This window comes from Uloborus diversus, chromosome 6, assembly GCF_026930045.1.
Source record: "Uloborus diversus isolate 005 chromosome 6, Udiv.v.3.1, whole genome shotgun sequence".
NCBI lineage: Eukaryota > Metazoa > Arthropoda > Arachnida > Araneae > Uloboridae > Uloborus > Uloborus diversus.
The window spans coordinates 22,463,566-22,535,654 of record NC_072736.1 but is presented as its reverse complement, the minus strand read 5'-3'; the positions used below and the strand labels follow the sequence as shown (position 1 = coordinate 22,535,654).

Genomic DNA, 72,089 nt, shown 5'->3' with positions numbered 1-72,089 from the left:
GGTCCTCTTTGGTCCCCTTTTTGATTCAAAGTAGTCCTCTTTTACCCTTTTCTATGGCTAAAATGTGTTGGGAGCCCTGCATAGGGCTTGAGGGGGCCCGAACCCCCTCAATAGTTTATTTTGGGGGGCAGAGCCCCCTCAATAATTTAAGAACATTATTTGTCATATTATTCTTTCTAAAATCACAAAATTATGTTGGTACTTTATACTTTCCTTGTTTGAAGATAGTGACATTGTAAAATACATTCAGTAATGAATTAAAACAAATACTATTGCGGTAGTAAGCAGGTTTATTGAAAATGAGTGGTGTGAATAATGATAGTGTTACGGTGCTGAGAGCACTCATAGAATTTGTTCAAGTGCGTGAACCTTCGGATGAAGTCTGTCCCCGGCGGCGCTCTCATCTAAGTGTTGCTGATCTGGAAAAAATATATCAGGGTTTGATTTGTACATCAAATGGAAGGCGTGATAGTTTTCTTCAATTATTAGAGTTAATAAAGTAATTTGTATTAACTTTTTAAACTCTATTAAAGCATTAATTTTGAGACATTATTTTTATTTAATGAACTCTGAGCCTTATTCAAAGCAAGCTTAAATTAGTTATTTCACTTATAGTAATCAAAGTGCGACAGATCTTTTATGTTTTATTCTTTTAATGATAGTTTAGATTTATTTAAATATCATTTCTATCTTTTCAGAGCTACATATTCACTGCTCTGTAATCGACTAAAAGCATAATTATTACTGTGAATTAAATTAGCTTTTTACAAAAATACCATGCTTTTTTTTTTTTTTTTTTTTTCAAAGCCAAAAAATGTGTCGGCTTGTCGAGTTTTTCAGAGTGTCGATTTACCGAGAGTCGAGATTTTGGGGTTCTAATGTTAATCACATGACTCTAAAATTCTTAAAAAACTTTAAAACTCACTATTTTTTATCTCAAATTTAGAAAATTTCCCCTGGCAAGGCCCCTGTTATGGCACCCTCCCCCCAATAGTTGTTATAAATCGGTGCCACTGGGAGTGCCTTTCCAGGCAAGTCGAGTGCACTACCTTGTATAGTGCCGTAGATTAGCTATGGCACTGCATGGCTCCCCACAAAATGGAACTGTAAAATTGTCCCTCACTTGAGGCAAGTGACATGATCTAATTGAAGCAGAAAATTTGTGTACCAATTTTTAGATTATTTTACTTTGAAAATGCCTTGTCACATAATGTTTGTATAAATTATACACACCAGAAAATATGTAAGTTGGCATTTTCAAGGCACAAAAATCTGAATTTTTTTCGGGTGGAGGGGGTGGGGGTCCGTGCTTTAACATACTCCCTAGACCCCAGTGACATCCGGCACCCCCAATAATTTTTCCAAGTCGGCGCCCCTGTATTTGTATTAGCTATTTTGTTAGATGATACAAATGGACACCTGACCTTTGCCATATTTAAAATATGTATATGCTTCAAGTTAAAACATGGAATATTTTCATGTCTTTATTGGATCATGATCATTTCCAAGTTTTAGTGAAATCTAAAGGAGTAAATGTTATTAGTTATGTTAAGGGATCAATGTTTATCGTGTTATACACCTGGAAAGGAGTAGGCCCCAAATTCTACCTGCAATGATCAGCTTTATTATAGCTTTTAATGTGACTGCAATAAAGCTTTTCGGTCATTGTGAACAGACTTTATGAGTGTAAAGCCAAAGTTATTATTATTATTTTAATATAATGAATTCAGAAAAAAAATCATGTTAGTTTATTTGTTTCAGCTTTGAAATTTTGATTTTTTGCAGCTGATAAACATATTTTTTTTAGCTTAGCAAAATTCTTGTTCATATAAAAGTGATTTATGTGAATGGTATGAATTAAAAATTACTTTGGAGTCATTGAAATGTGTTATTTGCCAAATAAGTACTAGTGTGAGCTGTGAGACCATACTTTAATAAATGTTTGCTTATGATTCCTCTGCTTATGTGAATGTCTTCTTATGATTTCTTGAAACTGGATTATTCATTGAATTGCTGAAAGAAAATTTTTATGTTGTTAAAAAACTGAAAACCTTTCCATATTGTCCTTTGATAAAAGCTGCTTTTCTTACTAAAAACATCTTTAAATTTTATTGACTTTTAATATGGTATTTTTTCCCCAGTGATAGGCACTGAATTGGGAGAAATAAAAGAGAGGACACCTCAAATAACTGATCCTAGAGAGACAAGGGCAAAATTAGCGGGCCTTAAACCCAAAACAAAGTATCGTATTGACATATATCCTACCACAAGCAAAGGTGAAGGAGAAAAAATGTACATAGAAGTGCAGACAAATGACCAAGCAGAACAACGTAAGTATTTTTAAAACAGAAATACTTAATAACTGTAGTAGGATATATACATAACCGTATTGGACTTCTTATATTTTTATACTTTTCCCCCTATAGAAAATTGAAACCTCTTGCATGTTGTAAAAACTCTTATAATAGAAGTTGAGTAATTTTTAGTTTGTAACTATTGCAGAAATGAACACTTAAAACAGGAAAAAATGATGTAGCATTGCATTTTTTGATGCACAAATCAGCTTGTGTACATTTAGTACTGTTGCTAAACAAGAGCAAACTTCTTAGCAGTATATCATGCAATTTTTAACTGTGCCTTTTCGCTAGTTCACAAATCATTTATAAGCAAAAATACCCTTTCTGCTTTTGTGTTAAGGCTAAGAGAACATAATATATGTTCAATAATTAAGTGAAAGCTTGCATGATTCAAATTATTGGTTAAAATGCTTAAATAATTCCACCCAATTACTTTTGATTCAAACATCCCCCACGTTCCACTTCAGAAAACAAAATAGTTCAGTAGCCCTAAACTATGTCTGGGGATAACACGAACAGTCCCATTCAACACTGGATAGGGCTGAACTCGTAATTGGCATTCAAAATCCTCAGTGGTCTAAAAAACCCTTAGTAGAGGTGGTGGTGAATTTTCAAAAATCTTGACACTACACAAAACTATGCATGTTCTTTTGAAATGTTGATGTCTGCCAAATAATTAAACCAGTTTACAAAAACTATTAAATGTTCCACTAAGATTTTAAATAATCAGCGAAATTTATTTTAAAAAAGGTCTTAAAAAACTTTAAAGAGTTTCATAAAACTGTTAAATTGTCCTCCAACATCATTGTTTACCTCCAACCTTGGCAAGCCAACCTCATTATAGTGACCTTTCCGGGAACTCGTCAAGTTTCTGACAGTGAGCAAAATATTTGTCATTTCAGCCTTAAATATCTGCAACAAGAAATAGGTCAATATATTTTTTTGCTTCTGATATGTACAAATTTCTTCTTCTTAGATTAGGCGTCAAATATTAAATGGACATATTTTTGAAGAAATAATTCACCTGCTTGCTGTAACATTTTAGTTTTAATACAAAATTAATATATTTACAGCACCAGATGAGCCTTACTTTGTTTGGTCACACTTGCCCGATGTTGACGGAAAAGCTGGTGTGCGTGTAACGTGGGTTCCTGCCGTAGAAGGTCATCCGGGAAGCCACTTTTTTGTGCAATACAAGAAAAAAGGTACAATTTACAATTTTGAATATTTGAAAATCAAGTGTGAACTTTGAAACAACAACAAAAAAAAAAAAAGATGTGTGAACTTTTATTTATCAGAATGCAATTGTGGTTAAAACTCTAATAATTCCTATATTTTAATATTTTGTGAATCTCTTTCTTTAAAACTGCAGTTTTTGATCTGTTAAATGAATAAAGGTTTTTTAAGTTTTATTCTCTTTTATTAAAATTGCAAAATGGTCAATTCAACAATAAATAATGAATTTTATGTACCCGTTTTTTTTTTTTTTTTTTTTTTTGCTGTTGAAAGGCATTTAGAATTGAAATATAAACTTATAAAATTCTACTCAAGCATATCACTTTGTTACATAATTTGGAAAAAGAAAATCAAACTATTAAAGTTACATAAATCATAAGGAATTTTAAATTTGTTAGCTTATCGTGTAATTTTGAAAACAATTTTATATCCTATAGTAAGAATAATGATGTTTTAAAAACTTTGTTTCATTTTTTATGTTTTTGTGGTAAAGTAATGCATATTTTCCTCCTTCAGGTGAAAGTCTGTGGGAAAGCACGCCACCAGAAGAAAATCAAGACTCTATTCGAGTCACTGGCTTAGAGTTAGGTTCTTTGTATGAAATGAAAGTGGTCGCTGTTGATGGCCGATACCAAACATCCAGTAAAGTAGAAGAATTTGAAACGGGTGGAATGGGTAAGTTTTATTAACCTCTACGGTGGTCAGAATTCAGTTTTACTCACTTGAATAAAAAACTTTGTTCATAAATATTGCTTGAACCATCTGCAGCAGTGATTCTTCTCTGGAGAAAATCCAGTCATTGGATTTTTTTATGATTTGCAATCCAAGAGTTTCAAGATGGCTACAGTTTTTCAAGCCTGGCCTCGCCATTCATATTTTTCATTTATATTCACTCATAGAAGAAATTGCAGTAGAGAAATACTGAAACTTGACTTATTTTTTATGGATGGTTTTCTGAAGTAACTTCGTATTTGTTGCTGTGATTTTACTGTAAATAAAGTCATGTTCAAAATTGGGTGAAAACTTTTAAAATTAGTATTTAAATACAAGGTCCAGCTATTGATTTCCAGGACTGACGTAACTGTAGGAGAACGAAAAGCCGAAAGATGGCGCTAATAATTACACATTGAAGAGCATTTACTTGTGCATGTGCAGTGCAATCGGCGTCATTCTGAAGTAAGCGGATCTCGTGGAAAGGTGCATAAAACATTGCTCTCAAATTCCTGTTGTCAGTGAAAATAGAGCAAGGAATGAACATTAAATTTTGTTTCAAACTGGGCAAGACAGCTGCAGAAACACACGAAATGTTCAAACAAGTTCCCTTGAACTTTTGAATGGTTTAAACACTTTCTCGACGGTCACAAAAGCGTCGATGATGATCCACCTACAGATCAACCTCAATCTGTGCACACGCTGGAAACGATTGAAAAAGTTTGTGCAAGAATTGAAGAGCTACGTTTTAATGGGTCTTTCCAAGAAAACCACTTACTTCAGAATGGCGCCGATTGCACTGCACATGCGCAAGGAAGCACTCTTCAATATGCAATTATTAGCGTCATCTTCCGGCTTTTCATTCTCTTACAGTTACGTCAGTCCTGGAACTTAATAGCCGGACCTCAGGGGCGTAGCTAAGGGGGGGGGGGTTTGGGGACAAAACCCCCCCGAAAAGTTAGTCTCAAAAAAAAAAGAGAAAAAGAAGAGAGAAGAGAAAGGAAAAAAAAGAAGAAAAGGAAAAAAAATCCAAGCGATTACACACACACACACACACACACACATATATATATATATATATATATATATATATATATATATATATATATATATATAAGAAGTAACCCCCCCAGAAAGTCGGGTCTAGCTACGCCACTGCCGGACCTTGTATATAAAGGAGCTTGTTTGTTTGTATCAATCTAAGCCAGACTGCTTGACGAATTTGAAGTAAATTTGGAACAAAAATCAAACATTTCCAACAAAAAGTTAGCACATGCAGTGCTGCTTAAAACTTTCATTTTTTTAAAAGTTTTAATTTCAATTTTGAAGAAAATCATTTTGGGAACATTGCATTGAATGATTTATTATATCTCTTAAACTTTTGCTGCATATAAAAGCCCTTAAAAAACTGCACAAAATAAACATTACCCAAAGTTTATGGGGCAATTAGAATGCCTCAAATGCTTCACTTAAAGTCTTTTTTTTTAACTTACAAAAAATTCAACAATTTAGAGGACCCTATCAAACGATAGATGATTTGATGTTGTACTCTAAACAATACGAATTCAGCCACCATTCCGGTTTCAGTGCTCACAAAACTAGATTTTTGCTTGCAAATAAATCAATCTGAAGTTTCTTCAAAAGACACTGTTGCAATTACTGCTGTCAGATTGTAACGGTCTGACACTGTCCAGAGTGGGTGACCAAATTTATAAGCTTCACAATATAGTCTTTTTTTTTTGAGAATAATTAACATTAATTCCATTAATTAGATTTATCGACCTGAATTTGAACTGAAAGTTTTTATAATTCTGTATCAGTTTAAACTCTTTAATTTGTTTTTTAATTACTTCTTTTCGTTTACAAAAATAAGTTGTGTCCTGGAAAGAAGCAATGGGCGACTAATAAATTTGCTTCTGCTTACCACTGGTGACCAAGAAAATTTACCAATTGTGCACTTGACTCTTGATTACTTCACAGCATAAAAGTCTCGTTCATTTCATTTTTCAAAAATTTGTTATACACTTACTGCTTTTACTCCTGTTTCTAGTTAATGCTGGATATTTTTTTCTTTCTATACTCACAATAAGTCTCCCTGACCGGCTCAAAATTTTATTGGTGTTTTAACCAGGGTGTTTGACCATTGGTGTTTTAACCCATTGGTGTTTTGTTAGGGCTTAGATTTTCAACCAAGATTTTGGGTTCTTGTTTAATTATTCATTAAAAAGATGAATTTGTTATATATGTTTCCGAAAAAACATATTTTCCCTGAAATCTAGTTTCTTGGCTAAGGAATACGCCAATCGCTCCAAGAAGTGTTGATTTTTTTTTTTTTTTTTTTTTTTTTGTGAATAAAAATAGCTTTATTAATGCAACAATAAGAAAGATAAATCGTAATAGATTGTCGTCTGCGTATTTCTCGTGATTTTAATTGTATGGAAATGATCGGAAATATTATCTCAATGATTCAAATTTTTAACTGTTGCCATCTTATGTTTGTTAACAAATAAAATATTTGTAATTAATTCAAGTAAGGCTTTTAAAATAACTTTCAATTTTCGCTCTTTGCTTTGCTTTTGCAATAATTCAGACATTGGGATGGTCGTCAAATTTTTGCATGTGTAATTTTGTTTTTGTTGGGAATATTGCTTCCTCATCAAGCATGGGGAGGGATCAGAAAAAAAAAATATATATATATATATATATATATATATATATATATATAGAAGAAAGTTTTGTGATGGCCACAACATACTAGTTATAATTGTATTGAGTCAAGACATTAATAAAGCGTTTTTTTCCCCCTGTGGTCGATGATTTTTTTTTCTCCCTTCTTGAAGAAATTTATCTGAAGAAATAACTACAAAGAGTTCTCAATTTTAGTATTCATCATCACAATTTTTCGCTTTTTCAATTTTACAATTACTAATTGACCATCTGCAATAATTGCAATAGCCATAAAATGAATAATTACTCTTCTTGTTGAAAAGGTTTTCTCACTTGATTTTGGGAAATTTATGAGCTCAATCTTGGGTTTTACAAAAAATTCCAAATGGCTGCCCTTATTTTGAACCTTTCCATATAATAAGCTTTTGCTTAATTTTTCAGCCGCTGTTCAAGCCCCCGAAAGTGGAGATAACTTTGCAACTGCTGCGTGGTTCATAGGAATGATGTGTGCTATTGCTTTGCTGTTGCTGTTACTGATCATCATCTGCCTCATCAAGAGGAATCGGGGAGGCAAATACTCGGTTCATGAAAAAGAAGCTGCTCAAGGAAGGGATATTGAGTATCCAGACGATGGGGGATTCAATGAGTATACAAAACCGTGAGTAGCCATACTGCTTATTTCGTTTGAAAAAAGTAACATTGTTTATTGGTGATAGTACTATCTTGAAAAATTTTTCAACATTTCATGAAATGTAATATATGCTTGTTCAAAAGATAATTTTAACTTCCTTTTAACAATTTTTTAAAAAACCCAACAAGAATTTCTTCATTGGATTATGAATTTCATTTGAAAAAATAGTTCGTTTTAATTCTTTTATCCTGTATAAGTTAAGACCATTTTATTCATTTTTTAGCTTGATCAAAAAATGTATCTGAAAATGACATACAGGCTATATGTATTGAAAAATTTATTGATCACAATCAATTACAATGTACAATTTTTGATCATGCTTAAATTGGGGGGTTAAGGGCCGAAATGTGACAAGCCACAAAGAGTGACTTTTCTATCACAATTTTTGTTTCTCATAACTAAAATTGAAATAAACATGACAATATATTATGCCACTTGGAGAAAAAACATACCTGGTTTTAGTATTGCAGAATATAGAATGTGTAATACCTTTGAAAAATGCTACAAATATTTTTTTTTATAAGCTGGAAATTGGCCTACTGAGAAATTCACATCACGTGGCATATCACATTCTTGCCCTGAGCCCTTCAATTACTTAAAATGCATACTCACCCAAAATGGTCAAAAGTTTCACCCTGTATTCTATTTAGAAAGTTATGTTGTTAATTTAACTGGCAATTGTCTTGTCGGTAGTAACTCCCCATTAAACTATTTTGACCATGTTTAAATGCATGTAAAGAACTTTGAATTATTAATTTGTGGTTAAGAAATAAGTTGTTTTTTTTTTTTTTTTTTTTTTTTTGCACTAATAACTTCAGTATCACTGGAAAGATTTTGCTATTTTCCATAATTCTACTGTTGAGATTCAATGTTCCTCAAAATCACTATTGCTGTTATGCTGACAACATTCAATTTATTTTTTACTATGTCGATTAAGGGTTAAAGCAGCATTTCTCAACCTTTTTTAACCCGTGAATCAGTAAAAAATACCCGAAAATTTTTTGCAGAGTGTTTTTATAAATTTTTTTGTTTTATTTATTAGAGAACAGTAACATAAGTTGCTTGTAATATTGTGATTGTTTTACTAACACAAATATTTATGTGTGAATGTAAGTTATTGTAACCAGGATAAATCAGTCTTTGAGAAAAATCAGAGAAAATTACAAAAGGTGTTCACAAAATTAGCATAGAAGTACTGTGCAAATATCATCACTATAAATTTTTGAAGAAGGAAATTTTTTTAACAAGTATTGGCAAAAATCTCTGAGCTCCAGTTATAAAGGGCGAGTCAAAATGAATATAGCGATTACAAATGGCTATACTATTTAATGAAAAAAATATGTCGATAAGATTTACTCTGAATGTATATGGAGCTTCAAAAATGTTTTACGTAAAGCACAGGTGCGGCAAAGTGGAAGTCTGCACATGTGCAAATTCAAACTTCGCAACGACAAAAAACGTGTGCAGTGTGGCGTCTCATTCGTGGAAGTGGCTAGTTCCGTGCAGAAAGCATTCTGCTTTCGCATTTGGGGGTTCTTGATTGTACCGATGACGAAATTTTCTCTGTACTGTGATAACAGAATGACAACTGTTAAATTCCAACATGCAGAATGCTTGGAATGGACTAGCCATTTCCATTCGTGGAAATGGACTAGCCATTTCCATGAATGAGATGCCGCACTGAACAGGTTTCTTGTCGTTGCGAAGTTTGAATTTGCGCATGTGTAGACTTCCGCTTCGCTGCACCTGCGCTTTACGTAAAATTTTTTTGAAATTCTGTCTACATTCTGTGTAAATTTTATCGATATATATTTTTTATTAAATAGTTATAGCTGTTTGTAATCGCTATATTCATTTTGACTCACCCTGTATTTCCCTCAGACCAGCTTCTGAGAATCACTAGGTTCGATGACATCGCAATATGCTCACTTAAAAGTATTTTATTTTGTATTTATTTACATTATTGTTTATTTCAAAATAAGTAATTTTGTTTCGTATTTTTGTTTGAAGAATGGATCCTCAACAGCCAAGTCGGGGCAGCCGTACTTCCTTAAATAGCAGTGTGAAAGGTCCTGAGAGCGAGACGGATAGTATGGTAGAATATGGTGAAGGGGAAGCGAGCAAATTCACTGAAGACGGATCTTTCATCGGCCAATACGGGGCCAAAAAGAAGAAAGAGGATTCCACATCCCCTTCAGCACTTGCCACTTTTGTCTAATGTGCCCAGTTTTTTTCATGTCGCGAAGCTTTCCACAATGTTTGGTATAAAAACAAATGACGCAAAATGTGACTGGAACGAAGTTGTTCCGAGATATCTTGCAGGCAAGAAACGTTATGTTTGGTTCATATTCTTCATTTCATTTTCAGCGTGTGCATTCATTTCATTCATTAATTTTCATTTTTTTAGAAGTAGACCCTGCTGTCTAAAATACATTTCATTTTTTTAAGTTGTGTATATGCAAAGCAAAATTGTTCGCAGAAATCGCTACGGAACCGTCTGGACACTTTTTGATACCAACCATTGTTTTACTGCGATGCAGAATGCGAGATGTAAAGTGTTTGAAATTGATGGAAAGAAGGAAAATAGATGATAGGAAGATACTATATTTAGAGTATTTTTAATTACAGCACTTGGTTCTGATTGTTCTTCCACTTAATGTGAGTTTTTCTGTGAAAAAGAAAGAAAAATGCTGAGATTTTTTTCCTTCTACTGTTTATATGTTATCATTTCCAATAAGAAAAAAAAAAGTGTCTTATTCCACTTTTTGAAATTATTGTCCAAATAGTATGTCGTAAACTATCTGAAAAAATGAGATAGTTGACATTCAATCATATTTATTTCTTACTCATAATTTAATGTTCTTAGTGAGACTTCATTAAAAACCAAAATTTTTACTTTTAGGCAAAAATTTCAGTTTTAAATATTCTTTTGGGGGAAAAAAACTATATTATGTTGTTCTTCTTCAAGCTCATTCATTGTTGTAAATATTTCTTGAAAATTCAAAAGCGGTTTTGTAAAATTGTGTTACCTTCATTAAATTGTTTTTAATCAGCTGTCATTAAGTGGTGCTTCTGCATAAATCTTAGAAAAATATTCACAATAATTTTCTGATAATTTTATGTGATATTTGAAATTAGTATAATTGACCTTGTATATGAAAAATATATTTAAAAACATTTTGTTTCTGAAGAATCTTTTTGTAAATACTTTATCAGAATTTCAAATCGAATTAAGAAGAGAAAATATTTTTATCAGTTTGACAAAAAGCACTTTGGAACTATTAATGATTGTTTAAAAAATTGAATATTCCAACTTGTTTAGTATATATTGGCAACTATTGAAAGTTCCTAAAGTGTAAGTGATCTACGCCTACATGTTTGTATTTGTGTTAGATATAAATTTGGAAGAATAATTATTCAATTTTCATCGTGTCTTGATACCATGCTATTAATTTGGTATATCACCTGCTGTATGGTACTCTAGTTTGCTCTATATTTTTAAATGACTGATTAAGGACTATAACATGCCTTTTCCTTAAACGAACGAAATTATTTATGCTGTGCCTAATATATAAAACTTATTACTATGTTGTTGTAAAGTAACATACAGTATACGAGATCAAAATGCAAAATGTGGTTTATATTTCAATTTTAAGGTCTATTTTTGCAGTTTTGTTAAATGGTAGTCTCAGGTTCTAGCTGGCAGAAAGCAGTTTTTGAAAAGTTTCATTAAATTTATTTTTTTTTTCTCATTTTAATTTTTTGTTATGGTGTAAAATATTTTTTGAACTAAAAACACCTGAAATGCCATAGTTATGTGCTGGATCCATGTCTCATTTCGCTGGTTCCCATTGTAGTTGTTGATTCACTCAACAAGCGACTGTGTTAAAAAGAGTGTATTCTGTGTATTTAATAACATGTTGTTATTATTATGTGAAGCTATAAAATGTCCAGTCTTGTCTAATGCAAACATTCTTGCTGTACTTAAAAATGCTTGCAAGTAGTATGTAGAGCTTTTGAGATTTTTCTGAGGGTACTTTTAAGCTTTATATTCTAAATATAAAAATATATATAAATTGTATTTAACTTTCTATTTACCCATTCTACATCTGTGTGAGCAGGTATTCAAGCCTTCTTTTGACAAGGTGTAAAAGCCTTTAATGTGATCATATAGATTGTAGGAAAAAATAATCACAGTTTGTTGGTCTCGAAGCCTTATGTACCAAACTAGTTGCTGTGAATGTTAACTGAAAGATACATGTATAATTCTATGTGTATATGAAAATTCTTATTCATATTATTCAGTGCTATATTTTCTTTTAAGGGAAAAATTATTTGGTGCTGGTTTGTCATGTTGACTTTTAATTGGGATACTCAAGGTACAAAATCGAACAACATGTATTTTCAAAATTAAGTGGGTTTGAAGTTCATGTTTTAATCAAAGTCATTAAAAAAATATAAAAAACTTTTAATAAATGAAATAAACAACTGTTGCGTTTTCTTACATTCCACAAAAAATCATTTTGATTGCTAAACATATTTGAAAAGGTGGACCAATATTTATTTAAATATGGCATAAAGGTATCATTTTTCTCAATTAGTGGATTTAAAAAAAACTGACTATATATATTGAGTTATACATATTGGACAAAAAAGTTTTATTTATCACAAATCATTTTTCTTAAAAATCTATTAGTTTATTCATTTGTATATAGTTTGCATTTTAATGTCTAGAATTTTACACTTTTGAATTGTATAAGTTATTTTCGTAGGATAAGTTTAAGCATTTTAGATTATTTAAAATTATTTTAAAAATCATGCTTGTTCTTCGTACATTATTTTTTATTAGTAATGTACGTTTTGTAAATACTATGCACAGTTATTTAGATTTTTGTTTACAATACTTTTCCATAAATGGAGATTGTCTTATTCCTCTATTTGGAGTCTATTCATAATATATTGCAAAGTTTTAAAAATTTATCTTTATTTTTATTTTTGACCTTCTTTGCGCTGGGCTCCTACATGGAGGCCCATTGTTTTCACTTTGCTAAAAAATAAATTGCAGGTGAATTACAGGCAAAATTCAAATGACTTTAGTATTTATTTTATGTTTAACAGTTTTTGTTTTTGCCAAAAAAATGTATTTTAACAAAAATGTGCTATATTACTGACAGCTCTTTTTTTCCTCCTTATTATTATTATTATTATTTTTGTTGAAAATTTTCTGATTTTTTGTTGAACACAAATTTACTATTCATCAAAATGTATGTGGTTGTGTACTGTTTAGAAAAAAAAAAAAAACTTTCATTTAATAACTTTGACATATTTTAATGCAGTTCTGTAAATTGAAACATTTTTTGCACATTTCTATAAGAATGTTAGTAATTTATTTAAGGTACTAGGGAGAAGATGCTGTATATTGAAAATCATTTTCCATTTACGTGGACTATGCCTATTTCATTATCACACACTTCCTTTGTTAATATTTCACCTAGATCTGAAAAAGGGCAGGGTGCTTCTTGATTAAAAAAAAAAAAAACTTCTTAAATCAAAAGGGGCATTTTCTCAAAGTAATTTTGCTGTAAAAAAATTACAAAGTTTTGTAGTATAATCTTCCCACACCCATTCTAATGGACAAGGGGAAGAACAGAGTTACATTGCAAAGTAATGCTAGAGGAATTTTTTTCCTTTCGAGCAAGGAAATTGGCTTTTGTGATCAACTATTGATAAATTTTAAAGGGACGTATGGGTAAGTACAAAAAGGGGGGGGGGGAGCAGGATGCAGAACCTACGTAAAAATGTATTGAGGAAACACGACACACTTCCTTTGTTTTTAAAAGTTTTCAGAAAATGATTAGCATTGCAGAACTCTTATTCCAAATTTTAAAAAAATAAGAACAAAATAAAAAAGTAAAAGAAAAACTTTTTTGCATTTAACCTAAATAATTCAAAGCTAAGCTGTAGCAATTATTTGATTTGTTGACTTTCATTAATTATAGCTTTGTTATTGTCAGTCAATACCAAGTTCCTAAATTGTGATTCTTTGGTTCTTCAGTCTTTCAGGACATTTTTAACTAGAGTTTTACACAAATACTTAATGTTCATCTTTTTCAAAAAAAAAAAAACACTTTTTGGCATTTTCCCCGCAATTCTCTTACCGATAATTCTCTGTAACGTTGAAGAAAAACAAAGTTAAATTAGGAATGAAATGTGATGTTTCTCATGTTTGAAATTATTGTAAATATTTAATATTATAAATTCAATGTAAAATACAAAGTAATTCAATTTTTTTTTTAGGATTCTGCTGCATTTCTTAATTATTTTTATAGCAATTTAATGTGTCTCATAACTGTTAGAGTTTAAAGCAAAACAGAGGGAGAACAACAATTTTTAAAAAGATGTTCATGTTGTTGGCACCTCTTGTACCTGTGTAAAGGTTAATTGGTTCTTATGTGCAACTTCTTGCATTAGTAAATTTCAATGTCGTATTTTAGTAGCTCCATCTAGGAGTGACATGACTAACTGCATAGGTTCATCACCCTCCACATTAGGTCAGGAGGGGGGGAGAGCATCAGGTTGTTTTTTCTTTTTCTCTCTTTCAATTATTTATCAAATAGGTTTACAAAAGAAGTGTCTGATAATGAAATGTACTTTACTTGAAGTAAAGAAAACTCAATTTGATTGCAATGGATATGTTATTGGCCGATCCCACTGTATAGTATATAATTGGCAGACATCAAGTCCAGACTATATCCTATGTCATCTGCCTATTTTATTGTGGAATATTTTTTATTGCATAATAAATTAGACTTTACTGATATTTCTCAACAAGCAGTATTTTCTGCAATTAGGTAATATTTATTTATCAATGATTGAGGCTTATTTTAAAAGTTTGATATTTGCTGGAAAACAGTAAAAGCAACAATGTAGAGCTAAAAAATATTGCAGTAAAAAAAATAATAAACTCCAAATTTTTTGAAATGTCACCAGTGTGAAAATGATTCGCAATGCTATGGAATAATTTGAATTTTGAATTGTTGAGTTACGAAAGAGATTATTAATACTTTTTTACTAAATACTAACCAGCTATTTAATTTTACTTAATGTTATTCTTGCTTATTTGTCCCCATTTGTTTGTACTGACAATATTGTTTTTATTTTATGCTAATTTTTATGAAAAAGATGTGAAATAATGTGTGTAATTGTAAACTTAGGACCTGTTTCTGTCTTAACTGAGATTGTTGATGGGCGTTACTATTTATACTGACTTCATTGGTTGTTATTTAGGCAGCTGTTGCTCTAAATATGAAGAGATGACATTAGATGAAAAATTATTCCTCTTACTTCTGGTAAAAGCCTTTTGTTTTTAATGTGCTCCTATATTAAATTTGTCATTGTTATTTTCTTTTTTGAAATCAAATTATATTGTTTCATTCTTTTATTTTCTTTATGTACCTTCTGTTTCTTAAAGGAAGAAAGTAAACAAAAATGGTTTAGCTCAAAATGCTTTGAATTTCAAGTCTGTGTTGAATTTCAAATTTTTTGAACTAAATATCAGAACAGGGGAACAACTTATCCGAGTATAAACTACAAAATTAATTATTTCATGTACATGTTGCTTACAAAATTGTAAACAAGCAACAATACTTAACGAAGAAAATTAGTTTCTTCAATGCTTGATTTTAGCAACTCTGGCCTTTCTTTATTTCAATCAGTTTTGAAGCAGATTTGTTCGTAAACAAAGTCTAACAATTGGGACGTAGACTGTTCTACTATTCTACACTCTTGCCCAAATATTTGTACTTTATTTGATGTCTGAATTAAGCCGTAACCATTCTTATCAAGTTGGTTATTGTGACTGTTGGTTAGCAGTGTTACTGAGTGATTTTATAACTTTTCCAGTACGATCAAATTGAATCTCCCAATTACCATTCATGTCCATGTAGAAGCAAGATGAGATTTCCCATCACTACAAACTGTGCAAACATTGTACATAGTTTCCGTTTCATGTTTGAAACCTCTCATATATATGTGAGTGCTGTTCTGTGTGGTATATCTGTTCCAGAATTCATGCGTTTCATTTCATTGTTCAACAGTCTGAAAACGTCCAGTGATTTTTCATCAGTTCTTTTTGACCAAGATTTAGTCATTAGCACCATGTGTGTCCATCACAGAGAAATAGAAGTTGTTAGCATTTTTTGGTTAAAAATAATGCAGCTTTGATTTGTCGTATCATCTGCCTTTTGTGGTGTATGCGTTTTTGTTTTCAGCTCAAGTTTTTTGGCATTTATTTTGTTGTTTTACTTATGTTCAGCACATGATCAATGTAATGTTTTTGTTTGAACTAATTTGGAAGTAAAGAAAAATGACCCTTTAATGTGTGTGATTTCATTATTAAGAAAAAAATTACTTTAAGGTAGTCATTAGAAAGAATCCTTAGAATTTGAAGCAAAAGTGAAGTTTAGAAAAGGAGAAAATGATTATATTTCTGCTGAACATGTGGAAAGAAATATTGGCAATACAGTGCGGCGCAAAAGTTTAAGCACAACCGAAATATTTTGATAAAAAGAAAAGTACACACCAAATAGCTTTGAAATTTTTACTGTATTTAAACAATCAGCTTAAAAATTCATGTTTCAAATTTGGAAACAATTAAGAGAAATTAAAATAAGATTTCATTTTAAAAAAATCAAAATTTTGCTGTTGCAAAAGTTAAGGCACAAAAACAAAATACTTACATTTAAGAAAGCATAAAAGTCCTTTTATAGTCTATGGTGTTACCATTGCATCTGATGAGCTCAAATATGCAGTTTTCCATTGATAGCACTAGATAATGGAAGGTTTCGGGAGTGAACCTGTACCAAGCTTCCTCGATTGCTGATTTCTGTTCTTGCACAGAGCAAAATTGCTTCCAATTCTGGTAAACTTCACGTGAGAAAATCCATCAGATCTTTTCTTTTGGCTTGAGATTTGTGCTGAGTGCTGACCTGTTCATTACACTGATATTTTGAGACACAAGCCACTCTTTTGTGGTACGGGAAATGTGTACCAGAGCATTGTCTTGCTGGAAAGTCCAATTAGGACTACGGAGGACTTCCCCAAATGGCGACAAATGCTCGCTTAGGATATTTTGACACACTTCTGAATTTAGTCTGCCCTTCATAAAGCTAAGAGAAGTTTTCTTTGAAGCAAAAAGTGCCCCATACCATGAGCAAGCCACCACCTTGTTGCCTACTGAATATGCACTTCGGATCTTTCCTCAAGTCACGCCAATAGTATGAAAACACATTTAGACCGCCTAAATTCTATTTTTTTCCATCTGAAAATACGACACTAATCCATTTGTCAGTATAATGCATGTGGTGTTTTGCCCACTGCTGTCTTGCTTGTTTGTGACACTTTTCCCAGAGTTCGTACACTCCTTCAAAACTCCTCCAATACTCCTTCATTCAGGAAATTTTTTGGAAGGGCTCTTCAAACTCCTTCATTTTAGTTCTAACTCCTTCAAAACTCCTTTTTTAGTTCTAGGCTACATAATTTTCCTCTATGACAGTAACATAAAAAACTTCAATCGACAACTTAACATCGTCACAAGGGAAAAGGTATAAGGATGATTTTGGTGTAGTAATTTTGTATATTTATATTTTTCATAAAGATGTGATTTACAAATTGAGCATAGAAGTCGTAAAAGTTGAAGGTGAAAATATTATTAGAAGACTAAGACATTTCATAAGTGAAGTAAAACATGCTTAAATGGTGCTTGGGTATTTTTTCAAGTTGTATGATTATTGCTTTTCCCTCCACCAAACTCTCAGCAGCAAAAGTTTAATTTTTTTTTAAATATTTAAAGATACATAAGAAGAAGTACTACATTAAGTGATTGCGTTAAAAAAAAAAAAGTAAATCGTAGTTATGTACGATAGTGTAAAAAGGGTCATCCACATCCACAAGTGATGTTAAGCCTTGAGGTGGAGACTGATTCAAGAAATTGTGACAAGGGGAAGGGAGAGGGTGACAAAAAGTGACTTCACTGAGTTATTATAATAATGTGACATGTGACAAGAGGAGTAGTAAGGTGAAGTGTGACACTTTGTGACAAAGGGGAAGGGAGTCAAATATATTGAAAACAAGTAACATCACTTAAGGTTAGCCCATTAGTACTCCTTCAAAATCTCATTTTACTCCTTCAAAACTCCTCCAAAACTCCTTCATTTTATTTCTGAAATTGAGTACGAACCCTGTTTTCCAGAAAAGGTTTACAAGCTAACTTTTGTTTTTTGATAAATTTTGATTTGGTTATTCATCTGCATATGGTGTCAAGTGATATTTTTGGTCCAAGTGGAGTTTTTATCCAAATAGGAGACAAATTTCCAGTTAGTGCCCCACTTTTAATTCTTCTATCCTCATGAAATTAGTTTTTTTCAGCCTTCCTGAGTGATACAAGGGTTTGAATTGTTTTCCACGTTTCAGAACATTATAAATATCACGTTTTGGCCGATTTAAACTCGATGAAATTCCCATAACGGATTTACCTTCCCATAACGGATACTACAGCTTTCAGCTTCCAGAGTTTCGCAAATTCTTCAGGCAAGAATTGCAGTGACTTGGGAATCTTCGTAACACGTTAAGAAATTGCTACACTTTAAAATTCGTTGAAACTAACTGCACTGATCCTTCACGCATCACATTTCAAGAGATATTTGCATAAAATCTGATTTGTGCATAAACTTTTGCGACAGTCAAAAAATAGTCGATTGCACTTTCTTATTTTCGTTACGGTTATATTTTTCAAAATTTCAGACATATTTAGGATCATACTAGCCATCTACAGTAGGAATTTGAGAGAATTTCGTTGAATAGTTTTCTTTTTATTTAAAAATTTGCATTGTGCTTAAACTTTTGCGCCGCACAGTACTAATAAGCGCAGAATAAAAATTAAAAAGAGCGTGCACGATAAACTGACATAAGTATTGGCTTGGAGAGAAAGTTCTGTGGTAATTTTTTTAAAGAAAATATTTGAATTCAGCAGCAGTTCCAAAACCAAGTATCCATCAATGAAAAGTACTACTTTGTGGTGGGACAGGAAAGGTCCAGTGTACTATGAGTTGCTGAAACGGGGAAAAACCATCAACGTGGATCTGTACTGCAATCCGTTGGATAAATTGAATGCAGCTATCAAAGAAAAAAGGCCAGCATTAGCATCCAGAAAAGGAGTAGTGTTCCACCACGATAATGCTCGACTGCATACTGCAATGGTGACACAACAAAAACTGAATTCGTTAGGATGGGAAGTCCTTAGTCATTCACTTGTCACTGTCTGTTTACCTGTTCAGATCTCTGTAAAATTATCTAACAGGGAAAAAATAAGAGGCTTTTGAAAGTGTTTCTAAAGCAGTTGCTGACTATTTAAATTCCAAGGACGAGAACTTCTACAAAACAGAAATTCACAGGTTACCTGAAAGATGGCAACAAGTTGTAACAAATAACGAAGCATATACAATTGATTAATATTTAACACATATTTTTATAAATGAATTAAATATTTTCTTTAAAATATGACAGAACTTTTCCTCCAACCCAATAATAAGTCTTCGTAAAATCTAAATTGCCACCGAAAAATTGGAATTTTTGATCCAAAAAAATTAATTAAAATTTGAAACATAATAGTTTTAAAGGCCACTAAAAGTCTGGGAATTTTTTTTTTCACTTGAGATATTTATTTTATTATCATTCAACCAAACAAGTTTTTCAGTAATGTTTCAGTAAATTCAATTCTTTCTTCACCAATTTTCCATCCATCATATGTATATTTGTAAGTAAAAGAAGCAAAGTGGAGAAAGATATTTAATTTATTGGTTCAAAATTTTTAAGACATACATTATGTACAACCATATATAGTAGTTTCTCTGTTGGTTATGTAAATGTGTGAAATGCAGTGCAAGTAAAAATACACGTGATCTTATTTATCAGTGAATGAATACATTAATAAGTACAAATATGCAAAAATTTCTTGAAATTCAATTTTTAAACGTGATCACAGTAAAGGTATACAAAATAATAAAATATATACAAAAATAATATATACATAGAGAAACTACTATTACACAGTCTTGTATTTAGCTATATACAACAAACATGATTGTTTGAATGATTCGTTTGGATGTCAGAATAATGAAAATGTTTTAAATTTAGTATGTGCATTAAATCACTAAGTTAACCGCGTACTATTATATGTACATAAATATGAATCATAGGACTTACATGATTGAATTAGAATTGTCTAAGATTTTTTTTACCGAGCATTCAAAAAAATTAAATGTATTTGAAGTCTTCATATCGTGAATCAAATAAACTTTAAAGTATCGTACTATACTTTACCGTATAATAAACACATTATACTTTAAAATGTTCACAATATTTTTTTTGGCTTTATTTTTAAATGATTCTTCACACCCGTAAATTTTCACTTATTTGTTTTTTCCCGGTTTCTGCTATCTAGTTTTGATGTCCGAAAAAAAGTCCTTACAAAATATAATTGTAGTAATTTTGGATGAAAACGTTTCGAAGCAGTAGTACTAACCAATCATACAACGCAACATTATCCAACTTAATTGAAACTTTAACTGACTTAGAACGTTAAAAAATTTAATTGAACCACTTTTTTCTTTCAAGACTTCTTTGACTTTGTCAAAATAAATTTATGTTTTAAGAGATTTTTCGAAATTTTTTTTTTTTTTTTTTGAAAATTGAAAAAACTTGATTGTAAAACAAAAAATCGAGAGGCGTTTATCACAACTTCTTTGGACTGAAAGAAATATCATTTAACGAAGCTCGGTTTATCGAGATATTTATTATGGTGAAGCAATGAATATGTGTGACGGATTTTATGGTTTCTTTGAAACGACTTGTATATCTCGTGGTTATGTACGCATTTTATTTGGTCGATGCTGTGAGGAGTTATTGTAAGGTCTTAATCGATGAGCGATGGTGATGTATGACTTAGAACTGAGGACACTGGTTAGGGTCATTAAAGTAGCAGATGACTTGGTTGATGGGGTTAAAGGCTTTGTTCATCATTTCGTTGACGAGTTTGGCTGCACCCCTGCCGCAATCTTTGTGAACCCTTTCGACAATGCATTCTTCGGTTCTGTCGATGGAGCTGATTGGAGAGAAAAAAATCAAATTTTATCTCTAAAGCATTCATTAGTTCTATATTAATATTTAAGGCATTTTTTTAATGATCTAAAAAAGAAAGAGAGAGTCGAACGTGTGTTTAAAATTTCAAAAGTCGGAGTCGAAGGCTCTAGAATTCCTGGAGTCTCGTTTTTCCTCCGACTCCGTAGCCCTGCTTTTTATGCCTTGGTTGACTTTTATCTGCTCAAAATTTTGAAATTGTAGATTACGCATTTATAATGAACAAATAGGATAACAGCACCAGCAACAGACATTCTGTAAGACATCGCTCTCAGATTAACTCCATTTTCTGGGCCTTTTAATGAATTTAGAATTTGAAAACTACTATTTTTCTCTCATGCAACTACATCTCATCTAACGTTTGGCTGCTTTTGGATCGTCTGAATTAATTAATTCTATTTTCATTTGCTCAATTTCGAGAAAAGGTCCAACCCCCCAGTAACAGACACCGAAAAATCTGACGATACCCTGTAACAGATAGGATGAGTAATGCATAAGAATCCCTTTTTCTCTTCGAAATGTGCAAAAGTTCTTTATTTTTAGACCTAAAGCCTTATTTAATTCAAATGAACATGAAACACCAGCTGACCTCGTGGTATCTGTTCATAACCTTCCACCACTGCCTTGTAAATACCAACTAGCTGTTAAAATTCACCCTGATAACACTAGATGGTTGCACCGTATTCATGGGCAACAGCAACATCAGTTTTACACGGCTAAAATTATTGTTATTTAAAACCAAACTTACGACTGTCTGTTACTGGAGCCTATGTATAATATTCTAAATCAGTGGAACTTACTTTCTTAATTTCTGGTTAATCTTTCTTTCTTCATTTAAGGTTTCGTTTTCTTTTGTTAAATTAAACAGTGAAGTGAAAAGTTCATACTTTTTTGTTCGAAATAGCTCATCGTAGGCAAGATTATTTAAAGGTTCAAATTACTAGTTTCTATGTAGTGATAGGAAGGTGATGGGGAAAAAAATAATAACGAACTGTTCAACTACACTGCAAATTATAGTGGTAGATTTACAGCTTTTAAAAGCCCGTTATCTACTTACTACAGTTGGCTCTCTGTTTAACGACTTTCTGTACTTAACAACGGCTTTTCACGGTCCCAGATGGTCCACTACAGTGTTAAAAGCATTCTATTTAAACACGCTTTCTACTGAAGGACGATTTTTTGTGAACCCTTGAAAGTTGTTAAACAGAGAGCATACTATTTCTCAATTCGACTGCTCACAATGAATGAAGATGCAGCTTCAAGGGCGTCCATATAGGGGGGGGGGGGGCTCGGCAAAAATATAAAAAAAATTTCTTCTCAGCCATTAATGAATAAATAATTAAAAATGTCAAATTTTAATGATTCTAATCTGTCTTGAAGTTTGCCTCAATGGGGAAAATATCCCGCTAAATCATGGTTAAAATTTCTGAGCCCCCTCCCCTTTACAATTGTGCAGCTTAAGCTGCTTTTTAACTTTTAGCAAAGCATTTTTTGATCGTACAGAAAAGATAATTGCCAACATTTTTCCTTCACCTCTAAATCAAAAAAAAAAAAAAAAAACTTATATGATTCATTAACTAATGATTTGCACGCTGGAAAAATTGTGAAAGCTTTACAGCTGAGTAGTATGTAGAGTAAATTCAAACTGTCACTTTCTAATGAAGACAAATCTTTTATGAGCAAAATTAGTTATTGTTTCGTTCCCTGAGGGAAAATGGCAATGATATCGAGAATAATATTTTGAAAATTAATTTATACTTTCACTTTCAATTTAGGACAATTCTTTTATGCGCACGCTTTTATATTCATACTTTTATGTACATCTTCAACTATTGTTTCATACACTGGAAAAGAATGCAAATGTTTCAAGGTTTAGCCCTTTGAAGTTAGGACAAATCCTAAAATGAAACTGCTTTCATTTTAATTGACCATTGGTTGAAATTTGTATTTGAAATTGTATTGTCTTAAAAAAAGAAGAGATAAATTAAAAATGAAAAAGATGTAGTTTAGTTTCGGAAAGTATTAATGCGAAATTTATTCGAAATTGGAGGCATGTAGGTTAGGATTAGACTTACCAGCAGAAAACTCGGATGATAGATTCAGGATCAGGACGCTGGATAAGGGAGGGATATTTTTCAATCATGGAAGTGGCGCAATCCATGACGGTAGTGTTCTGGTGGTTCAAGCACTTGGATTCTTGCATGTAACCTACAAAAAAGACAATAAACCATTGACTTCATTTTAATGGAAAGACATATGATTTATGTACCCCATTGTCAGGTACCATTTTTGGTGTTTTAGCAACTTTTTTTGATTACCGTATTACACCGCATTAGCCGGCACGCCACTAAATTTGGGGGTCACCAGATTTTCAATTAACACTTGCCTGGTCCTTCCCGGCATGCCGGAAAAATCGAGGATAGGAAAGAAAAAAAAAATACTTTAAAAATAAAGGATGTTTTTTTTTAGAGGGGGTATAGAACTTTAACTTGGCAACACTGATATGCGAGCCATTTTGATATCTGTCACTTGTTTTGTGTTTAGTTTGATTTGCCATTTCATCATGAATAGACAACAAGGCGATGTAACCTGCCACACAGCACGCGTCACAATTGATTTATTGTAAGAAACGTTCGGTGAACGAATAATTTCGCGTAATGGACCCGTGAACTGTCGTGTAAGATCATGCGATTTAACACCGCTGGACTATTTTTGTGGGGCTATGTAAAATCTACACCGATAAGCCACAGACGTATGAAGTCTTGGAAGACAACATTCACTACGTTATCACTGACATACGGCCTCCAATTGCTGAAAAAAGTGAGAAAATTGGACTTCACTTTCTTTGAGCCGGACGAAGTGGCCATATGCCGAATATCATATTTTTTTAAAAATGGCAAAGAATCATCTTCCGAATGAAACCAAATTCATGGTAATTAATACCAGTTAACTGTGTTTTATTTGAACCTGATGTTCTATGCTTCTAAAAAAAGAACACCCTTTATATGTTCTGCTTAAAAAATAATATAAGTTTTGTACATATCTTATTAGTATTTAATAAACAGTTTAATTTTGTAAAAATATTAACTAACTAATCAAGAAAAATATTATTTACTAACGAATAATTTTATAAAAATTAAATTGAAATTAAGCAAACATTTAAGCAGTAAGTTCCCGCCCCTAAACCAGTGCTGAAGAATTTACCATAACTATTCAATAAATATTAATAATGAACCTTACCTCTCTAAAAAGAACCAAAAATATTTTATTTTTAAAAATATGAACGAGTCGCAGCAACAATAACAAATCGCAGCAAGCAGTTCAGTTTGCTTTCTGATTGAAACTGAATGGGGAAATTTACTTTTAATTGTTGCAAAATAAACCTCGAATTATTCGGCATGCCGGAGAATTCGAATGTCCCGGCAATTCTGGTCAACTTCGCTTTTTTCCGGCATTTTCCGTATTACACCGCATTAGCCATTAGCACCGCAGGCTAATGCGGTGTAATACGGTATCATTTACTGTATTTTTCTTCAGAATTGGTAGAGGTTCTGATTATTTTTATTGGTAGATACAGCTCGATAAATATGGAAGTATATTCTTGAAATTAATAAATAGATACAGATTTTAAAAAGAAGAGAGATAAATAAACATTGAGATACAAGTAAATACGTGCGTACATAGAGATAGATCAGTTTTATATGAATAAAGATATGTGCAGAGATATCGATTTAAAGGTTTGTTGTCTTGTGCTTCCAACCGTACCGTGATTTGGTGTGAAGTCCGACTTCCACAGTACACACATGCCATAAGGACCCGTTCATCGGGCAGGCGGCCATTTACACAAAGGAAGGACAAAGACAGAAGGTACATCTATGCCCGATCAGGGATTCGAACCCGGGACCTCTCTATCACAGTCAGGCGCTTCTGACAACTAGACAGAGCGGGCGGCATTGAAAGGTTTAAATAATAGATATACACGGATTTAGAGTTAGTTATAGAGATGGTTATAAAAAATTGTTTTCTTGAAATTAATATTGAAATAATGGATAGACACAGATTAATACATTAATAAGACAGGGGCGTGCACGGAAATGTTGGGGCCCGTCACTAATGACTTTTCCGGACCCCCCTCCATAGTGTTTACTCCTATATTTCACCCGAAATTTTAAAAATATCGGGACCCCTTCAGGCTCGGGCCCGGGCCAACAGGTGTCCCCCCCGTGCATGCCCCTGAGTATTGATAGAGAGAGATAGGTGTACAGTGTACAGTGATATAGATATTGACTGAAATAATTTTATACCATGCTAAATTTAGTTAATCAGCCGCAGGCAACGATCTGGACGTAAAAATGTGAATGGTATGGGAAAAAAATAATGGAGGCAAGGCACATAGTATGCAGATCCCTCGACATAATACAGTTGTAGTCAGTTGTGACTCTTGAATAGAATAGAATAGAAATAGAATAGTATGGGAAGAGGCGAAAATCTAGACGCCGAAGGCGGATAGTTGGAACATAAAACTAAGAGCTCTTTGATAAATGTTGTACAGGAACCTTTGGTTCCCTAGCATTCCACTTGAAATTTTTTCTCGCCCTCGTTCTCAAATTTGGTCCAGATTTTCGTACAGGAGACACTTTAGAATTGAATCATCACAGAGCATAGACACAGAGCATAGATGAATAGATGCACAACTCCGTAGCTACAGTCACTGACCACCGTTAGAAGAGCAGAACATTAATGGTAAACGGGCAAAAGCGTGGCCTACGAGAATGCAACGCTGTTTGCGGCCTATCGGGCAACGGCAAAAAGTTATTTACGCGCATGCGCTTTTTGGACACTTGTCCGTTTACTAGTAGGTCTCGGTTGTCCATGGAACCAGTTTCTTGTGGTGTATCTAGTTAATACTACAACAATGGATCCGAGGTCAGATTACCGTGAATATGGTCAGTTGAATAAGCTTAATAAACGAATTCTCTTTTTTGTCGAACGTAATTTTTATGGTGTTCTCATGTTCTTTGAATTGAACGAGCACTAACGGGGTAAGTGGTTGGATAAGTGATAATCGATTGTGTTCCAGATTACAATGGATTACAACTTATCCAGAAAAATACATAGCAGGTAGTATCAAATTTTATGCCTTCAAGAATGGTTCATAACAGTTTTAAGTATCAAAATAATGGTCAATTGCTGTGCTTCGAGCTGCTTTGAATAGAAGCTTCATATACAAGAGATAGAATTGAAACTTTATATACAAGTAACAAGAGGATTGTATGGCGTTAAAAAAGAAGTAAAAGAAGGCATTGATTACAGTGATGCACTATTTCTGTATAAACTACAATATTTCGTACAGGCCCAGATCTACGTACCCGCAGTGCGGGGGAGCCCACTGTATTAAAGGGACCCGTGACTCTCAAGCGTAGAAATACAGTAGGCAGTTAGGGGCCCTGTTGATTTTTTTGTAGGGGGGGGCCAAAATTTATAGATCCGGGCCTGCCACAAATAATTTTATTTTAAGCATTAACTAAGAGGAGTCTGACTTACGTTTTCCGAGGCTGGATCCAGGAACACAAATTTCTGACAGCAACTGCTTGACTCCTCCCATGACGATGGGGCTGGTAGCTTGATAAAGAGGGGAGTCCAGACACCTGTCGAGGCAAGCCAGACCTTCGGCGGTACGACTAGAACGACAAGGTAGCTCTCATCATGAGTGGGAGTGGGTGGCAGAATGTGTTGAGCGCATGAGAATGAAACAGACAAATTAACACGAAATAAAAAGAAAAAGAAAAAACTGAAGTAAAGTTTTTTACAATCTGAAGAAAAAGAGTTGTTTCTTGCCCCTATCCCCCCGTAAAGTAAATTGTCTATTGTGCCAGTGTAGCAGACGATCTACCACTCCAATTAGTGCAAGCACACACCGACAGCCCGCGTACGAGATCCAAAGAATGCATTTCCGCCCAGGGCCCGATTTCGATATCGAGGGGCCCTTGGCCAAATACTTTTTTGGGGCTCCCGGCATTCAAACTTTATAACTTTTAATCATTGGCGAAAGCAATTTAACTCATAGAATAAAGTAGTTTCAGCCGTTTGGGGGCACCTAAATATTGGACGCCCTAGGCCACGGCCTAGTTGACTTATTTAGTAATCAGGCGCTGGTTCCGCCCTTGTTTTAGGCTCATCAGTCTGGAATAGCCGAAGCAGAACTGAAGGAAGATGTCCTAAAATTGAAGCTGAGATTACCTTCATGTTGGTAGCTAAAATTAATTTTAACTGAAGTTTGAAATTAATTTGTTTTAGCTACCATTGTGAAGGTAATCTCAGCTTCAATGAGAGGACATCTTCATTCAGCTCTGTTATAGGTATTCCGAATTGATGATTCGAAAACAATAGCGAAACTGCAGCCTCTGAATGCGTAACCAGGCTGTAGGTGTTTGCCCTTTCCCGAGGGACTCCCGTAAGGTAGGTAACAAAGTGATAGAAACAAGGGGCCCTCGGGGGTGATGTAGGTGTTTGCTTGTAATTCTGCCTTAGCCATAGCTGAGGCACAGACTTGCAAGTTTCAGTTTGTCGGTAGATCATACCGACCTTGGAAATAGTTTTTTTTTTTCCGCTTCTGTGGCACCTTCTATCAGCTAACTAATTGGGGTGGAAGCTCGGTTGCTACACATCATTTTTGTAAAATGCATGAAAAAATCATTTTAATAAAGCTTTCAATTTCTAAGAAAGTTCAAAATTTCTACTCACGCGCAGAAGATTTTGATGTCTCCCTCTTTGACGGGATCAGGATCACGGAGCTTCAAAAGGCATTCCTCGACATTGCACTGCTGCTGTTGCTGTTGCCCCAAAACGGCGACAAGGCCTGAACAAAAGGAAAAGTTAAGCATTAGAAAAAGAATAGCAAACCTGAAATTCAATACTTCTAATATTAACGCTATTTTTAGTTGAAGTGCAAATTGCATCTGAAATATATTTAGTGTTATTTTCCAAAATGGAGGTAATTTCAATTTTTGGTGTTCGCTTTTTCAAAAGTCATGAAGGTGATGACCATTTGTAGAAAGGGTGCCTGGGAGGCGACCATCATTACTCTTAACACATAACGACAATAACTGTCTTAATAATCGAGTGATCAATCGCGGATACAAGGGGAGGGTCATGGGGGTCATGACTCCCCCCCCCCTCCTTCCGCTCTAAACCTTCGACAAAAGTATCTGTCCACATTGTGTTCAAACACTGCATGAATAAAATGTAAATGATTTCAGTAGTTTCTTTTCATTCATTATAATCATTTTTGAAAGTGAATATTTGAAATACTATTTTCACTGCTTGTGAAATTAATTTGTAACGTTTATGCCCTATCAGGTGCCTTATTCCTAGCCGATTTGGTACTTTTTATGGACACACAAGCAGTTTCAGAAATTTTTCTTACTGAAAACTGTGGGTTTGTTCATGGAGAGAGAGTGTCATTTTTTTAGCATGACTCCACCTAAAATGGTAGTTTTTATCAGTGCCTGCGAGTGATGGCACCATCACTCCTCACCACCTCCACAAATTATACTCGAGACTGAAGAGGATGTTAATTTTCTTCAAAAGTCATGAAAATGATGAACATTTGTAAAACGGCACCAAGGAGGCAATCATCATAAATCAGAACACGTAACAGCAGCAACTGTTTTAATAAAAGAGTGATAGCGCCACCAGTCCTCAACACCTCCACAATTTAGATTCGAGACTGAAAAGGAGGTTAGTTTTCTGTATTCTTCTGTACCTGTGGTAAACTGCCTAGCGTTCGACCACATAACTAATGAGCCCGCAGATTAAAAAACACGTCACTCGCAAGTACTCAGTGAATCTTTCCGGCATCGGGGCTGATTTGATTTATGATAACACACATTGGGGTATATAGCTATTCTCAGCGGAGAATATTTTACCTCTAATAATCCACAACGTTTGCGTATTTTATTTTCAGGACAATACACATGAAAGATGTACATTAAATAGGAATGAAAGAACACCCAGGGCTACCGGCGAGAATCGAACCCGTGCCTCTCTGCTTAGAAAGCAGTTGTCGAAACCACACTGCCACCAAGGCCCATCGGGGCTGAAACCGTATAAAACTGAACACACAAAACTAGCAAAAGGTTCCCCTTCTTTTTTGCTGTGAATTCTTTCATGCTGTTGTTAATTCGTAGCCCTCATGAGAAACCTTAGCGACTGCTCCGAATACAAATAATGTATTTATTTCGTATCTTATGGTGAGCAAGGTTCACATATTAAGGGGTAAATTCCCAGCTGGGCTAACGCCCAGCACGGGGACCTTCCCCGGCGCAATAAGCACCAAGACCGTCCGTAGCCACCAGACGACTATCGACCGTCGCACCAAGCCGTGCAGGGGCCGCGCTATACGGACCCCCCAGACGATGGAACCTAAGGCTTACAGCTGAGTGGTGGGTGTGTACGGAAAAAAGTACAAATGTACTATACCAGAAATTTTCATTTCGATTCTTAATTTCAAATGCCATTTAATTCATTTAAATTGACCGGTATTGTCAAAAACTCCAGCAGGAACTGAATTGAACTGATTGTAAAATCTTTAGAAAACAGCAAATTTTTTTCGCCTTGTGATCAAAAGTTGAAACTAATTCCTTTGACAGTAACAATGATTAAGCGCCTATTTGTATTGCATTTTATTCATGTTCTTGCAGTTATTTCAATTCTTTTCTAACATATAGTCGTCTTAATTATTATATTAAGCCGTTTTATCAGAAAATGGAGGTTTTTTGTGCTTTTCGTCAACGGTGTCTAGCATAGATAGGTACTTGATGGTTTTTTAGCAAGAAAGAAGCAGGATTCGCATTCACTGGTACATATGGATGAGTCAAGGATTTGATGTCAAGGTAAGCGAATTTTCACTTTATGATTGAAGCTTTCAGAAATATATGTTGGTTTTTCAATGCAGCAGGTATTTTGTGAAATCACTAGGATTTATTAGATTTTAAATTTAGAATCGGAGTTGAAATTTTGACTATTTTCCCATAAAGATGTGTATAGTGAGTTCTTTTTCTTCCTCTAGCTCCCAAGAAACATAAAAAGCTTTTGCTTGCGTTCCAGAACAAGTAAACTTAATCTTTATTACGTTCATTACATATTTTTGGATTTGAGTTAATGGATGAACGATGGGTGAAATAATTAAAATGTCAATACAAGACGTTCTTGGAAGCTCGTGCTCTCAGTTCTGTTCATTAAGGTTCTTTGGTTTGAGATAACGGAAAGCGAGGGATCTAAAATCTAAAATGTTCTGTAAAGACGTTATAAAATGGTCTGCTTAATTATGTTCATTTGGCGTATTTGATTTAAGATAATCATCGGTGAGGGACAGATCAAATAATTAGAATTTCAATAAAATTCGTTTTTGGAAACTAGTGCTCTTTATTGTGTTATTTCAACGTGTTTGATTTGAGATAACGGGTTAGCGAGAGATCACAAAGAATTTAAATTCCATTATAAGACGTTTGGGAAATGATGGAATTAGTAAACTGGAAATTTTGTATTTAGATGAAATTTTGCTGTTTAACTTCATTTATGTGTAGATGTTTTTTCCCCGAAAAAATTTTTTTTATACAAAAAACCCCCTCTTTTTTAATGTAAAGTCTGCTTGATTTAAGCCCTGAAGAAAATATGAATCAAGTTTAACCCAGACGATTTGTAACTTTTGGCAACAAAAATTTCGCTCTTTAAATAAATATTAAAAACAACCGTATAGTCATGGTAATCTTATCTGAAAAATAAAAACAACATCAACTTTGGTCAAGTGAGGATTATAAGCAATTCGTGATTGCTCAAAAAAAGACTTAAAGTTTCCTTACAAAAAAAAATTCTGGGTGGCATCAGTATTAGTCAAGAATTTTCTAAACATTCATTGCACCACGATCACACACTAAAAGCAACAATAAAAAGTACTCCAATTAGAGCATATCGCAAAGTCCAAATGGCGCCGGCTATGTGGTATTCAAGTTTGAAACATTCTAATGCTCATCAATTACTCAAATCAACTTGTGCTCATTTTTGAACATGAAATAATTTTAAAATTGAGTATTAACCGATTTATGTACTCATTTTTGAGTATGAAATAATTCAGCACACTATATAAAAGCACGGGCACTCATACTTGAAACAAAAGGTTTCATGAAAATTTGAAAGCATGAATGTACTCATTTTTGAAAACTTCATTCTCCTCAGCGTAACTTTGAGTAAAAAGCTGCGGATTGTTGAAAAATTTAACGTTTCTACCAATGACACTAGCGTCGACTCCATGGGGCTTGAGGGGGTTCGGGCCCCCTATTAATTTGTGTGTGGGTATGTCCTTTTTTTAGAGGAAATGGCCAGTGCTTTGCTTGAAGAAGAGTTTCTTTTTGCTTGAGTGTCAATGAGAATTGTTAAGTTTTTTAACAATTTGTAGGCATCTATGAAATTCTATATATCAAGGCAAAGACCCTATTTAATTTACTAAAATATATTCTTGTACGCCTAGACTTGCCTTTTCGGGATCTATAAAAGGACTGCTTTGAGTATGCTGCGTCAAATATGAGGGGGGAGTTTGCTGGACTTAATTTGGTTTTAGACTAATAGCCACAAGCAATATATATTCACTGCACGGCTCTCCCCAAAATAGAACTGTAAAAATGTCTCTTAAGACAAGGGACATGGTCTAGTTGATCCAGAAAAAACTGCATACCAATTTTTAGATTCCTGTATCGTGAAGACGCGCCGTTCACATAATGCTGGTTCATGCAAATTACACTCATCAGAAAATTTGTAAAATGGCATTTTCAAGTTGCAAAAATAGGAACACTTTCCGGCGCCCCCTAGACCCCCCCCCTCAAGGTGAAGTCTGGCCCCCTCAATAATTTTTGCAAGTCGGCAACCCTGACCAATGATAAATCATGTGTATGACTTCATATGCTCTCAATGGGGTCAAGAGTTAATTGAGTAGACGAGACTTTATTTGATGTCAGGTAAAATTACTCCATAACAAAGGCTAATTTCCTGCAAATCACCGAACACATAATTGGCCTTTGACAGCGGCTATTTGTAGACAAAACTACATTCGGGTAAAATTGGAACACCATCCTGTGCTTATCGATAAGTGAGAGAAGTTCTTGCATGCTTTTTTTTTAATTACCACCTGTGTTGCTAACGCAAGCGTGAATGAGAGTGTTGGTTAGTCAAGCGTATGGTTTCACTCTAGCGAATAGGCACTAATGATCACATCAGTGAAGCAAGAATCAAGATGAAAAAGGAGACCTATTAACACTCTAATTTAGCTCTTCTACAGAGAGTTTTTCTTCACCAAGTCGGAAATGAGGAGGTGTTTTTCCTGTTTAGTTATCATGGCGGTTTATTTTGAGAATGAGCTGAATATCAGAGCGGTTAGTAGGAAAGTGGTGGTCTTGTGTGAGTTATGGATGGTCGAACGAAGTGGTCTAATTCGCGACTTTCTTTTCGACTTTCATCTGAGTAAACTAATTATTTTTTTAAAAGTTACCAAAACAGAAAAAGACGTTTGTTACATCATGGTTTCCTATAGATTAAAATCATTCATGTTAAAAGAGAAGAAACGGTTGAAAGAAGCAGGGCCGCTGAGAGCGAAAGTGGGGATCTTGTCAGCTTGGTCGCTGGACCCGGAACCGGAGTGGTATAAATTTGACAAGTTTTATTGGGGGAGGGGGATCCTCCAATAAAACTTGTCAATTTTATACTACTCTGTTTCTGGGTCGCACCCCTAGTTCCCGACCAGGACGACGTGACCCCTATAAGGAGTCACATATAGGCACGATTGAAATATGCAAGACAAGCATTATTTTTTTTAGAAAAACTCTTTAGTATGAAACATATACGTATATACCCTTAAACTGAAGGGTTTCTGTAATATAATGTGTCAGTTTCAATTGTACAGTAATTGTGTCATTAAGAAAATATATAACTGCTCACATTCAAATTTTAATGTCTCGTAGAGTGTTTTGGGCACTGGATAAGCGCGGAAAAAATACTTATAACACTACATAGTACAAAGAATTTTCTATTATGTAAAGATTCTTCTATTAATAATATTGGTTTTAAGCTTCATACAGAGCACGATAATGTATTTTAAAATTATTTTAGACTTCAGATTTAACTAAATGAAACTATTTTGTGTCTTTTTATTTCCTGTAAATATTGTATAACACTAAATTGTACACCAATTATTTAGTAATAAATGAATTAAATAAATAAATACAAATACAACAAATACAAATGTGACGACCAGCAACAGGCTCTGGGCCCAGCTAGGCTGGTCTTAGTCAATTAATTAGTCCCCAATGAAGATAAATGGCCCTCTTAAAGCTATCCACCCCCTTGCTCATTACCGCCTTTTCCGATAAACTGTTTCAAGTGCCCACGACCCTAATAAAGTAATAGTTTTTCCTGATTTCCAAGTTAGCCAGACATTTAAATAGCTTAAAACAATGACCCCTCGTCCCGCCCTCCGTGCAAAAATTCAATACATTAACATCTTTCATCTTGATAAATCCAAACAACTGAATCATGTCCCCTCCGACTCTCCCCCACTCCAGGCCATACACATTAAGCCTATTAAGTCTGGTATCATAATCTAAATCTAAAAGTCCCCCAACTAGTCCAGTTACCCTTCCCTGAACTCTTTCCTATACAGAAATATCTTTCTTCAGATAAGGCGACCAAAACTGAACAGCATACTCCAAATGAGGTCTTACTAAACCCCTATATAAAGGCAGAAGAACCTTCTTAGATTTGTTTGAAATAGATCTATTGATAAACCCAAGCATTTTGTTGGCTTTGTTATTTGCAATGCTGCACTGTTCACTAAACTTGAAGTCCTGATTTATTAAGATACCCAGATCGATAACATTTTCTGCCTGACTAATGACTGAACCCTATAAACGATAACACGTACGCTTTTTTCCATGACCTATGTGTAGCACTTGGCATTTCCCTACATTAACTGCCATACCCCATTTATCCGCCCACTTAGTAATATAATCTAAATCCTCTTGAAGCTGTTTTACTTGTTCTTCATTTTGGACAATCCCCATAACTTTTACATCATCAGCAAAACAATTCATGCTTCCAGAAATATTATCATTGATGTCATTCAGAGGCCCTAAAACTGATCCCTGAGGAACCCCGCTTAAACATCACTCCATTTAGAAACACTTTGATTCCTACCTGTGAGTCAATTTCTAACCCAAAGTAAAGTTTTTCCTCCTACTCCTATGTCAGCTAGTTTGCTGAGAAGAGCAACATGCGGTACCTTGTCAAAAGCTTTTTGAAAATCAATATAAACAACATCCACACATGTTTTGTTATCTAAAGCTGAGGTAACCTTGTCATAGAAATGCAATAAATTAGTAGCATAGGATTTACTTTTCCTGAAGCCATACTGCAAACTAGTCAACAGAAGTCTATATTTGTCTCTAAGAAATTCATGATCTTAATTTTGATCAAAGCTTCGAAAATCTGTCAAATCACTGAAGTCAGACTTACAGGTCTATAATTCCCAGCATTACCTTTAGATCCCTTCTTGAAAAGTAGCGTTATATTAGCCAGCTTTCAGTCCTCTGGCACTGTCCCCGAGTTATAAGAAGCATTAAAAATATTTAAAATAACATCCACTAATTCCTCTGCACATTCAACTAAAACTTTTGGATAAATATTATCTGGTCCCGGAGTTTTAGTTGTTTTAATCTTTTTCAAATAAAATAGAACCTCCTCCCTTGAAAATACAAAATCCTCAAGCTGTATAATAGCTTGTGTCTAGTTAGTGTCAACTGTTGAGTTACAGTTATCGTTAAACACACTGGAAAAAAGTTATTTAGAACATTTGCAATATCCCTATTGTTTTGGATTAAATTTCCATACTCATCACCCAATGGCCTTATTTGACTGTTTCGAGCTTTCGCAGAATTAGCATAAGCAAAAAACCTTTTAGGGCTCCCATCAGTGTCATCTGCTAGCTTTTGCTCCAATTCCCTTTTCTGAATCCGTACCAAATACTTAAAATTTCGCCTTGCCTTACCATACTGGAGCCTCTCCGCACTCTGACCGGTTTCTTTAAACTGACGAAAAGCGACTTGCTTATAATTTAGAGCTTCTTTAGTCTCCCTGGAGAACCATATATGCCAAATTTTGGTACTAACACCTTTTCTCCTAAATGGAACATAATCCTCAACCGTTTTTGCCCGTTTTTCCTTAAATTCCATCCACTGCTGATCTACCTCACTATTTTCCAATCCTGACGAAAAAACCTCTTTCAAGCTCTGCCCAAGTGCAACAAAATCAGTGTGATAATAAAAAGTAAATAAATAATCTTTTACTTTTATTTATTATATAAAAAGTAAATAAATAAATAAAAGTAAATAAATAATCAATAATAATTACAAAAATAAGGAACAATATACTTACAATCTGAATAAAGAAAAATTAAGTTTAGTAGAATAATTAGTTTAAAATATGTTTTCAAGGGAAAAAACAGGGTCAACACCACATACAGCACTTGCTAAAACAAGGAATTTGTCACCACCACCACAGAAACATAAAATGTCTCATTGCTCTAAAAGTTTGGCCAAGAGCCCATTAGTACTGCCATCAGGTACTTGAGAATTTTTCAAGATTTTTTGCTTGAAGTGATCTCACTAAAACATACGATGTTCACTTGTGCCCCGTGTTCCCATATGCCCCCCTTTTCCACATCTTCTTTAAAACAATGGTTTTTCTTTTTTTCGAAATGCTGATTCAGTTTTAAATATCATTTGGCGAGTTCTTTTTTTTTCACTCCTGTTTTGGCTATGTAAAATTCTCTTTGGCAAGTCTGAAATGTTGAACTACTTCTAATCAAACACGGAGGTTCAATGCTCCGTGCTTGGAATGCAGTTTCCATTTATTTTTCTGATTTAGCTGATATCCAAAATGCAACGTTCAGGCATTTTGCTTCAAAATTTTATTGATCCGGGATCGAAAATTTGCACACTAGGTGGCAAAAGATTGCTGCACTCTAAAAACAAATAATCTCAAAAATGACGAAAAAGTACTCAAATTTCAGCCTATCGAAGAGTCAAAATAGCTCCGAATATATGGTATTCAAATTTAAAACATTCAAATACTCATCAAATGCTCATATCAACATGTGCTTATTTTTGAGGTATTTGTGCTCATTTTTGAATATGTAATAATTTCAAATTGAGTTTAACCAAGTTATGTACTCATTTTTGAGTATGAAATAGTTCAACACACTATTTGAAAACATGGGTACTCATATTTGAAACAAAAGGTTTTAAGAAAACTTGAAAGCATGAAAATACTCATTTTTGAAAACTTCATTTTTCTTAGTGTGATCAGGAAGATAATTATATATATAGATGCACCGAATATTCGGTTAGTATTCGGTATATTGCATATTCGACAGACAAACCGAATATTCAGTTCGGCAGAATACTTCAGTATTCGGCAACCGAATTGTAAACAAATTTAATTGTTCTATAATTGGTAAACAATTTTTTTACACATTGTATAAAAGTTACAACATAATACCACAATATAAAGTTAATTAAAATTGTCTTTTATTAGGTTTATCTCATTGAAAGTAATTTTAAAGTAAAAGAAAACACTCAGATTCTAAATTTAAATTTTGTTGCTTTTGAATTTCTCTCCAGATCTTATGACACATTACATTTGACTTACTATTACAAACTCATTTCAATATCACACAGTAACCAGAAAAAGAAAAACCTCATGATGTAAAAAAATATAAATTCAATTTATTACTACTTAACATTAACTGATTATTTTTTTATGTATAAAATACACAGCGAAGAAAAAAGTAAAACACTTGGATATTAAATCTTGCAGTAGTTTAATTTCCAAAGTTTTACATTAGATGAAATATTAACTTCTGTTTAAAAACAATCTAATTAAATTCAATGCTTGAATTTCATTCCTCATTTTTTTAAATTATGAGACAGTTATTTATTAGTTACTGAATAGATTAACACCATAAAACCACTTGAATAATTTGTACTGATGTTTTGAGCAACTTGGTTTATATTTGTATGTAAGGTAATTACAAGGTTTTTTAGCTATGATATAGCAAGTTTTACCATAATTATCAATTATCTAATCATCTCTGAGGAAAGAAATTATTTATCTATTTATGCAGAATTTCAGGCAAACATAAACGAAATTATTATATTTACTATATTAATTTGTTAATGCTTTTGGAAGGATTTAATTTAAATTAATTACTATACGTAATGCAGATAGTATTACGATGTTAAATGGAAATTTCTTAAAATATACTAATATTTTCTATTTTAAACTATCGTAAAATTCAAATATTAGTTTTCAAAATATTTAAACAAATATTCGATATTCGGCCGAATATTCGGTTTGAATTTTAACCGAATATTTGATATTCTGGCAAAATACGGTATTCTTTGCGTCTCTAATTACATAATTGACAAAAATTTTAAATTGGTTAAAAACGTGATGCGTTAAAAAAAAAAAAAAAAAAAAAAAAAAAAATTATTTCTTTGTCTCCCTCTAGAGCCCAGTCAATGAAGGCCAAAAATGACCTAATGTCAGAACAAATTAGGGATAAGCTGAATTTTTGGCAGTTGTTAGCACCTTAGGTGGGGAGCATTTTCCCAAAAGTCTCCGCCTCTCCCCTTTGAGCTCCCCCCGAGCCCGCCCCCTTAAGTGTAAAATTGGAGGTTTTTAAACAAACGCTTATATCTCCGTTAAATATTACAGTCGACGCTCGATATAACGACCATCTCCGTGCCAGAGAAAAAGGTCTTTATAAAGAGTAGTCATTATAAGAGATAGAATTTTTTAAAAATATACACATGCATCATGCATGTTCCGTTGTTACAATACAATTGGTACTTTTTTGAGATTCTAGTAAAATGCCCAAATTATTTTTTATCATGGGAATTTTGTTTTTTAATTATGGGTGTAAAATATTATGACAAAACATTTCTAAGTAGAAAATATAGAAAAATTGTGTTACAGTACTTACAAATCATTTATTTTCTGAAGATCAAATCAGAAACAGTTGCTTTCCTTTTGAACACCATGTGATTTTTGCAAAACATAATTTTCCATTTCAGTTTTTTAGTATAACAGTCAAAATTTAAGACTTCTACCAATTTGTTCTTTTTTTTTTTTTTTAGAAATTTTTTGCAGCATTTCATCTTCGTCGAAATTTTTATCTTGGATTGCCTGACAAATCATTTAAGCATTTTTCCTTTGCTTTTTAAGATCAACATGGTGGAGGCAATTCTTGATGGTCTTTTCTGAATTCCATGCTGTTTTAGAAAGATGCAAAGCTGTCAGGATACCCACTTTGTAATCTTCACCTTCTTCCAATCCGTAAACGGTAATAAAGGTCATTTCAAGTTACATATTAGTATCATTGGAAAAAACACCAGGAATAGTGCTAGCTGAATTCGGTCGCTGTATTGGATTAGATGATGCAGAACGGTCGTTATACCGGAAGCAAGTTAACATAGAGTTCATTTTAACAAAATTAGGACCACTGGTCGTTATAATGGATTGGTCTTTATAATGAGTGGTCGTTATAATGAGCGCCGACTGTATTCAAATCTTTTAAACTTAACATATTTTTAATCCTTATAACATGATAAATGAGAAATTATCTTTAAATTTTTTTTATGCTTTTTTTTTTTTTGTTATTTGAGCAATTACGACATTTTTCTTCATTTTTCATTTTTAATGATGTAATCTTGGGGGCTTCTCCCGTCCATTAATCATTGTTTGAAAAAAATATGTAACGTAGTTTTTAGAGTAGTTTCTAAGCTTTTCAAAGATATATACATATATAGAATTATACCTTCAACTTCACGCGTAGAACGCGCGAGAAGACGGCAAGCACCGACTTGTAACGCACTATAGAAGCTTTCTTCTTACACCAGTCATTCAAAGGTTTCTGTCAGAAGAAATTAGGGTCACGCTGATTTTTTCACCGTAAGCGTAATTAATATCAAATTAGAGGAGTATTGTCTGAAAAGTCCCCCCCCCCCCAGTTGGTTTTACACGCGTTTCTAATTATGAGCATATCTTAATCACTGTTCACTCGAAATGATAGTATAACGATAAACATTACTGAATTTTAGTCCTACATATCTATTCTTCAACTTGAATTTTTCAGAAAATTTAATATTTGATTAATAAGTTGTTAAATTACGAAAAAGTTTCTATTTCAAATGTGTATTTTCTATTGGCTTTAGAAAACAATGCCTACTTTTTTGATAACATCTTAAAATAGTAGAAGAAAAGAAAAAAAACACATGTTCTTACTTTTCAGACGATGTAATGCTTGCACCTATCGAAGTTCCTATTTGTGCCCCCAACCCCCGCCGCCCTTAAACGTTCATTTTGAAAGGATTTCCAACTATGACCATATTTCCCTCACTATTAATTTTTAACTCATTAACTTTACGTCATTTTTTTCCTGAAAATCTATTCTTTAAAACTAATATATTTAGGACATTTCAGAAAACACTTTTATTTTGAAGAAAATCACTAATAATTGAACAGAAATAGTAGAACAGTTTTTAACCTCTCTAATGGTGACTTTTTGCCTCATTTGGAAATATCCACGGACTTTAATATCTGAACTTCCCTAAAAGTATAACCAAATGTTGGCTCTAACCAAACGGTTACGACATACATTACTACTTTTCTTCAACTGTTGTGAGATATTATCCAAAATTTAGGCATTGTTTTTTAAAACCGATGAAAAATACGCATTGAAATAAAAACTTTTTCGTAATTTAACAATTTATTGCGAGAATATTAATCTTTCTGAAAATTTTACGTCAAAGAATAGATTTTTAGCAAAAAATAGTGCATGTTTATCGTTACACTGTCGTTCGAGTGAACCGTGACCAAGATATGCTCAAAATTGGAAACGCGTGCAAACGGGGGGGGGGGGGGGACTGTTGAGATAATACTCCTCTCATTTGGTGCTAATTACGGAGAAAAAATAAGCATGTCCCTAATTTCTTCCGACAGGAACCTTTGATTGACTGGTGTAAGAAAAAAGTTTCTAGTGCGTTAAAAAGTTGGCGATTGCCGTCTTGTCGCGCGTTCCATACGTAAAGTTGACAGTATAATTCTACACATGTATATATCTTTGGAAAGCTTAGAGACTGCTCTAAAAACTACGCTGAATATTTTTTTCAAATAATATATATTGGACGTGAGAAGCCCCCAAGATTACATCATTAAAAACGAAAAATGAAGAAAAAGATAATTTCTCATTTTTCATGTTATAAGGATTAAAAATACGTTAAGTTTAAAAGATTTGAATAATATTTAACTGATATATAAGCGTTTGTTTAAAAACCTCCAATTTTATACTTAAGGGGGGCTAGGGGAGAAAGCTCAAGGGGGAGAGGTGGGGAGTTTTCGGAAAATTCTCTCCTCCTAAGGTGCCAACAATTGTTAAAAATTCAGCTTGTCCCTAATTTGTTCCGACATAAACCCTTGACTGGGGTATCTAGTATAAAATTTCAGAAAATAATTTTTCTATCGAAACTTAAAACATCAAATAATGTATTATGATTTTATAAAAATCGGTAATTTATGGAATCATTGAATTTTTAGACATAAACAAATGAAGGGAAAAAATCAGGGCTCTAATTGTGACGATAAATATTCTTTTGTCCAAGTAGTGTGAATTCACCTGAGGTCTGACCCAGTGAACGCTGTCACCAACAAATGTTCTACACTGCAAAACAATATTACACAGCTTTATTTTTATTTTTTTGTTTGAGTGTCTCAATCCTTACCAGGGCCACAGAGAAACAAGGCGGGCTCCTTCTCAGTTATATCGTGGGGCCCCTCCCTCCCCCCAAAAAAATGAAAAAGAAGAGGAAAAAAAGAAGGAAGAACGAAAAGGAAAAGAAGAAAAAAAAGGAAAAATAGAAAGAAAAATTCAAAACTGTTTATTAGAAAACAATGAACTCTATTTTAAGTGCTACGACAGTAGATACCAAAAGAATAAATTTTACTTAATGTTTACATTTTCGCTTATTCAGAGTCCTCCCCTTTTCTTTCTTCCTTTCTTTTTCTTCTCTCTTTCTTTTCGTTATTTTTTTCTTTACGTTTGTGTCGCAGCCCCCCCCCCAAAACTCGGGTCCCTAGCTTCCGACTAGGCGGACATGGCCTCTCGTCGGGCCTGATCCTTTACATAGCTGTTAAGGGCTGTCTATATAAATGATGTCCCAATATTTTTCAACTTTTTGTCCTCTTGTTCCCTTTTTGTAACAAAGTGTCAAACTTCACCATACCCCAGCCCCCCTCTTTGTCACATGTCACGCTGTTTTTTATTTACCTACTCTCATTTTTAAAAAAACGTACTGTCACCTTTCTTGTAACCCCCTCCCTCCACCTTCTCACAAACTGTCACAATTTCATGACCCCTTCCCCCCTCAAAGCATGACATCATTTGTGTACAAGCCCTTAGCTCATTTCATCAAGACAATGAAAACGAGCTGTTGTGTGCATCACATGACTTCCTTTTACTCCAATTTAATGTCATTTTCTCATTATCGGCAGTTTTAATGTGATTCAATAGTTTATTTTCTAAATGTCACCAACAGTGGCCAAATTGAGACCAGATTAAATTTTTTTTTTTTTAATCGCCAAATTTGTCACCAAGTTGGCGACTAAAAAACTGGCGATATATTGCCAAGTGTCCGCCAAATTATAACACCACTTGAGTTTACATCGAAATTAACAATGATTTCCCCCCAAAAAGGGGCATAAAATCCTCTTTGGAGCATCCGAATGCAGCCAAAAAGGGAGGTGCACAACTGGACCGCACTAGGAGTCTACGTACCAAATTTCAACTTTCTAGGACTTACCGTTCTTTAATTATGCGACATACATACGCACATACATACGTACATACAGACGTCACGAGAAAATTCGCTGTTTTTTTCTCGGGAATCGTCAAAATGGTTATTTCGCGTGTCTATACGTTCTTAGGCACTTATCCACGTATGGTCGAGTCGAAAACAAAACTCAACATTCATTCGGGGGTGAGCAAAATGGAAATTAAGATCGATTTTTGAGTCAAAATGTTTTCGCGAATACAATACTTCTTTTTTTTTTTTTTTTGTAAAAGGAAGTAATGAGGAAGGTTACAACTATAAATATGTAATGGGTCGAGTTCTAAGACCCTTTACAGAAAACTTTTAGGTCAAGTTTCTCCTAGACAACATTTTTCTCGAACATCTTCTCCCTTTTGGTGCGAAGTCTTAGGATTTTCATGCAGCATAGGAGAAGTGGTGGGCATTTTACATTACCCATTCTGGAGATCAAGCCTGGGGCGACTGGGGGCAAAGACAGAGGCTCTAACAACTACACCACATGGGCAGGACCAGATTTAAACTTAATGGGGCCCGGAGATATTTCAGGTATAAGGTCCCTTTCGTAGTCCGAACAACTTTGTCGGAGGCAAAATAGGCCTTATTTTCACTTGTCTTTTTCGCTGATATAAAAACCCATGTTTTATCTCGTTTTTTAAAAAAATGCTCCTGCTATTTTTTTTAGATTTGTCCTTGGAGGGAATAGGAATCATGAGAGGGATGCAGAAACCCCCTTTAAGTGGTATATAGAATATCCCTAATTTTAGGGGACCAAGAGGGTTTTTCCCCGTGGAAATTTTTGAAAAATAGGAATAAAATTCTACATTTTTAAGTCTTCTAAGGGAGTAATTAAGGCTTCATAAATATCAAGAAAAAAGCAGACAAAAAAGTAAGGACTTTTAAAAGTTATACATTATTTTACAATTGAGGATCAATCAAAATAAAAATTTCTTGAGATTCGATAAATCATTGATAATATTCGCCAGAGAAGTAGAGCGAAGAAGGATAAAAGATGAAGCATCGTCACTTGTTTACATCGGCTTTCAGTATAGTGAGTTTTTGAACATCTCCTAACTCACCAAAAACATAACATTGAAACAAAGTGACCAATGGTAAAAAATGCATAAAATGCTTTAAAATAAATGGTGTAGAGATTTAAATAATAGGTAACGAGAGAATAACATCCTGTCTCTTCAAGGAGTTTAAAAAATAGTTTAAAACTAGTTTCAAGAGTTCTAGGACAATTAAAATATTATAAATATAAAAGTACATCATTTTCACAACAATTCTTACAGTGTTGAGCGACACAAGCTTTTTGAAACATTTGATTTGCAATCTTTGATAGTTTCGTTTCTAAGTCTCAATATGAGAGTCCTCGGATTTTTTTCCCTCAATAATCTTTTAATTTGTTAGTGATTAAGATCCTGTTTAATAAATTCTCTTAGATGCAAAAAACCAAAAGAAAAACTAAATTTGCCTTGGGAAAACAAATGCCGAAAATGCGTTGAAATCGAAACTCACCTGCAACGAAAGCCACTATTCTCAGAGTAAACGCCATCTTCCTGTTCAAATGAAATGAAAAGTTTTCCCAACTTTCTCCAACCAAAGCCTTAGCAAATCTAAGAGCGATTGCTGCCAACAGGCTCTACTAGTAGCTCCCAAACCAGGGAAAGTCTGTCAACCTTGACTTGTGACGTCAGAGACAAGCTCACTTTTGTTAGGTAGCTTTCTGAAAAACGCACCAATCACAGCCCCAAGTAACACTGACCTTAAATAACTTTTTTCCCCCTAATTCACCTTTGTTCGGCCGGATAATTTTCGGGCATTATTTTATGCTTTTTCCCCCGCGGAGCGTTGCCCTGTATCAAAAAACCGGTAAATGCGATAAAAGCAATGGGCGTGTGGCGGAGAAAGTTTTTATTTAGAAGTTGTCTGGGGTTTGCGGCTTCGAGATTTAATCGACCTGTGGATCAAAAGATGTTCTTCGAGAGCGAATCTTGGGCATCCGACAGGTGCCTCAAGCGTGGGCGTTCGCAGAGTAGTTTCTGGAAGGAGATGGAGGGTTGGGACGAGGTTTTTCCTTGGGACAAGTTTTTTTCCCATTTTTTTGAGAGCGTATATTTTTTTTCTAGAAAAGGGGCTTTCCTTCACTGGAAAATCGCCCGTCAAGGTAAGCGCCATCCTTCAGGGCCCAAATGATTGCAAGATCTTCTCGGTTTGGTTTGCCCTGAACGACGTACGTGTTTATTTAATTAGAAAACAAAACATAAGTACATGACAAAAACATACAGTGGCACATGATCCTGGTTACAAATAAAATTCTTGACTACATATAAACTGAATTCAATGACCAAACAGTTCCAGTTCTATGATAAGGCGGGAAAAAGAAGTTGCTTATTTTGGAAAAGAAAGTTAATAAGCAAAAGAGCTTTCCTGTAGGCCTCTTTATCGATGAAGATGAAACGCTTCCATTGCGCTCTTAAATTACTTGAAATCACAACATGGAAATTTGAGGTAAATCTGCAGTGGAAGAAGTGCTCAAAGTCTCCAAGTTCCCCACAAATGCAGTAGGGAGATTCAAGGAGTTTTCTTTTGTGGAGGTAAGAACGGGTAAGCCCATTGTTAGTGGTGAATTGGTTTAAGGGAGAACTTTGGAGCCGAGACAAAGAGACATGACGGGTGAAAATTGCTTCTATATTTGAATGAAACGTCGAAGCCATCGCCTGTTTGGTGAAATTTTGATACTTGAAATGGTAACTCTAACTCCAGTGGATGAACCCTAAACTCTGGAGGTAGCGTTCACTATTGACCGCTTTTTCGTTTCTTTATTCCCCTGAAATGACACAGTCTTACAAGCGTCAAACATTACCAAAACATATTATCAGATTATCATACCGTGGGCGCGAGTTTCATTGTTGAAACTAGCAGGTTACTCGATCATCAGCTATTATTTATGTGAGGATTTTAAGAAAGTTAGCTGATATACTTCATGAGGGAGAGCATAGTCTGAACCAAATGTTGCTAGAAGACAAAGTTTAATATAAGAGCTGTGCTTGAAGCATGACATCTTGAGCTTAACTACTAAGCTAGCCATAAAACTCGAGTAATCTTGGTGAGAAATTACTCTTCTAGAAAAAACTATCAACTTAATCGAAGCAAAATGTATTATTTTCTGAACAATTGAAGCGAAAATGTGGCTTGTAATAAAAAATGAAGCTGTCAAAGAATACATACGTATACTGTCCAGCCACGGATTGCATGGAATTTTCAAATGTCCAGATAAGACGAATCAATGTGAATAAGGGGGGAAAGTAAAAAATTGATGCGCGTATTCCGCTCATTTGAATGAGACTCTGCTTCTGTAAAAGCTGACATAGGTAAAAAATAATAGATTCGTCCATTTCTGGCTGTAAAACGGATGTTTGTCTTTCCATACAATCCGTGGTCAAACAGTACATACACGCATACTTTTCAGTTTAGGATCTCCCTTACCTACCCCAGTGGTGATCCCATAGGGATATTCCATATACTCCATATACTCTCAAACATTTTTTAGACATATAGCGTATACCCTCAAGCTTCAAAAAATTTTATATTATGACATATTAAGTATAAGATCGCATACACATATTGTGCATAAGGCATAACTGATTACTTGGAGTAAGTATACTCTCAGAAAATGTGATGGGAAAGTCACTGCCTACTATTATTTGAGGTTTAACCTGTTGGATAGGACCTGGAAGACAGCTCTGATTTCTTGATCCAGACTAGAAGTCGAGCAATCCCTGATCCAGCAAACCCCACAGGTATCGTTTCACATGGAGGACTTGGTGACCCGTGATCACGAGCATATTTATCGTCCCCCAGTCACCATTAATGAAGGCGGTGGATCTTCGACCAGCTAGGATCGAACCCGGGACATTCCGGTCCCAAGTCGGGTGCCTTACCGATATGGTCACCCCGTTTGCTCCCCCCCCCCAAAAACCAGCCCGACTCCACAAACCCTGACAGAGTTGCGGATTTGGAGGGAAAATGACCGACTCTGACTCCGACTAATGGAATTTTAAACCTTTGACTCCTGACTCCGACATCCCAAAATCAGTCCGACTTCGCAAGCACTGGCAGAGTTGCGGACATGGAGAGAAAATGTCCGACTCTTGGACTTTTAACTCTACGACTCTCGACTCCGACTCCTTCATCCCAGAATCAGCTCGACTCCGACTCCGCAGCCCTGCTATTATGATTTCCGTCTCATAGATATCTATTTCAAGCTAAATTTTTATTATGCAGTTTGTGACAAATTTTGAGGGGTGTTTGAACTTCTAAACCATCCTACTGGCTTGGTCCCTGGGGGTAGTCGGAATCAAATTACGTTGCAGTGCTGGAAATAGGTCCATGCGGTTCAGGACGTTCATGAAAGTTCGAAGAAAGCACAAAGGTTGTCTCTTTAATCCACTAAAGTTCACTCTAAAAAATTAAGTCGACGCTGTTAAAGCACGAATGTTAAGAAATTGTAGAATGCGCATGTTTCTGAGAAACTTTTGCAAAAAAAATCTTGAACTTAAACGATCATTGCACTCTTAATATCCCATTTAAAACTGACTGTAATTATTACATTTCTTACAGGGTATCTGTGGGTCTGTAATCATTACATATTCGCTTTTATTCCTACACAACATAACATATTGTTACAAATCCTGTAAATAGTAATTGTTGTAGTAACGTAACCTGTAAATAGTTTCCCGTAATGAATATACAACCCCTTTTCATATGGCTAAAGTATACGACCCCTATTTCCTTTTTGTTCATTGATAAAATTTGATAACGGTCTACTACTTTACAGAAGCGTGTGGAATATTTGAGAAATTTCTTTTCGGTGTCTATATAAGCCGTTAGCGATGGATAAACAGGGGAGTTTCGATTCAGATTTCGAACTGAGAGTGTGTATTAGCTCTGTTTATAGCGAAGCATTTCGCTGTGTTGTTTTCGTATTTGGAAGTAAATACGTGTGTAAACGTTGAGTTTACGGTGTTGTGTGATAATTGCTTAGTTGCTGATGAATAATTTAGCAGTTGTTGACGATATTTCCTGCACATAGTGTAAATAAATTTCCTGTGCTTTTATCGAGAACTGTGTCTTCATTTCAAGAAAGTGGAAGTCGCACCGAATCCGTTACAATATCTAATACAAAAAAAAAAAAACACTTGCATGTTTTTGCCTCAAAGATACATACTTATGTATTAAGTAGATGAAAGAAATAACTGTCCCTTCTCCTTATTTTAGAATTCAGTAATATTTTTTCGCTTCTTTTGCTGTAAAAGGGTAATAATTGGTACATTTGACCAAGTACACTCAAACTTGTTTGCGCATTTTTTTTTTTTTTTTGTGTGTGTGTGTGTGTTATTTTTTCTTAATGCGGTCTTTATCAACCGTTCAAAAACAGGTTTGGGTATAAATCATTACTACCTATTATTATTTTCTGAGATAATTTTAAAAATACATTTTTTTAATGAAGATACCTACAAAAGCATTTTGTCCGTCATATTTTGTCAAGTCCATTTCAAAGGTGTAAGTTCATGAAAAAAATAATAATAAACTAATATGATTTTACCATGAAATGGCAATTTATTTTAAATAAAAACACTTGCACTTTTTAAATATTTACCTGCGGTTATTTCTTTTTCAGTTGAAAAATTGGGTTGGTTCTCATTTTTCAGAAATATTTTTTTTCTGAAAGAGCATGGTCGAAACCATAAGGTAAGTTAGTTTTTTCTGGATTTTGTCTTATTTTCTCTCTTAAGAAACAACCTCAAAAGACGTTCAGTCGCTGTTTACATTTTCTCTGTTGATGTCACAAGTGAACAAGTTGCTAATGATACCAGAATAAAGTTTCAGGAAATTTCCAAACGTCGCCAAATGAATATTTATTTAACCGACAAATATCGTTCCACTAATAATTGCTCGCAGTGAAAAACAGGGTTGCCAACAGCAAAGTCGGGCTCCTTGTCAGTTTGGTCGCCAGCTACCCCCCCCCATCTTCCCCCCTTCCAAGAAAAAAGAAAACCAATCCCCTTGTCAAATTTATACTACTACAATTCCGAGTCGGGCCCCAAGTTTCTGACTAGGGTGATATAGCTTCTTATTGGCCCTAATAAAAAATCAACAAAAAGGCAATCAAGCGCTCCGATTTGTTTTATAAATTTGATATTCAAAAAAAAAAAAAATAATTTAAAATGTTGGGAAAATAAAAGTATTTTCTCGGGTTTTTTTTTACTTATTCCATCAATTTTAGTGACTAAAAGTAGTACTTTTGACTGAAGGAAATACTCACATTCAATGTTAAGTTCAGGATCATATTTTTTGTGCTAAAAATATAAATTCATTGTTTTATTATGCTTGAATGCACTTTTTAAGATATTTTTTTTTAAAAAGATCTTGCCTTATCTCTTACTGTTATCAATCAACATGAAGGGTTTGGAAGATAGTTCGCTTTTACTGTCAAATTCGCTACCAGTAAAGTCTGTTACCATGTTACTTTTAACGGATTTGACGGTTTCTTCAAATATCTTCAGATAAGTTGACTTTATTCGAATTCAAACATTCACCAAGTGTTGAAATATCATGCTCCTAGTTAAAGGGACCTAAACGTCGCAACTAAGTTTCAGTTTTTTTTTTTTTTGTATTTATTCGCGTACCTGAAATCAATTGAAAATGTATGATAAGGGATTTGAAAAATTGGTTTACAATTATGAGGAAAACAGTTCACGAAGAATATAAAAAGCAAAAGTGCTTAATTAATAACATTCTCAGACACATCTAACATGTTTTGCTTTTAATGTGAAAAAAATGCACCCCTGAATTATATGAATTTATTGAAAATGACCCAGAACTTTCGAATTCCTGCTCAAAATACTCCACCAAACGAAGGAGTTATTTCCGACCCCGTAATGTTATGTGATTCGAATTCTCACTGTGTTCTTTTCGCCTCCAGCAAATTTGTCCCAACATTTATAAGACACCCTGTACTGTTTGACCACGGATTGTATGTAATTTGGCTATTGGCCAAGTTAAGACGATTCCATCTGAATGAATCTAGCAGGGAGAAGGAAAAATAGCGATAAGATTTTGATTCACACGTTTTATAATGTCACTAGTGTCTAATTAATTTATTGCATTCTGTAAGTTGAATAAGAGTGGAAACAAACAGTTTCTATGGAAACAGCAAAAAGAAAATACAATGTTTTCATTTCATCAGGAAAAGTAGAATCAAAATGGAAAGCGCAAAATTATGTTGTTAAAAATATATCAATTAATTTTTGTAGTAAGAATATAGATCGGATATAGTTTAGATTTAAGAAATGATTCGGTGAACAGTCATTTGCTCAAAACTGTGTCTAAATAAACTAATAGATGCTTCCATTTCCGCCTATAAACCAGATATTAACCTTTCCATGTAATCGATGGTCAGACAGTATATTGGGGCGTCTAATCTAATCTTTTCAGTAAATGGGGGATACTCCCCTGCAAGCTTTAAGTTTGGATGGAATGTCAATTTTTGGTGGAAAGAAAACAGCAATATTTAAATATCACAGCCTCATGCATATCCACGCATTGTAGTTGTTTGATGTGTTCTTTATCTATAAATTTATCTGGATTACTCAATAAATTCGTTTTTAGGGAAGAATTTTGAATGCTCCAGAGTTGCCTACGGGGAGGGGGGAGGGATTATGGCGAAAATTGCGCATCTAAATTTGAGAGGGGGGATTTTTGAAGTTGTTTTATTTATTTATTTAAATTGTTTATTGATTTATTTTTAATTTAAATTGATTTATTGATTGATTTTTAATTCAAATTATTTATTTTATTTCAATTTATTCTGTTCATATTTTATTTTATTTCAGTTTATTCTGTTTGTTTTTCATTTCCTTTATTTATTTAGTTTGTGTATGTGTGCGTATGTCATTGGCGTAGCACATAACTTTTCTGATAAAATATCAATAATAACAATAACTAAAAATAAATAAATAAATGAACAAATACTTTTTTAAATAAAAAAAATTTAAAAAATAAATAAAATAAAAAAGAGAGGTGAAAATTTATAGAAAATGAATTTCGTGTAATATATGCTATTTTTTAAGGTAGACAAGTTCATTGCTCACAAATGCATAATTTATCCATTAAAGCTGATAAATCATGAAACAGAAATTGATTTCGTAAACTAGAAAATCCCAACGTGTGAGCAGTTTTAATATCGAATCCCTCCTCCACTTTCAACAGAAAACAAAAGAATTAACTCATCAACCAAAGGATCTATCTATTTAGCTAAGAAACATGCTGATATCAAAAAATATTTCATACGTTCAAATAATTGAAATATGAACGAATAACACTGTTAAACAAAAATTGACTTTTTATTTTTTTTCTTCGATGCAAATAATATTGGTGAGATAAACTCATGGGTACATAAAAATAACGGTAAAGATGTTTACTTGGTTCTTTTTTTTCGAGTGGAGATTTTTTATGAATTATTACAATATCAGTTCAAGGGATTATATACTAAAATTTTTAATTTACCTGCAATGTATTGGTACACATTTTACACACCGGAACGCAATTGAAGTGCATTAAATAAAGTACATTAATACCTGTTCTTATTTAAATTTTCATTCAGAAAGTTCTTTCTTGATGAACAAATAGTAAACATCCATCATTGTTTCCCAGAAGAATAGAAATTACTTTTCGTTTTCGTCAGCATAAATTTTCCGATTTGAAATTAGCGTACTTCAATGAAAGTAATAGTTATTTGAAGGTATCATAAGTTTTTTTTCTCCATCCAAGCGTGAATCCAGAAGGGGTTCATGATCCCTCTCCCTTAATCGATCAAATATAGCTTCTAACTGCTTTGGGGGGAACTTTTGTAGTTTAATTTGATATCTAAAAAGTTTATTTGGCGATTTAAATTGACAACCTTATACTTCTTCTTCGAGTGCTCACGAATTCGCCTCAATATATATATTTTAAACGAGCTGACGTGTGCACCACATGACTTCCTTTTACGCCAATTTGATGGTAATAGTACCTTGGAGTAAGCAAGGATACACTTTAAATATTTTCACCCCTAGTTTGTCAATGCAAAAAAGCATTTTATAGAGCTTAATTTTCCCAATTTCGACAACTTAAGCATGATTCAATGGATGACTCTCTAAATATCGCCAATAGCGCCAAATTGAAACCAAATTTGTCTCCAATTCTGCGATATCACCAAGTTGGTGACAGAACTTGGCGACCAAAAGCTTGGCAACATATCACCAAGTGTTCGCCAAATTATCACATCACTTGAGTTTGCATTGAAGTTAACACTGATTTTCCCAAAAAAGGGTAAAAGACCCTTTTTGGAATATCCGAATGCAACCAAAAAGGGAGGTGCACACCTAGACCCCACTAGGAATCTACATACCAAATTTCAACTTCCTATGGCATACCGTTTTTGAGCTATGCGAGATACGTACATACGCACATATATACGTGCATACAGACGTCTCGAGAAAACGCGTGAACATACTCTCTGAAGTGCATATGCACGTGCTCTCGGGCCGAAAAAACAACTCAACATTCATTCATGAGTGAGCAAAATTGCAATTTAGGCCGATATTTGAGTGAACTTTTTTTCGCGGGTACAATACTTCCTTTACTATGTAAAAGAAGTAAAAGGTCATTTTTTCAGGTTCTGAAATGCTATGCAAATCGATTACTTGTTTCAAAACCACGATAAAATTCACTTTGCAATATAGTGTCAAACCAAACCCATCTAAATGACACCTGCCACTGACTTTCATGGTAATTTTTCCACAAAAACAAAGCATGCTAAAAGCCAAAAAAAAAAAAAACTTTTTTGATGCATTTATGTGAGGATATCTCTGAAATGAGAGACATCTTTTTTGAGCAATCACAATTGCTTTCATTTGACTGTTTTTGGCGTGCTATCATTTTATTTTCCCACCGCCACCCTCCGCACCATCACCGTCGACCGGCTTCTCACGATGCTGCTCCTATAGCGAAAGCCGTCTCCAGGTTGCATCCATGTCCTACACACACGCGCATACATACACAACTATACACACACACACATACACCTACACACACATACACCTACACACACATACACCTACACACACATACACACACCTACACACACATACACCTACACACACATACACCTACACACATACACATACACAAACACATACACACACGCATACATACAGACACCTACACATACACACACACACAAAAACATACACACACATACACACAATTACCCACAAACTTATGCCAGCACACAGACACAAACACACATGCTTACACACATACACATACCCCTAAACAGAAACACACATACCCCCCCACACACACAAACACACACGCCTACATACACACACTCGTGATTGCGGAAAACATAATTTGAATTCAAGATGTCAAAATTCAAATTATTTTTTTTTTAATATTCACGGGTATGGCTACTTAAATTTGTTAAAAATTCTCAAGAAAACATTTCTTGTAAACGGCAACTATTTTAAAAAACTACGTTAAGATAATCTTTCCCGTTTACTTTTAGAAATTTTTTCAAATTGATGACTGGTAATGTGAATGCATTTTTTTACATTTTATCCTAATACAGATTGTCAGAAATTATTTTTCCCACCTCAAATCTTGCACTTTGTTTATGTTGTAGTAGTGCTGTATTATCATTTTAAAAATTAAAGTGGTGGTTTTTGGGGTTTATCCTGTTTCATTTAAGCAATTCATCTAATTCAACAGACACAGGATGCAGATGAATATTTTTGGTTTTATAATAATTCACGTATTTCCTCTATTATGAGTATTTAATACTCTTATGAATCTAATTATGAGTATGAAGTAATGTTTATCATGAATTTAATCTTGCGTGAAACTGAAGAATTAACTCACGTAAAAGTTTGACATCGTGAAATGATTTTTAAATATCCAGAGGAAGTGATTTGAAAAAGCGTCACGTAATGCTTAGTAACATTTTGAAAGGTTACGGGATTACATTCTAAAAATGATTTCTTCTTTTCCTGGAATGAATAATGTGCATTTCTAATAAGATCGGGAAGTGTTTAGGGAAATCGCACCAAGCATATTATTAATGAAATGAAATATAGAGAAAGATAAGTACAACATATGTTACAGCTACAGTGCTGGCCAAATTATTAGACCAAGACTGTTTTAAAAGCAAATTCTTTATTGATTATACATAACTATAGACACATTAACGAACAGTGAAATAATTATCTAATATTTATTGGGCATTCCCCTGTTCTTGATGAGCATTTTAAGTCTTTTTGGCATACTTTTCACAAGGTTTAAACCATTTCTTAACTTTTTAAAAAAAGAGGTAAAAAATTGTCTATACTTCCTATTATATATACTCACAAAAACATACTCGCTAATTACCTAAAACTAACTTTAAATATAACAGAACACACTAGTAAAAAGAACTAGTGAACTGTTTAAGCTGATTGAGGTTATGTTCCTGGTAAGTAGATAAACAGAGAACATAAACAAAGCAGACATTGCTGCCACCTGCAAACATTAAATTATGCTAAAATAACGTAATAATCAGTGTACAGTATGTACTGTACTTTAACAGTAAAATAAATAGTATTTTAGTAAATAGTGTACAAAAAAAAAAAAAAAAACCTCTTTAGTCTAATAATTTGGCCAGCACTGTACGTTCGGCTTTCTCAATATCATTACAGGAAATAAATTATATGCTTTGGTAGCATATTCAAAATAAGGAATTTTGTCAGAAGTCTAAGCAATTAATGGGAACACATCCAAAGTTTTCAGCACAGATAAACAGATTACTGAATACCCGTGTTTCGGGGTTTCCAGGAACTGCTTTTTCAATTCAAAGTTGTGAGCTTTTGTATGTAAAGACATCCGATAAAAGCTTAAACAGGTCTTTTCAACCAAAAGCTCACAACTATCTGTATGATCATTTAAGTTTGATTTCATTCAAAATTCTATTGATTTTTATTACAATAAGTAATTAAAAGCAAATGTAAAAGATGTCGTATCCATTTAATGAAGAAAAATATCTGATTTGTACATCATGTGTACTGCATAACTTTCTTGTACCCCTATTAAGTAATCAATGTCTTTTTAATTGCTCAAGAAATAGATACGTGTACTCATGTTCATGCATTCAAAATAAAGCTTCTAAAATTCTTATTTTTACAAATAAAATTATGTTCTACTAAAAAAAAAATGTTAGAGCTCGAACTTTTCAAATTTGAAGAACTTCGACGCTTTTGTTAGCGTCAAGTTTTTAAAATCTGAAGAAGAATCCTGTGTAGCGTTGAAAGAAATAATGCAAACACTACAATAAAAAATGCTGCAAATACAGCACCGAGTTTGTACAGTTTTTTCAATCATTGATTTCATTTTTCAACTAAAATTGAAAATAATTAAATAATAAGTAAAATGGTAACTAATTGTAAAAGCAAAAAAATGTATGGTGAAAAGAAATTTTTGGAATGGTCGTGAAAAATTTCGAAGCAGGTTTGAACCTTAAAAACCCAACCCTTGAGTACGGCCCTGGGCCCTGTGTTAAACTTATCGCATCGTAACTTAACTCTCTTATACCTTAAAACCAGGCTACTCAAATTTTTCGCCAGCGCGCCTTTTTTATAGATTATTCATTCATATTTCGGATAAGCGTGATAACAAATAAAATTTTGTTTGTCAAAATAAAATTTCGATAAACAATTAAAATTTAATTTGAAAACAAAATTGCTATCCGCGTTTCTTGACAATTCACCTTAATGTACTAATCGATTAAAAGCAATTAAATTTCATATTTGAAGGAACATATTTCGTTGAACCAGCACTTCTTTTATGAGCATATCATTGGTTGGAATATGCTCTCACTTCTTAGACTTTTTTTACACCGATTTTTTTGAGCAATCACGATTGCTTATTGTTCTCATTTGACAGTTTTGAATTCCTATGATTTTATTTTCCCGCCAGCACCCTCTGCCAGCACCACCGTCGCGTCGACCGGCCCCACGATACTGCTCCTCTTGCGAAAACCGTCTCCAGGTTGCGTCCATATCCTACACACACATGCATACACACACACGCCTACACACACACGCGCCTACAGACACATACACACACTCATGCCTGCGCACAGACACAAACACACACACTCCTACACACATACACATACTCATGCCTGCACACAGACACAAACACATATGCCTACATACACACACACACACACACACACACACGCGTACACACACAGCACTGCATACACAACACGCACACACATGCATACATACACACACGCGCGCACCCACACACATACGCCTACACAAACACACACACACATGCACCTACACAAACACACACGCGCATTCATACACGCACACGCTCGTGATTGCGAAACACATAATTTGAATGAAAGTAAAACAACTGTACTGGCATAGCTTCAATTTCCATGCCATCTTTCGAATAATATGACCCATAATCTCAATTGAACTGCATGACATTTTTCTTAAATAACTTTCTAAACTCTTTGCTCTACTCCTATATAAACTTTCAAGAAAATACACACGCATACATTGGGAAGTCCGATCAGGGAATGAGTACAGCCCAGTGAATAAACAGTTCGTTTTATTTATTTATTTTTTTAACAAGGTTTCAAATTTTTTTTTCTTAGATGAATTAGCAACAGTAAAATTTCCTTTTATGTTTCCGGAAAGGAAACGACTAAACAATTCTATGTTTGTTCCACTAATTAAACATGTGAATTTCCTAGGTCGCTTCGCTACCATAAAGTTAGTCTATGGTTGATACACCCCTTTCCGCTTACTTAAACGCACAAAAGGAAAAAACATTCAGCCCCAAACATTCATTTGAATTTTGACACTTTGAATTCAAATTATGTTTTTGCTGTCGCGAATTGAGATAGAACCCTACTCGTTGAAATTCTTGCTTCTGCAAATGGCTCTTACCACAATCATAATTGCGAAAAACATAATTTGAATTCAAGACCTTATAATTCAAATGAATGCCAGGGGCTGGATGCTGGATGTTGTGTGCTTGATGCTATTTTTGTCAAAAGAGGATAGTGTCAAATCCTGAGGGTCGGTATTAATGAAGTCGATTCCGTGGGACATGGACGAGGACACGGAGGAATTGCCGCCCAGGAGAAGCACCCGCGAGCGGATTCCGTTGCAGGACCGCAGAGAGCCAAGGCGAGTCCCTTGTTAGTTATGTCACCGGACCCCTCGCGCCGCCAAAAAAAAAGGAGGTGGGAGAAGAAAAACAGGGGGGTGTAGAAAAGAAAAGGATAAGAAAAGTGGGGGGGGAGAAAAAAACCATAACTGCTTACTGAAAAACAATTTACTCTATTTTAAGTGCCATCAAAGTACATATCAAAAGAGTAAATTTCACTTAATCTCTTTTTCGGAGTTTTTTTTCCCCTTTTTCTTCCTTCTTTTTTTTTCTTTCTTCTTTCTTTCCTTTTTTTCCTTTCTTTTTTTCTTTCCTTTTTTTTCCTTTCTTATTTTTTATGTCACCGGGCCCCCCCTCCCCAAGGCCCGGGCTCCTAGTTTCCGACTATGCTGACATTTCCTCTCGTCGGGCCTGGGCCGCTGAACCTCAAAAAGGATGGACACCAACTACGGTGAAGTGGAAACAGTTGCAATTCTTGATTGCTGCAAAAAAAAAAAAAAAAATTGATGCAAAATTGTAAAAGACCAAAGGTCACCCAGTTTTTCATTTTCTTTTTTTTTCTTTTGTGTCAAGTCCTAGTTTTTAATGACAATTGTAAATGTCTGAAAAGGAAATTGTGTTTATTTACTGGTTGGACCAAAACTTTTAGAATACCAATTTTTGAATTCACGATCACAAGTGATAATATTGTAGTATAGCAATTTCGGTTAGTTAATTTCAATGCTGAAGTTAAACAAGCATAGAATTGGTGATTTTAGCGACGTGCCAGCTGAAAACACGAATAGATTCACTCACAAGATTCCACTGATAATTATTTTGTGGGAACGTCAGAAACGGTGTCACTGCTATTTCAGATGCTTCGAACAGTCATCATTGGCATTAACTGTTAAGGATGGAGAAAAGCAAACGTCCCTTTTGAATATCCTAATCACTTGTGGCCGGGTTTTCACGAGCTGTTTAACACACTGATTCATCCTCTGTTTGCATAAATTTCGATTCTTATCGAATATGAGTTTTTCAAGACCAATTTAGACTCCCAATCTGGAATTCTCGTGTGATCCTGACATTTTTATTTATGAGTGTTCGAGAGCTGTTTTATTGTTTTGCTGAAATGTGAACACAAATGAAATATTCATTAATCGCCGTGAAAATTTGAATGTATTGTTTTGGGGCATAGTTTTGCTGATTATGAAGTGGGTGATTTTCGAGATGGTGATTGATTATTTGTTGATAAAATGTATTTCTTTATGATCTGATAACAGAAACCTTAAATTGTGTATATGGCTATTTTTTTGGGACATTTATAAGTAAGTCATAAAATAAAGGAACGGTTGATAACTGCTTGAAGATAACATTTAATATTGTTTTCGCACAAGAGTACGCATGCGTCAACTGAGTTCAATGCTCCCATTGTAAAAATAAATGTGTTAGGTCAGGGGTGCCCATCTCCCCCAAATTCAATGGCGCAAATTCCCCCCAAAAGTTTTCTCAACCCTCTTTCCCTTTTTTATTTTTTAGTTTATTATTATTTATTTTATAATTTTATTTATTTTTTAGTTTATTTATTTTTTTTAATTTCATTTATTTTTTTTAAACATTTTTTATGAATTTTTTTTTAAAATTGTTTTTTCTTTTTTCTTTTTATTTATATTATTCTAAAAAAAAGTTGTGTGCTACGCCAAAAACATATACACGTTGCACACACAAACTAAATAAATGAATGAATTAAAATATAAACAGAATAAAATAAATAAATAAAACAATTTAAATAAAAATAAAATAAACAATATAAATGAAAAATAAATCAATACACAAATTTAAAAAATTTCCATTAATAAATTTAAATAAATAAATAAATAATTTTTAAAATCCCCCCCCCCCCGGAAATTTTGATGGCGCAATTTGCGCCATAATCCCCCTCCCCCTGTGGGCACTCCTGTGTTAGGTTACCAGTATTAGTAGGTGTAATGTTACACGTAGTATGTAGTGTGTAGCATCATTGTTTTAAATACTCAGATTGTTGGAGGAATCTTGCACTATGGTTTCGGTAGAATTCAAAGCACATGCATAAAGATCTGAATCGGCGTGGAGCAGGTAAACTCTTATTAGCTCAACGAAGACCGTCCTTGGTGGCCAAGCGGTAAAAGCGGCCTTTTCTCTGAGACTCGCGCCGCGTGCTCGGACCCCACCCAGGTCATTTCCTCTCTTAGTGCAATAAAAATGTGTTGATTGTATATCTTTACTAATAATAAAGCTGAAAGTATCGATGTCTGGATCTCTGTGACGCCCATAGCGCCTAGACAGTTCGGCCGATTTTCATGAAATTTGGCACAAAGTTAGTTTGTAGCATGGGGGTGTGCACCTTGAAGCGATTTTTAGAAAATTCCTTGTGGTTCTTTTTCTATTCCAATTTTAAGAACAAAATTATCATAAGATGGACGCGTAAATTACGAAAGTATCATAACGTGGAACCGTAACATGGGCACAAGCCGATTGGCGAGATACGAAATTATTAAAACATGGAACTGTAACATGGGTACAAGCCAATTGGCGAGAAAATTCACCATACATTATTTGTAAATATGCAGATGAACCAAAAGACCTTTCAATTTTTCTATTACGGGCAAAGCCGTGCGGGCACCACTAGTTGTATGTAAAACAAAATAAATAAATAATTGGTGGGTTGTTAAAAAGCGAGAATTTTAATAAACTGCTCAAGATAGTCAGGTGAAAGTTTAATTTTTGGTAATGTGTAACCTTTCAAGCAATTTCTCTGTAAGCATACAGAAAATGCTGGTGAAACTTGACGCAGAAATGAGTCAGACGTTAAGCTGTAGTTACATTTCCGTGGCGTAACCATAGAACAGAAATTAAAATGGAGGGAGCAAATCCAATCATTGGATTAGCAAAAGCTGACCTAAAGACTCCCAAGTCATGTGACTCACCAACGACGAATGGTTGGCACGTTTTGCGTGAAACAGGCAAGGGAAACCTGATTTCTTTCAATGCTTTGCTTTAAAATCTATCACATGACTTGGGGTCTTGGTTTCATTGATGAAAGTCTTCACTCCCTCCATTTTATCTCTTCTCAATGGGTGCAACCTTCCACACGCGATGTGTAACTTTGTGCCAGTTATATCAGTTAAGTTACTCCAGAACAGTGGAGGCAGTTAAGCTGCTACTGATTTTATGGTGTAAGGTTATACATTTTTTTTTTTTTACATTGCCCTCATAATTTTCTTATTCATTCATTAATCAACTAGAGGTAACCGCACGGTTTTGCCCGTAATAGAAAAATTAAAAGGTCTTTTGGTTCGCCTGTATATTTACAAATAATGTATGGTGAATTTTCTCGCCAATTGGCTTGTACCCATGTTACGGTTCCATGTTATCATAATTTCGTATCTCGCCAATTGGCTTGTGCCCATGTTACGGTTTCACGTTATGATGATTTCGTAATTTACTCGTCCATCTTATGATAGTTTTGTTCTTAAAATTGGAATAGAAAAAGAACCACATCGAATTTTCGAAAAATCGCTTCGAGGTGTACATCCTTATGCTGCAAACTAACTATGTGCCAAATTTCATGAAAATCGGCCGAACGGTCTAGGCGCTTTGCGTGTCACAGAGATCCAGACATCCTACAGACATCCAGACATCCTACGGACAGAAAGACTTTCAGCTTTATTATTAGTAAAGATAAGTTTTGATAATTATGAAAAGCAGAATGTCGACCATTTGTATATTCACAAGGATTTAGGGTCAAAACATTTGTGTAAGATAAAACTATTACGTATATCTAGTTTGTGGGATTTAATGTTGTAGTATTCTCTTTATGTCTAGTTTGCTTATTTTTTGCAATTTGTCCTGCTTCAAATGGATATCTTTGCAAGATCCCCCCCCCCCCAAAAAAAAGATTCCTTAATCTTGCTTTTTTTGGGGGTCTATGAGATCTATTGATCAAAATGAATGCCAACGTGCTATTCATCAAAGTTCTCATTGAATTCTGTAATGCATTTAAGGGCTAAAAAATGTCATGATCACTTTTTTACTTTTGCTTAGCAAATAAGTGATTATTATATGCATATTTTCAACCGTAACTTTTGATTTAAAGACTTTGTTCTTATTCCTCAATTTTCTCCTCAAATGTTACACATTAAAATTATGTCAATCGTTGAGAATACCATTTTCTACATGCTTATTTTTTTCGAACTACTTTTGCTGAAAATTACAATTATTTTTACATGATATTAAGAATATATTCGAAAAAGACTCGTCGTTTAAAATTATTAAAGTATGAAATTAATATTATTTATATTTTTCATGACAAATACGAATTATGATTTATATTTGCAGCTATACAAACAGTAAAACATCAGTAATTTAACAGGGATGTCCAACAGGAGGAGGAGAACGTTATGGCGCAGACTGCGTCATTGAAATTCTTGGGGGGGGGGGGGGGGGGTCTGGGAAATCTCGCTCTTGGAGAGGGGGAGGAAGCTCGTGGTATTTGGATCTACACAAATTGCATTGCGCCATTGCTTTTGGGAGTTGCCATTAATTTAGAAAATCATACTTGTAAAGACCGTCTGTGTAATTAACTTGCCGTTTGTCTACTTGGTTATTTTTCTGAAATGACCGAGTAGATTTTTTCGGACTAAAATCAAAATAAAAAATAATTAATTTTGATTTTGTCAATTTGAATTCAAATTATGTTTTTCGCAATTACGAGTGTGTGTATGTGTTTGTGTGGGGGTGTGGGGGGGGCGGGGTACGTGTGTTTGTGTGTAGGGTTATGTATGTAGGCATGTGTGTTTGTGTCTGTGTGCAGGCATAAATGTGTAGGTCGTTGTGTGTATGTGTGTGTGTTTATGTGTTTGTGTGTGTATGTATAGGTGTCTGTATTTATGCGTGTGTGTCTGTGTTTGTGTGTGTATGTGTAGGTGTCTGTATTTATGCGTGTGTGTATGTATTTGTGTGTGTGTAGTTGTGTATGTATGCGTGTAAGTGTAGGATATTGACGCAACCTGGAGATGGCTTTCCCTAGAGGAGCAGCATCGTGAGGAGCCGGTCGACGGTGATGCTGCAGAGGGTGCTGGTGGGAAAATAAAATCATAGGAACGCCAAAAACAGTCAAATGAAAGCAATAAGCATGTTGAATCTCCCTTTTAGTTGCTTTTGGCGAGAAAATATCTCGCCAGTTTTTACAGCAAACCTAAGTTTAAGTTTAAATTGAAAGATTGCTTTAGGTTTTGCGATTTGATTGATGTGGATTTTGAAGGGAGCCGCTGGCCCTTGTAATACCAGCATGAACCATTCCTATGGTTTTAATTTTATTTTGTTTTATGTTAATAAATATTAGTTTTGTTTTAGTTGATGGTTGTAATGTGGTTCCTTGTCTAACATTTTGACCAAATGAACAGAATTACGAAGAATTTTTAAACCTGCAAAAAGTGGAACTGCTGAGTTCTTTTATGGCGTCCGCGACAGGATTTGATATTGTGATCATCTGAATCTGAAAAGTCTTGAAATTTACACAGGTAAGCTCAGTTTATTATTATACCTGTTGTAAATATTGCATTGAATGAAAATGACAAGTACATTAGAAATCCTAAAGAAGAAACGCGGAGGTTTAAGAACACAAACTTCAAAACTGTGTAACAAAATAAATACAGCTCTAGAAAGTGAGGAAATCGTAGCAGAGCAGAAAATTGATCTTTTAAGTATTTATAAAGACCAATTAAATGAAAAGTACGACTGCTTGAAAAAATTAAATTCGGATATCCAAGATCTGACTGCCGAGTCAGAATTTGAAAATGAAATAGAAACTTCTGAACATTATAGCGAAAGAATAATAGAATTTCGGTACAAGATTACTAAGTTTTTAAATGAACGTGCTGCTGAAAGTCAAAAGGAATTGTTTGAGTCATCAATCTCGAAAGATGAAAGTAATTCTCAATCCTTCAAAATTGAGCGTTGTATGAAACTTCCTAAACTTACCATACATAAGTTTTATGGGGACAGCAGTTGCTGGTTGGAATTTTGGGGCCAATTTTCTAATGCCATTGATAAAAACAAAAGTTTATCTCCTATCGACAAATTTTCATATTTGAAATCTCTTTTTGGTGGCAGCGCTTATAATGCTGTTGCTGGATTTTCACTTACGGCAGAAAATTACAAATCAGCTGTAGATTTGTTGAAAAACAGATATGGTAGAAATGATTTAGTCATTAATGCGCATATGAGTAAGCTGTTAAATTTAAAACCAGTGAAAAATTCCTATCACATAAGGGACTTAAGGGAACTTTATGATAATGTTGAAGTTCAAATTCGAAATTTAAACTCCCTCGGTGTTATTGTCCGTTTTTCACTAGTTGAGACTTGGCCACGCCCCCAACACGTGGTATCGGAAGATTCTATATGCGTCTTTTGGGGATGAAGCTTCATACCAACACTGAGAAAGGTTGCAATTGGCCATCGTTATCGCGCTGTAAAAAGACGAGTGTTCTATAATTTTCTAAGAAATTACCTCTCACCTTCTTTCCCGAAAAAAAGGTGTGCTACTAAGACAATTGTTCGACTTAAAAGTATTTTAAGATTTGCAGTGTATTTCTATACGTTTTGGGTTAATTTATCATTGATTTTGCGAAGGAAATCCTAAACTTTCTGTCTTTCACGCTAAGTAAACATTTTCTGAAAACACGGTGAACAGTTGCAGGTGAAATTGGAAGGAAAATTTTTCCTTCTATTCTGCTGAAACTTTCACAGCTCTCGAACGTGGGTTTTTCATAGGTATTCTAATTATAAATCTCTAATCGCATATTGTTAACTTTGCTGGTCAACCATTTCTCACCTTATTTTCGATCCGATTTTCTTCTTTAAAGCGTTTATTAAATATTACACCAGTGCTTAGGGATAAATGAACTACTTTCGCAATATTTCGAACTGTTTTACTTCGAATATAATGAAGAATTAATGCGTTTTCGAATTGTGTTTGTTGTTACTTTGCGGAATACGAGTCATTTTTAAAATAATACGTGGATTTGTAAAGTGAACAAGCAAAAATTAATGCCAAAAGATTTTTTAACTATCACCGCATTGAAAAAATAACAAAAAAAAAAAAAAAAAGAAAGAAAGAAAGAAAACGACAGACGATAACTTTAATTTCGAATTTTTCTGAAAATATTTCTGTGTCACCTCATTTTTGGCTCATTTCAAACAGTCAATATTTTGTAAAAAAAAAAAAAAACGTTGAATTGATGTAATCATGTAAAGACAGTATGAAAAAGTATTAAACTACTATTTCGATTCCTAGGCACTTCACTTTTAACCATACACATTTAAAGCCTACGAACAATTTTGGAAGCCTCAGTAGGTAAGTTGCACTCTGTGTGACACATTTCAATACTTTAGTACTATTTTTTTTTTCCAATATGGCTTTTAGTCTTCAGAAATGAATAAAGGAACAAAACAAAAATTAAAGCTTTTCACATGCCAATATGGTTATCTGCAGAATAATTGAATAAGTGCCTGAAACAACGTTTTATATTACTGTTTTAACCTATTTATTTTTGTAAATACGAAAAAAATATACATGCTTTTTTTATTCAAGTTTTTTCGATTACTCTAAAAGTAATTCAGTTCTTCCAGTACTTTTACGAAACAGCGTTACGTGTGGGGATCATAACATAGGCAAAAGTTTGTTGCCCGTATTCTAATACAGATCCGAACAAGGACGGACACAAGGGAGGGGCGACCGCCCCTTCCTTGAGTCGAGATGCAGAACTCTTCCACGGCATGTCTTTGATACTGAAGTTGAAAATTGTTTTAGACTATCTTCAATAGTTTGACGAAGCTCTTGCTGTCTGGAAAATGAAAGTGTAGCACATATCTTATTCTTAACACATTACTGATAGAGATCTGAACTTTGTATAGAAAGTATTTCAAAGTCCCAAAAACTCAATTTTAGAAGATTTTAGATGATATTAAATAGGGTTATAGGGTTCAAGGGCTCTTCTCAGGAAAGTTTGGAAAATTGAAGTCCCCCCTCCCCCCAAAAAAGTGGAACTTTAATGGGACACCTTTGATGGCGTTAAGGTAAGGGATGGGGTTTGGTACACTCCTCCGCAATTTTGTAGAAAAGGAAGTCCCTCCCCTTCCCAAAATAACTGAAATGAGACGATCTTTCATGGTGTTTGGAAAGGGGGGGGGGGGCGGAGGTTTGCGAATTTATAAAAGGATAAGGGTGTGAAATCAATCGCCCCCTCCTTGAATAGTTTCTGGATCCGTCCTTGGCTCTGAATGTAAAGTGCGTTATTTTTATCAAGAAACGTTGCTTTAGTCAACCTATTCAGTTCTTCAACATATCCCACACTGGCAAGGAAACTGACTCAACCACAAGAAAAAAAAAACAGCAATGGTGAAAATTGAGGTTTGACGCAATAGTAATTTTAATAGTAATTTAGTAATGATTTAGTCTCAAACATTACAATATGCGCAGTCAACTTATTATATGATGTTTATTAATTAGTTTTGAAGTATAGATACAAAATGCATACTTTAACTCGAAAAATATTCTTCCAAATTATGAAATTTTAATGATGTGTCATTATTGATGAAATCGTTTCTACGCCCCCCCTCCACCGCACCATTTAGGTGAGCTAACTTTGCGGTTTTTGTGTCGAGAAAAAGTACTAAATTTAGATTTTAAATCAATAGCCGGTACGGTTTTCCCAGATTTTGAATTGTGTCACTTTCCTTGCCGGAGTGCGATATGATTCTTTATTAAAAACATACATGATCATAAACAAATTGTGACTAGAGCTATCCAGGAAGGAGGGGGGGGGGGAGCCGGTCTTTTCCCATAAAACAATTGTTACTGCGATTTTGGTGACTTAGAGCAAACCTAAGGAGTCGTTCACAAATGATGTCACGCTTGAAAGGGGTAGGGAGAGAGGGTTCGGGGTTCATGAACTTCGGACAGTTAGTCTCAAGGAGGAAGGAGGGGATTATAAGAAATATGACTTCACATATTTTGGTCCAAATAAAAGCGTTCGTTATAGCAATATGTTCATCGAACATTGCGTGAGATGTGACGAGGGGAGAGGCTAAGGTGAAGTGTAACGTCCTTTATGGACAATCCGTGTTTACGTTAGGCTACTGTGTATTGAAGTGTTATAACTAACTTCGTTTCTGCCTCCCCCCCCCCCCCAGAAACGAAGTTGGTTACCTCCCCCCCTCCCGCCTTGAAAATACTCGCCCTGGGGGTAGTCGTCATCTCTTAAGCCGGACCCAACCGATGAACCTATAATTTTAAAACAGTATTCAAACCAAAGACACTTTTTATAACGCATCGCAAATTATTACATATTTCTACACATTAATATTCATGCAATACTTAGAGAAATAGCCTTGATTTTAATAGTCAATTGCTTTAAATATTTCAGATTGATTTTATATTGTTTTCTCATTTACTTTTATTTCTCGCATGTAAATCCTTTCTGGAACAATTGCCCAGTCCCCGCCTTTGGTTCAACTAAGTTTTTTTTGGGGGGGGGGAGGGAGGGGGGACAACTTTTGTTCGAATAATGTTTTCATCATTTTTCAAAAATAACTGCTTCTGTAGATCTACTGACTGTATATCCGCTCTATATGATCTGAAATTTTGTACAATCCATACAGATGCATCAAAAAGACCCAACCCGTAAGAGCTACTGAGTCACCCCCCCCCCCTCAAGAAAAGGGAGAGGGAGATGGAGAGAGATATTAAGTCTTCAAAACGAACGCAACCATTAAGCATTTCAATGCCACAGTCTGTGTGGCAATGAAGTTTTCCTGTCCCCCCCCCCTTTTTTTTTCATCAGTGCATTGCAATTTCGAATATAGGACGTTAGTGTTTAAAAGGATATCGTTCAAAATTCAGAAAGCCTATCCTTAATAGAAATGTTTCATTCGGAAAACAAAATACCTTACTTTTTTTGTAAATACAATATTTTTGTTCTGAAATTTTCAGTTTAAAAAGTACAGATTTCCCGTAGACGACAATTACGCGAAGCTAGAAACGAAAGGAAAGAACACAAAGACATTTTTACAAATTTAAATGCCCGCCAAATTTAGGGTTGTCTCAATTGAAAGCGATAGCGATCACCCCCGCGCTAAACTTTGCTTTGCTTTCGGGAAGGCGTTCCGAAGTCTCTTCTCCTCATGAACGCACAATACATCCGGTAGTTACGGACACTTGCTTGCACCTATTTTATTGAAATTAATTCCAACTGAAATGGCCCTGGATTTCAATCGTAAACGGTCAAGTATGACAGATATGGACATCGATGAACTTCTAACATTTATAAAAAATGAAGTTCAAGCTCGTGAAGCAACAATTCATCTGCAGAATTCTGAAAAATATTCTTCAAGTAGTAAAAAAGAAAAAAATAAACAGCAGACTAGTAATTACAAATGGGATATTCCCACGACTTCTACATTAACTACAAATTCAAAAAGTGTTTGTATATTTTGCGATTCAACAGAACATGATTCGAAATCATGCAAGTCGAAGCCTATTTCTGAAAAACGTGAAAAATTGCGGAAGACTGGGCGATGTTATGTTTGTTTTCGTAAATATCACCTATCCTCAAATTGCAAATTTAAAACTGAGAGCTGCAAAATATGCAATGGTAACTTTCATCACACATCAATTTGTACCAATAAAACTTTCAAACCCGCAAATGTAAACAGAGATACTGGGGGAGAATCAATTATTACTTCAGTTTCTCACTGTCGAAAAAATATTACTAATGTAAATACTAAAGAGGTAATTTTGCAAACTTCATGCGTTAAGGTGGAATCTGATTCGAATTCTAAATTGTCATTAATTCTTTATGACACGGGAAGTCAAAAAACTTATGTCACAGAAAATTTAATTTCAGAATTAAACCCTCCAGTTTTAAGGCAAGAAAGACTTCAGATATTTTCATTTGGAGCTTTTAAACCGCAAATTAAAAAATTTGATGTCGTTGAGTTGAAGTTATCTCATGTAGATGATAAATCGCGTTGTATTCATATTGAAGCGTTAGTAACAGATGTGATTTCGAGTGTTAGTATTCACTCCCCACCACTTAGCAAAGAAGTTATGACTAAACTAGTGTCATACAAGTTTTCGAGTTGTGATAACGTAGGTGGTTCTCAAATCGAGTTCTTAATTGGTGCGGATTATTTTTACCAAATCTGTTATGGTCCGGTTGAAAAGTTAACAAAATCACTCTTTCTGTGTGATAGTTTGTTGGGGTACTCGCTTTGCGGTTTTGTAGAGGATGGGTCAATGAAAGGGGAAAGAAAATCTGTTTGTAGTTTCTCAGTCGTAAGTAGCAAGCAAAGCCCTGATAATGAGCTCGAAAGCTTAAGATTTTTGTGGGAATTGGAATCGCTCGGGATTATGCAATCTAGGGAAAATGTTTCAGAAGTAGAAAAGGAAATAATTGATAAATTTGAATCTAACTTAAAGTTTGTAAATAACAGATACGAAACTTCTTTATTATGGAAGGAAGATAAGTCTAAAGTTGTGAATAATTTCAGAATTGCAAGAAATCGCTTTGACGATTTAAGTAGAAAACTTGAAAAGGACATTAATTTATTTGATAGTTTTAGAGCTATTGTTTTGGAACAGGAACGTAATGGGGTTATAGAACCATGTTCTCATTCAAAAATCGAAAATAGTTATTTCATGCCTCATAGACCAGTAGTAAGAGAGGATAAGGTAATCTCTAAAGTTAGAATGGTGTTTGATGCTTCTTCAAAGGAGAAACATTTAAATTCTTTGAATGATTGTTTATTCCCCGGACCTAATCTTAATCCAAACGTTCTTGATATAATACTTAGTTTTAAGAAACATAATGTTGCATTTTGCGCCGATTTAGAAAAGGCTTTTTTGCAAATTGGAATTGCGGAAGAGGACAGGAATTACCTGAAATTTATATGGTTTAGTAACGAAAGGGGTGAATTAAAATTTATGAGATTTTCGAGGGCGGCTTTTGGGGTAAGCTGTTCCCCCTTTATTTTGGCTTCTACGATCAAGCATCATATTAAAAAATATGAAAATCATCCCCAAGTAGTTAATATTTTGGATTCATCCATTTATGTAGATGATTTGATATCTGGTGCGAAATCTGATAAAGAAGTGTATTACATATCATCGACAGCTTCAGATATTTTTAAAGAAGCTGGAATGAATTTGCGGAAATTTAATACTAATTCCGTAAAACTTCGAAAAATGTGGGAAGAAAAGGGAATGTGTGAAACAGCTGATCTTCGTAATGATACCTTAAAGATCTTGGGTTTACTATGGAATACCAATTCTGATAGCTTGCATTTTGACGTTCCAGACTTTCGCGAGGATTGTAAAATCAATCCTTCAAAACGCGTTGTTTTGAAAACTGTTCTAAAGATATTTGATCCTCTTGGAATTCTTTTATCATTTACTGTTAGGATGAAAAGCTTGTTGCAAGAAACTTGGCAGCGAGGTATAGGATGGGACGAAAACTTACCTAATGATCTAAAATACGAGCGGGAAAGTTGGTGTTCAGAAATTGATCATTTACCCAAGTTTGAGATACTTCGTAAATATTTTCTGGGGGGTTTAGAAAATTTTGATACCATAGAACTTCACATTTTTTCTGATGCAAGTCCTAAGGCTTATGGTGCTGTTGCATATTTTCGATGTGCCAAAAATGATAATGAAATTCGGACTAGTCTTGTTTGGGCAAAATGTAGGGTTTCCCCTATAAAACGTCTGACAATCCCTCGCCTCGAACTTATGGGTGCGATAATAGCTGCTAGGATGTGCAAATATTTAAAAACTGTTTTTAGTTCTCATGTTTTAGATGTCCATATTTGGTCAGATTCCATTGTCGCGCTACATTGGATAAAGGGTTCACCGATAAACTGGAAGCCATTTGTGGCAAATAAGGTAGAAGAAATACAGTCTTTGACTAACCCCAGAATTTGGAATTTTACTCCAGGGAAAGCCAATCCTGGAGATTTGTTGACCAGAGGGGAAAGTTTAACTAGTCTTGTAGAAAATACATTATGGTTTGAAGGTCCAGATTGGTTATCAATGCCTAAAGAAAGGTGGCCGAAGCATGACATTCTTCCCAGCAATAATGATTATTTGATTGAAAAGAGGTCCAAATTAAATTCTATTCAGCTTTCCTGCAATGTTAAATTACTTACAGAACCATTGCTGGATTTAGGAAAATTTAGTAAACTTAATCGTGTATACAACATCACCGCTTGGATTTTCAGATTCCTTAATAACATTAATAAGAAAAAGACTAAGCTGTCAGCTGAGCTTACTACTGCAGAAATTACAAAATCGGAAAAATATTGGTTAAAGTTAACTCAACAAACTGTGTTCACTCTTGAGATTGAAGACCTGAAACGAGAAGAACCTATCAATAAAAATTCTCCTTTATACAATTTAAACCCTAAATTGGATGAAGATGGTTTATTATATTTATTGGGAAGACTTCGCTTATCTGATCTGCCTCTAAGGGAAAAAAATCCTTGGATACTCCCGGGCGGGGAACAATTCACCAAACTGCTAATTCTTCAGACCCATGAAAAGGTTTATCATTATGGAGTAGCCACAACCTTGGCGCATCTTCGAGAAACATATTACATCATCAAAGGAAGGAAATATGTTAAATCTGTGCTAAAATCTTGCATTATTTGCAAAAGATTTAAAGTTAGACCTGGCAATGAAGAAATTGCTCCTTTACCGAAGGATAGGATAATTGAATCACCCCCATTTGAGACCTGTGCTGTTGATTTCGCCGGCCCTATTTTTATCAAAACTAAATCGGGCCCAGATAAAGCTTACATTGTGCTCTTCACCTGTGGAGTTACTAGAGCTGTTCATCTGGAAGTAGCATCTGACCTCAGCACTGAAACCTTCATCTTAGCTTTCAAAAGATTTGTTTCACGTAGAGGACTCTGTAAAATTGTATACAGTGATAATGCCAAGACCTTTATCAAAACTGATAGTTTACTGAAGGAGATTTGGAGTAAGATTTCCAAAGCTGAGGTTCAACAGTATTTTACTAAAAACCGAATTGTGTGGAAATTTATTGTACCTAGAGCCAGCTGGTGGGGTGGGTTTTGGGAGCGCATGGTGCGTTCTGTCAAAACGCCCTTGAAGAAAGTTTTAGGACGATCTTGCTTGAGCTATGAAGAGATTCAAACCACTCTCACTGAGATCGAAGCTGTTATAAATGGAAGACCTTTAACTTACGTGTATGATGAAATTAACGAGCCATTTCCCCTAACTCCTTCTCATTTTCTGATAGGCAAGCGCCCAAATTTCTTTCCTGATATTCCCTCTGTGGCAGAACCAAAATCCAACAAAAAGACCCTCACGAAATTATTGAGATACAGAGATCAAATTTTAAACCATTTCTGGAAGCGTTGGAGAACGGAGTACTTACTGGAACTTCGATCTGCAAATCGCATCGTTCCAATAGATACTCCCACAAAATTCAAAATTGGAGACGTGGTTATAGTTCATGAAGACAAGGTTCCAAAACACATGTGGAAAATAGGAGTAGTTAAAGACTTTTTTTTCGGCAGAGACTCGAAAGTTAGATCTTGTGCTGTTCGAACGCCTTCAGGCGTTGTGAGGAGACCTATACAATTACTGTGTAATTTAGAACTTGACATTGAGTCAGTGACTCAGTAAAAAAAAAAATCTTTCGCATAAAAATGTCATTTCTGTTTACTTTTAAATTGAACTTTAGGTTATTTCATGTCTAATTCAGACTGTTATATATTTTAGTTAGCTGTTATTCATTTGAAGTTTACACCAAGTTTGTAAGTATGTTAATTTGTTTAATTGCTATTATGTTAAAAAAAAAGTTAAATATTTGAATTTTGCTGAACATTTCAATTGTTCATCCTGGGGGAGTGTGTTGAATCTCCCTTTTAGTTGCTTTTGGCGAGAAAATATCTCGCCAGTTTTTACAGCAAACCTAAGTTTAAGTTTAAATTGAAAGATTGCTTTAGGTTTTGCGATTTGATTGATGTGGATTTTGAAGGGAGCCGCTGGCCCTTGTAATACCAGCATGAACCATTCCTATGGTTTTAATTTTATTTTGTTTTATGTTAATAAATATTAGTTTTGTTTTAGTTGATGGTTGTAATGTGGTTCCTTGTCTAACATTTTGACCAAATGAACAGAATTACGAAGAATTTTTAAACCTGCAAAAAGTGGAACTGCTGAGTTCTTTTAAAGCAATCGTAATTTCTCAATAAACGTGTTTGGTAGTGCTACGTTTTGAACATTAATAATTATTATTAGCTGATCAGATATACGAGTACGTTGCATAGATGGAAAACCTTTCTCTGGAAAGTTCCAATAACACGGGAAGAATATAATCTGCTCAATCATTCCTAATTATAGAAGCACTCTCGTTTCGCCAAGCATTTATTAGCATAATAAAAACCACTGGTTTTCAAAAACAACAGGAAGAAGTGTGGAAGCAGGAAAAAACACTAAAACTTCCTCTCGTGAAAAATAGTTCATTAATTTTCCACAACATTGGACGTTATCAGATAGAATAAGTCATTATACGCTCGTGTGGATTGAAATTATTCGGTGTGGATTTTCAACGAGCTCCTCAAAAACTTGTGAAGTGTTTGTTTCCTGTATCCATATCTGACAGATTGGTTTAGGCAAATAATGCAATGTATTTTCGTTTCATATCCTTTAATAAGTTCCTTAGGGGACAGTCATCAATTACGTTAGGGTCCGGAAGAGGCGGGGGTTAGAAAAATCTCTGCATATCCTTACTTTAGCCGGAGGGGGGGCATATCCTTTCTGCATATCCTTTCAAACCCATTATAACATAATATTTTCCGAGTCGATATTTTATGTTGGAAATCGCGCGGTCAAGTGTTTTCGCAGGGATCATTTTTTATTTGTGTCTGGAAGGTAAAAAACATATTAGG

General features: G+C 34.3%; 3 protein-coding genes across 3 annotated transcripts in view; 2 read left to right on the top strand and 1 right to left on the bottom strand.

The window, feature by feature from the left end:
* LOC129224620 (neuroglian-like) overlaps positions 1-16,034 on the top strand; it is a 309,219-nt gene extending 293,185 nt beyond the window's left edge. The window contains exons 22-26 of the mRNA XM_054859104.1: positions 2,142-2,330; positions 3,431-3,562; positions 4,110-4,268; positions 7,413-7,629; positions 9,673-16,034. Of these exons, the coding sequence (XP_054715079.1) occupies positions 2,142-2,330; positions 3,431-3,562; positions 4,110-4,268; positions 7,413-7,629; positions 9,673-9,880 (905 nt within the window). The 3' untranslated portion in view covers positions 9,881-16,034. The remainder of the gene's footprint in view (positions 1-2,141; positions 2,331-3,430; positions 3,563-4,109; positions 4,269-7,412; positions 7,630-9,672) is intronic.
* A 3,493-nt stretch (positions 16,035-19,527) lies between these two features.
* On the bottom strand, positions 19,528-43,443 carry LOC129224616 (uncharacterized). The gene is made up of 5 exons (XM_054859102.1): positions 43,347-43,443; positions 27,601-27,715; positions 26,401-26,537; positions 22,932-23,064; positions 19,528-20,821 (listed from the first exon to the last, which is right to left on the bottom strand). Exons 1-5 carry the CDS (start codon positions 43,381-43,383, stop codon positions 20,662-20,664), a joined length of 582 nt encoding a protein of 193 aa, XP_054715077.1. The 5' UTR covers positions 43,384-43,443; the 3' UTR covers positions 19,528-20,661.
* Positions 43,444-69,201: 25,758 nt separating this feature from the next.
* Positions 69,202-72,089, top strand: part of LOC129224273 (uncharacterized) — a 137,716-nt gene continuing 134,828 nt past the window's right edge. Inside the window, exon 1 of the mRNA XM_054858701.1 lies at positions 69,202-70,150. Coding sequence (XP_054714676.1) covers positions 69,202-70,150 — 949 coding nt within the window. The remainder of the gene's footprint in view (positions 70,151-72,089) is intronic.

Excerpts from the sequence above, each read along its gene's own strand:
- LOC129224616 (XM_054859102.1), bottom strand. The coding sequence starts at position 43,383 with ATGGCGTTTACTCTGAGAATAGTGGCTTTCGTTGCAG. Across the intron at positions 26,538-27,600 it reads GACATCAAAATCTTCTGCGC|TCGTACCGCCGAAGGTCTGG; the intron begins GTGAGTAGAAAT and ends TTGTCGTTCTAG. Across the intron at positions 23,065-26,400 it reads TGGATCCAGCCTCGGAAAAC|GTTACATGCAAGAATCCAAG; the intron begins GTAAGTCAGACT and ends TCTTTTTTGTAG.